Source organism: Cornus florida, unplaced genomic scaffold, assembly GCF_030987335.1.
Source record: "Cornus florida cultivar Cherokee Brave unplaced genomic scaffold, ASM3098733v1 CherokeeBrave_3.0.0_Hap2_Chr01, whole genome shotgun sequence".
In the NCBI taxonomy this organism is placed as follows: domain Eukaryota; kingdom Viridiplantae; phylum Streptophyta; class Magnoliopsida; order Cornales; family Cornaceae; genus Cornus; species Cornus florida.
The window spans coordinates 82576029-82641280 of record NW_026775571.1 but is presented as its reverse complement, the minus strand read 5'-3'; the positions used below and the strand labels follow the sequence as shown (position 1 = coordinate 82641280).

The following is a 65252-nucleotide window of genomic DNA, read 5'->3' as shown; positions in this document are numbered from 1 at the left end:
TGATGTCATTTGAAAAATATAGTAGGCAATTTGGTGACTTTTAAATGTTCTCTTCATTTTTTCTTTAGTAAACTGTTCTCTTCATTTTTTCTTTTTTATTTTGTGTAATATATTTATTATTCAGGTTTGTAATTGTTAGATACTTTATATATTTTTATGTTTTTACAGCAAGCATTTCTTAAAGATGTTTGGGACCATTTTACAAGAAAATTGTTGGAGGACGGATCATACATGAAAGCCACATGTAATTATTGTCACAAACCATATAATTGTCTGAGTAGTCATGGTACTACTATCCTTAGTAGGCACCTTAATAGGTGTTGTGATTATCCTTATAATAAGGATAAAGTTGAAAAATTCTCAACATCAACCCAAAACTAAGATCCCACTTGGACATTTGCCCAAGATGTTCTTCGAAAAGAGCTTGCTAGGATGATTATTGTTGATGGATTGCCATTTAGTTTTGTGGAAAATGAGGGTTTTAAAAAGTTTATGAGTTATGTAAAACCAAAATTCCATATGATTTCACGAACCACAATTACGAAGGACTGTATTAAATTATATTTAAGTGAAAAAAATTCTATTCAAAACTTTGGGTACATATGCCTTACGGCTCATTTTATTGATAGAGATTGGAAGTTATACAAAAAAATTATAAATTTTTGTGTACTTTCAACTCCACATCGTGGTGAGGTTATTGCACAAGCCGTTGATATATGTTTATTAAGTTGGGGTATTGAAAAAGTGTGCACTATCACCGTAGATAATGCAAATTCAAATGACACGGTGGCAGCAAAGTTGCCACAGAAGTTAAATAAAAGAACTAGGGGCATTTCGGGTATTTCACAATGTATTTTTTTTTTTTCATTTTAGTCCGCAATAGCGGGTAGAAAACTCGATTTCGGAAGGGGTTTCTTCTTTGTGTTTTTCCAGAAAACGTCATCTTGGCCCTCAAAAACCTATTTTTTTCCGAAAAATCCTTGATGCCAGGTTTTTGCTGATTTTTAATACAAGTGTACTTGGTACTATTCGTCGACTTTTTTTTGAAAAGTGTGATGACCAATCCGAAACTTTTGAGGGTCTTATGGGTGTATTTTAAGATTGCATTTTCAATTTAGGCAATTTAAAAACATCTCAAAGTCCCATTTCCTTTCCTTGGGCAGCAGCTCGGAAGGATTTTTACCTCTTGACCTAATTTTCTTGGGGGCATTCTAGGCATTTTACAATGCATTTTTTTTTTTTTTTCGTCCACTCTGATGGGTAGAAAACTTGATTTTAGAGGGGTTTTCTTTTTTGATTTTTTTCCAAAAAAGTCCGTTTAGATGCCCGTTTTTACTCTCAGTTGCAGCAGCAGTAGATCGACGGCACTGTAACTGTCATGACCCTCTTTTTGTGTTTGACATTTCTCAGTCGTCCGGACTCCAAATTGAGTAAAAAAAATTTTGAACTTGACTATTTTTTTGCTATATTTCCAACGGTGTTCCCGGTTGCACCCGGATCTTCCTGGATAATTATTAGTTTACCCTTTTTGCTTTGTATGTTCGTTTTTCGTTGTTTTGCCGTTTCTCCTTCATCCGGACTCCGAATCATGCAATTCTTGAGTCCATCTTGATTAATCATTCACTTTCTTTCCATTGGTGTGCTGGGTAGCACCTGAATCTATATTTTCAGAAATGACCATTTTGCCCTTGGGGCTATTTTTGTCTGATTTTCTTGTAATTCGCTTCCACTACTTTCTTTTGAGTTCCGTGACTTTACGGGAAGTCATGGATGTGTCTCAGGAATAATATACGTTATAGGGACGTCATTTTCATGTAAAATGACTATTTTGCCCCTGGTGGCTTATTTGTCATATTTTCGATCTTTTATTTTCGCGTCATTTCTCATTGAGTTCCACGACCTCATGGAAGGTCATCAAAGTGTCTTAGAGGTGTGTTGTACCTTGGGAGATCGTTGTCTTATTTCTTGCTTCTGCATTCTGGATTCGTTATCGGATCTACGTTCAGTTCATCACAAGACGCGCTAGCCTGAAAACCAGGGCCGTCACAAAATACAAGTTTGGAAGTTTCTGAGGAGCAGATAAGTGAGGAAGATTGGTTGAAGATAAGGGATCTTTCTAAATTTTTAGAATACTTCTACAATGTCACAAAGCGCATATCAGGATCCAAATATATTACTTGCAATAAATACTTTTGTGAAGTGTTTGGAGTGCAAACTGTCCAAACACTGGAGCTTTGTGTGTGTTTTTGTAATAAATAATAGACAAATATTTTATCCATGATCATCATTCTAAAATCAAGGAAATTATAAGATTTAGAGACTTTTGTAATAAATAATAGACAAATTATTTATTAGACTTTTGTATGTATTTTAATGAAAATTCAGGATTCTTATAATTTTTTTGTGCCATAGATTTATTGTTATTAGTTATCTGTCTTATACACACTACACAGGCGCACAATTATCTATTGGTGGTAATAAAAATTTATACTTATTAGTTAGTTGTCTTAAGCACACTGTACATGTGCACAATTATTTATTGATGGTGATATATTTATAGTTATTAGTTAGTTGTCTGATGCACACTGTACATACGCATAATTATTTGTTGGTAGTGATAAATTTATAGTTATTAGTTAGTTGTCTTATGGACAATGCACAAGCACACAATTATATTAGCTATAGAATTTGAAAACATCGTGTGAAAATTCCGCACTCTTATATTTTCTTTTTTGCGTGTCAAACTTAAGGCCTCACATTTGAAAGTTCGCCTAAAGCTTTTCAAAATATTTGAAATCTCATGGCCGACCCTGCGCAACAACCATTTTTTAAACGACCAATATATCCTTTTAGCCTCTCTTTATTCCCTCCATATATCCTCCTCCATTGATTCTCTCTCTCTCAGCCACAAGGCCCACAACCACCATCAGCTTCATAGCCATAACCACTGGCACCACCATGACCTTCATAGACTTTTCAATGGTCTCACAGTGAAATATTTCATTTTATAGTTAAAATTGCGTATTATCTCAAATGATGAATATTTTGTCATCGCGTTATTCGAAATCAATTTATGCTACACATAACGTGGAGGAAGATGCATAAATCTATATTATTTGCCTTTTAATGTACATAGATGAGGTGTGGTGTACGTGTGAACCAACCTCGATCAATCTATTTTTGTTCCTTATATTGTTTATTATTGTTAGGTGATGCATCTTTTATGAAATTGTTGACATACATTCATGATTTTGAAAAACACTTGCTCACAAATTCTCTACTCATTTTTTATGAAATTATTGGCATGCAAGTCTCTTACATATTTATATATTTATTTATTTATTATTATTTTTTTTGTGGCTCGTAGTTCATTTTTTTGAATCCGAATCCGAATTCGGTGACGACAAGTTGCTCTGTGGAATGGCTCGAAAAGTATATTTCTTTCCTTGATTAATCAATGTTTATTTTGCAATGTTATTATCATATATTAACAGAGTTAAGATTCATTAAATTTGTTGTAAAATTTAATTTTTGTAAACAGTTAGTACAGATAAACAGTTAAAAATGTTTTATGTATATATATATATATATATATATATATATATATATCCAATACTTTCACCAACCAATACCCTTTTATTGTTAGTCAAAAGGGTCAACCCAAGAATGAGCTTTAAGTACTGTTAATTACCACTATAATATACAGCAAGCCTTTCAAATGGTGGTCTTGGGAATAAATTTGATGCGGTAGTACACTGGGCTTATTCAAATAGTGCATGTTATGCATGTACGAGTGCACCTAATTTATTACTCTAGTAATTTTTTTGAGTTATTAAAATTTTAAATATTTATAAAACGAAATTTTGGTGTCAAGATTAAAATTTAGATCTATATTTATATTTAGGAAAGAGTTTGGCATAGAATAAAATAGAAAAAGTACAGTTATTTTAATCTTAAAAAATTCCGAGGATAGTATGAATAATTTTAATTGCTAACTTATATGATTTATTTTAATTGGTAAATTATTTTATCTATAAATTATTTGAAACATCTTGATTCAATTTTAATTAAACAATTATCTATTTAATTTTAATTGGTAATTTATTTTATTATTTGGTGAATTATTTTATTAAATAATTACCTATTTTATATTTATAACAAACTTTTTTATTTTAATTGGTAACTTATCCGATTTATTTTAATTGGTAACTTGTTTTATTATTTGGTAAATTAGTTTATTATTTTATTTGAAACATTTTGATAGATAATTTATTAATGGTCATTTATTTTATCAAAATAATAAAATAAGTTACCAATTAAAATAAATTCTATTATGCTCGGAATTTTTCAAGATTAAAACAACTTTTGTTTTTCTATTCTATTCTATTTATAACTCTTTCATAAATATAAATATAGATCAAAACTTTTAAAATTAGGTAATTGTTTAATTGAAAGATTTGAAACATTTTGATAGATAATTTATTAATGGTCATTTATTTTATCAAAATGTTTCAAATCTTTCAATTAAACAATTACCTAATTTTAAAGGTTTTGATCTATATTTATATTTATGAAAGAGTTATAAATAGAATAGAATAGAAAAACAAAAGTTGTTTTAATCTTGAAAAATTCCGAGCATGATAGAATTTATTTTAATTGGTAACTTATTTTATTATTTTATAAAATTCCACTATTATTTTATTTTGGAAGGTAAATGTGAAGTGTGTGTGTATATATATATATATATAAAGAAAGAATATACATCAGGCATAAGCCGAAACAAAAACAGCAGGCCAGTGAATAAGCTGTTATCTAGGACCTTGAAACACTAATCATTTTATATGTTTAATCATTATATATGTTGTTCATGGTAAACACTAAACAAAAACCGCAGGCCAGTATTTCAATCATGGTAAACTAAATTATATATGTTGTTCAATAAAATATATAGTGGAACAATTAGCTGTTATCTAGGACCTTGAAACACTAATCATTTTATTTTCATTTGAATGTGAGATCATAATCAATGAAAGTTGTTTTCATGAATTAATGAATGGTCGAAATCAAAAGAGCAAATGATAAAAGACCTTCAGGAATTATGAAAAAGGATATGGTGAATTTGTAATAATATCAATGCACCAAATTAATAAAATGTACTACTATACAACAATATATATATATATATTTAAAAATATCGATATTGTTTGGTGTCATGTGATTAAAAGCATTTGGGCAATCATAAGAATCTCTTTCTGTACATATACAACTAAATCATAAGAACCTATATTGACGGAAAACGTACCTGAAATTCTTCCTCTTTTCTTAAAAAACGAGAACGATTGTCCCTAGCCAGATGTGAAAAACAACTGTGATGATGAAGGAGAAGGGCTCTCTATAGCATAATATTAGGGTTTAAGAGTTTCAGATGCGTTATTTATTTATTATTATTTTTTATCTTACCAAATAAAGGGTCACTAGTTAGAAAATTGTACGCTCTACCTCTATCAATTATGGTTATATATGGATAATGCCCATGTGAGTTTTTATTATTAATTAAACATTACACGTAGTATACATCTAGAAATTCTTTTAAGACAGTACCTTTTATTTTTTCAGACTTGTCACATCATATTTACATAAAAGCTTCAACATTAATATATTGCATAAAATATATTTTACAAAACATCCTTTAAAATGAGATATGATATTTTAAAATAATTGGATAGCTGTAAATAATTTTTATTTTTAAAGTTAAAACAAATGTACAATGTAATATTATTAATATTTTTCATTATTTCACGATCGACATTTGTGGATGATCATTCTCTTGGTATGTTAGTAATTAATCATTGTACTACGACAATTTACCAGCATAGCAACTTGATTAACTTGCCACAAATTAACCTTAGATTGATCAACTTGGATTTAACTAATTGCTTTTAGAGATCATAAATGGACCAGGTTGAGCTCTAATAGATGATGTCAAGTTGGCAATCTAAATCCATAACATTTATGTTGGTTATCAGCATACATAGAATTCCATTTTGTAAGATTCCAAGGTAGAAAAAGAAAAAGAAAAGAAAAGAAATAGAAATAGAGATTACATAAAGTGAGAGAATTGTTAAGTAAACAGATAATTGTCAGATACAACATTACTTTAATGTTGTACTCCACCATAGACTAAAATGGTAGCATAGGTAAAAATAACATTTATATGTAAACCATTACTACCCTCCATATAAAATAGGGGGTCTAATATATGTCAAAGCAAAGAAAAAGAAAATAGTGTAAATTGGAATTTTTTTTTTTTTTTTTTTTACCAGCGTAAATTGGAAAATTTATTTACCAATAGGCAAACCGCGTTAATGTCCTATTTTACTAGCTTCTTTCAATGTAAAAATTAAGATAGAATATATAGGGTATGGACCATTTTATATAAAATTAGAGATATTAACATGATTTTTCTAGGCTAATATATAAAATGGTTGGATTACGACGAAAGGGATTGCAAAAGTCTCTTGGACGAGCAGGAAAGGGACTGAACATCCGTGACGTGTTGCCCGATAGCCTTGTACCGTAAATCGGTTGTCGAACAAGGAGTAGGTGTCTCTTCTCTGATCTTATATTGTAACATCATCTCTCTCTCTCTCTCTCTATATATATATATATATATGTGGGGCTAATTAATTTGGTGCATTTTATAGGGGTTTCATGTTCCCGACGTCGCACGCCATATCAATTTAGAGTCGGTCATTGGCTACTCACGTTCAGCAACTAAGCACTACAATAAGAAGAATGTATTTATTTATTTTTCCTTTTATTGAATATATCTTACATTCACATTATCCTTCTTTTCATATTGGAAAATTTCTTTGGTATTAGGGGACAAATTACAAGTTTGTGAAAACTGTGCATGCAAACGTGGTGGGTATTTCTCATTTCATCTTGTGCCTTGCTTTTGTGGCCAAGGATAAGGATGATGCTGATGGTCAGCCTCAAATTTTTCGTGCTAATGTGTTCGAGGGAAACCACCAACCAATCTACGTGATCAAGGCTAATGAGGTAAAATTAATTAATTTATTAGTTTGATTTTATTTGTGTGTATATCTATCTAATAGTATGATTATATGAATTTTAGAAAAAGCATTACAAGGGTTCCAATCACTTAAAAACTTCTTCAAGAAGAAAAAAACTAATAGCATGTCTAATGTAGTCCAAAGCTTATGTCAATGCAACATAACGGCAAAGGGTTATAAATGCTTAGAACTCTCCAATAATATAATTAGTTGAAAGCTTATGTCCATGTATCGGATTTGGTATGTGACCGTGTGTAGGATATCTAATCTTCCAACCTAAGAAAACTGAATTCACATGTATTGAATTATCTTCTTTACAGTAAAATCAACTGCTTGAGACAGTGACGTAGACAAAAAGGAACATAGCAAGGGAGTTTCATGTGCAAATACTTTAAATATTCCATGTTTGATTGTCAGTGTCTATTTACTACATGCATTTTTGTGAATTTTACATACATGTTTTCGGGTGTTATTTACAGGCGTCTGAAGATGTTTTGAAGAAGTAGTGTGAGATTGTATTATTTTCCATTTGGATGAAGGGGCTGTAAACTTCATAATTGTGGGTTTAGAACATTGGATACTTGTTTGGCCATGTACTAGAGGTGGTTTGTAAAATTACTAAAAACTATTTGTTGAGAACTAATTATGGTACTTATGTCTCCCTTGTGAGATTATGCATATTACTTGGAATTTGTCTTTTTTGTAACAATGTGACAGAAGTGGAACTTATGGGTACATGTAATTGAATATGATTAAGTGCCGGACTGATTCACAGCTTGGGTCTTGTGCTTTGGAGATGTCTGGCTGCGTTAAAAAAAAAAAAAAAAAAGGGTAATGCCAAGAAGGAATGGGTTAAATAGTCTGATTAGTAATAGATTTCAATCTTAAACAGCTCAATATAAGAGACCTTGAATACATCAAATTGCTCTTCATGGGATGGTTTGGTGGCAATAATTACATCAAAAATGTTTTAAATGCGTAATTTTGTTAAACATGAACCCTCTTTTAACAAGAGGGCTTTTTTATTATTATTATTATTATTCAAAAGAATTACCAACACTATTTGAATCTACTCTACAAGGTTGGATTGTAAAATATGAAGGATTAGTGAATTCATATTTAAAATCACGGATGTACGGATAGACTCTAGCGGACTTGAGTTCACTCCCAAAAAAAAAAAAAAAAAAAAAAAAAAATTTACTATATTAATTTTAGCCCACCCAAAAAAAAATTATTAATAGAATTAGTCCACCCAAATAAAGCCCAAGTCAAAAAAATTTATGGGGTCTCAAAATTTATAGGCCCATGGATTATGGGTCATCGAAAAACAAAATATTTTTAGGGCAAATCATTTCAGCCTCCCCAATCGCCTCCATCTCTATTCTCATTTTCGTTCTCTAACTCTGAACTTGCCCTCTCTCTCTCCAACTGCAAACTACAAAATCTACAAAAATCAGAATTTCAAAACCCAGTTTATCCATCTGTCTGCAAGAATCAGAAGTTCAAAACCCATATATTTCAGTTTATCTATCTGTCTGCAAGAATCAGAAATTCAAAACCTATATCGGCATATCATTTCAGATTGTTCAAAAACATTTTTTTAGGGCAAGTCATTTCAGCCTCCCCAATCGTCTCCATCTCTATTCTCGTTCTAAACTCTGAACTTGCCCTCTCTCTCTCTCTCTCTCTGCAACTGCAAACTACAAAAACTACCAGAATCAAAAGTTCAAAACCCCATACCTTTCAGTTTCCATCGCCCGCTGTTCCAGTTCGGGTTCGCCATTCGCAAGCTTCGGCGAACCTTACAAATATTTTTATCCATGATCATCTATAAGTATCATAGTATGTTGGGCTGTGGCAAGGAAATTAAATTTTGGACACGCAAAGCATAAGCAAAAATTATATAATTTGGAGGAACATTAGGAGCAACCTTATAAAATGAAATCATGTACTAAAGATATCAAAAATATACTTTAATAAGCATAGACCTATACAAGGCAAGCCATTGTATACCCGATCATAAGACAAATTATATGTTTGGACCTAAATCATATGTTTTTTAGGATTTATATATGCTCCTCAACCTATAATAAATATCCAAAATACTTGGGGAGCTAAAATGAACTAAACAGCTTTGAACAAGTCAAGCTCTCATAACATAATTTTTTGACTTAAATTACCATAAGAGAGAGAAAACACATGCTAATGAACTGTTGAGCTCATTCAAGCTAAACCCACCTGCAAAATCATATACAAATTACAATATATATTTTTGGCTGCAAACTTACTAGATAGATATCATCTAGACAATCCATTTCCATAAATAATTCCCTCTTTTTGGTAAAAAAAAATTAAAAAAAAAATAAAAACAAAAAAAAAAAAAAAAAAAGAAAAACAAAAATTAGGGCAACTTCATTTTCATAAATTATTCAATTTGCTTGTTCATGGAAAACCTATGAAACAAAGAACTACATTAAAGTTCAAGCCATTAGAAAAGAAAAAGAAAAAAAAAAGAGGAAAACCAGGGAGGGAAGCAGATAGAAAATGTTATATGGACCCCAAAATCAGCTAATGAATAACATTCTCATTGGCGCAAAAAACAGAGCTAATAGCAAAAACAAAAATTATAACAATACCATCTTAACATAAATGATCTCACTTGGCATAAGTGCCTGCAGCTATCTTCCCATCATTACTAGATGCAATTCCTCGGGAAAGATTTGTGGTAATTTCAGCACCAGCTGATCTGCTTTTTCTTCGATCCACTTATTGCAACCTTGAATTCGAACTGCTTCGTGCCTCTTTCAGGCTCTACAAGAGAGCACATAAGAAACAAATATATAAAAGTAAAGATTAGACCCAGCAATCATCATTGTGAATTGCTAAAAGCACTAAGGGAGATATCCTCATAACAGACCAGTCGTTTGAAGGATCTGTTTGGGGTAGTTTTCTTTGCCTTCTCCTTATCTGGTTTGGCACGATCCAGAGTCTAGGTCACAATACATGCACTTTTAGTCGAGAAATGAGCCAACAGATCATTAAGAAGTAGATAAATGGGAAATAAAAGAAATTCACAAACAAAGGAATGAATGAAAATATAATCAAAACCACTACTGAGGAGAAAATTTATTAGTTCAAGAAACTCAACATTTCCCTAAAATCTAATATTTTGTACTCAGATTGGTTTATAATAAACCATATGCTATTTTAAGAAAAGGCAAATAGCATTTCCTTCTCATATGTCTGCATGTGTACCTTATTTCACATCATAAGTATTTGAATAAAGTACTGCCAGCCTTTTAAAATGAACTTAAACTACAAAACAATTGAATGAGTAGGAATTCAATTTGAAACATCACCATAAGTATCGTATTTTTTCTTGCCACCATCACCATAATATTGTTATCTTCTCGTATCCATACGGAGCCATTACTTAAACCAATCACACCTGAAGCACACATTACTTAAGTCTTTGAGAATAGAATTAAAGGAGCAGCTTTAAGCAGCCTTCTAGTTCACTCATTCTTGAACCTCTGATTCCTTTGAGGCATTCCTTCCAAAAACAGTATATAAGTCATGTGTTTGTCAAACTTCCTACTTTGAGAGGTTCGGGGAGATTTTACAAGAATGGGCAGGGTTCTGAACAAGTTCCAAAAGTCAAATGAGTCAGGTGATTCCAGTATCACAATAACTCTGACAGGACCAACAAAATATCTTGATGTCAATCTCAAATCATTTGTATTCTCCTTGATCCTCACAGCTTCCAGAAGCAGCATCTCAGAGGTGGTGAGCTTATTGGATAGTCCGTTGGAGAAGTTCTATCTCTTAGCTCAGTATGGCTATCTTCTTTTTGCCTTGCAAAAGCTTGTATCTAAGATGACTATTCCTTCCAAAAACCCTATCAGTTTGACTGGTGTTGCTTAACAAGTATGATCTCTCTTGGTAAAAGAATTGAATTATAATGGTGAAGCTCATAACCCACCAAGCACCCAAGAGTCTCAGATGCATCCTAGCATTACATTTGGGAGCAACAAAAAGAATACAGGCATTTAATATTTCTTAGATAGTTTATTAAGCAAAACAACTAAAAAAGGGTGGGGTCTGCAAAAGTCTCAAATACATCAACAGTCCTCTTCAACTGATTTCCTGAGACTGCCTATTCCAATTTTTTCCTTTTTTTGCACAAAAAAAATAAATAAATAAAATGCAAGACACAGTCAAATATAGCAGAAAAACTTTCCCAATTTTTTTAGCTCCATGTTGAGGGTTCCTTTTTCTCTTTTGAGTCCATTATAGAGAATACACCTAGCCTAAGTTCTATCCCCTGTAAACACCTTTAGCACCATAGTGAGATGTTGATCAAGTGGTGGACATCATGCCCTAATCCTCCCTCATGATATCAACCATAGCAAGTAGTTATCATCATCATCATCATCCCTGACTTTATCCCATATGGATGGGGTAGGCCACATGAATGCTTTATTAGTATATACCATGTCATCTGTTAAATTTAGTTTTTTAGAGTCATTCTTTATTACTTCATCCCATGTAAGTTTTGGTCGGCCTTTTCGTTGCTTACCTTCTAGGAAAACTACATTTCCTCTTCTAACAGATGCATCATCGGATCTGCGTTGAATATGGCACTACCTCGTGTTCCCCTCACACATTCATTATAAATTCTCTCTCTTCTAGTTACTCCTATCATCCAACATAGCATCGTCATTTCCACCACATGAATGCGTTGTTCTTGTGATTGTTTAATGCCCAACGCTCCATATAATGTAGCTGGTCTAATAACTGTTGTATAAAAATTTCCTTTTAATTTATTCAGTACTCTTTTGTCACAAAGGATATACCTAACTTGCCTCCATTTTGTCCACCTGCTCCAATCCTACTTACTACATCTCCATCTATCTCCCCATCTTTTTGTATTATTGATCTTAGAAAACGAAAAAGTTCTTTTGAGTTATTCTATGGTCTTGAATTGTAATAATATATTGTCATTGTTTGTTATTTATCAAATTTACATTCCATATTTTTGTCTTAATTTTACTAATTTTTAAGCCTTTGCTTCCAATGTCTTTCTCCGTATTTCTAATTTTGTCACTAAGGTTTCCTTAGAAGTGTCAATTAAAACAATGTCATCCGGAAATAACATATACCGTGGAATGTTTTCTTGAAGATATTTAGTTTTTTCATCTAACTCTATCGCAAATAGGTATGGACTTTACACTGATCCTTGGTGCAATCCCACTTTTATAGAGAATTCACTAGTTTCTCCGCACCTAGTATGGACTCTAGTCAACGTCTCATTATACATATCCTGAATAAGATTTTTAAGTTTTACGGGTACTTGTTTTCTTTGTAGAGCCCACCAAATTATGTCCCTTGGCGCTCTATCATATACCTTTTCTAAATCAATGAAAACCATATGTAAGTCTTTTTGTTTACTCCGATATTCTCCTATTAGTTGTCTTATTAAGTATGTAACTTATCAAAAAAAAAAAGTTCTCTTATTAAGTATGTATCTTCCATAGTGGATCTACTAGCATAAACCCGAATTGGTTATCAAATATTGATGTTTCTTTCCTTAATCTTTGTTCAATTATCCTTTCCCATAATTCTGCTAAATTTGCAGTTTACAAGAAAGGCTGTAAGAAGATGAACATGGTAATGGTTCTGCTCAGCTTACTTTTAAATCACCTCAAGCCAATCTTCTAACCTGCAAACATTCCGTATGCTCCTTCACTACTTGGAAGACTGCAAAGCTTGCATGCATTTCAAGTAGAATTGCAATGCTTTAAAAAATTCATCCTGTCGTTAAAAACTCAACCTGCCTTCTCCATGGTCACTATATGAACAGCTAGCGAGCTGAGGATTGCAGTTTCTTGTTAAAAGAGTTAATTCCAAGAGTTGGCCAAAGTCATTGGAAGTGTAGAAAAAAACTCCATTGACATACAAAATATAAAGAAAGCAAAAGCAGAAAAGACAGAAGCAATATGGCAGAAGACATTAGGAGATCGAGATGCACTCGCAAGTAGGGAATGAAAGGTTCTCAAGTCTCCTAGAAAAAGAGTCCCAACTTTTTGTGCTGCCTGACGATCTTAATGAGATATCAAACCTTGATGCGGGACCAAAAAATATATATATATATAGGATGAAAATACTCTGAAACCAAATTGATGTAGAATAAAAAAGAAAGATGGGGATAAGAAGACAGAAGATGATATGAGGCTAGAAGAAGGAGATGTAAAGACGGATGAAAGGGGTGAAAAGACAAATTGAAAACATAGGTTGGATGGACCAAAGGGTGAGAAGAGCAAGAACAATGGAGGGAGGCATACAAGAGAGCAAATTCTGAAATCACAATTTCCCATAATCAAAATTGAATTGTTTGCTTACATAATAGACTTTATATAGGAAAAAGCATAAACAAATACTAAGAAACCCTAAGATAATAAGAGACTAAAATATCCCTTAAATTAAATAAAAAGTAATAAAAATTAACTAATTATCTGTCCTTGCCCCTGATCCAAGAGTAAAGGCAAAACACATGCAGCTCATGTGTGCGAATCACATCTCGTTCCTAAACCTCCTTACTAGCCTTTTTGTTGCAGATCCTAAATGACCATGAAAATATAGTGAATATCATTTATAAATGAATGGAAGGCCAGGACAAGCTTTGAATATCAGTTTAGGGTCTTAGAGTGAAACTTAATAATCTATAAAAAGGTTGTCAGAAGCTAAAAAATACAGCCTTCTGCAGTCCAACATTAAACATTGTCAAGCCTCAGCTGAAGATCAAACTATCAAACTCAACTCAACTCCCTCTCGACAGAGGACCAATTTCACTCGGTCATTTTCAGCAGCTTCAAGCATGCAACATTCAGTCTCTGCTGCAATGTGCTCAAGTCAACCAAACTCAATATCTGGATGTTTCCATATGCCAATTCGAACATGCCTGTTATCCTTGTATCTTTACTTCGCCTGAGGTCCACAACTTCTTTCAAAATAATCATGAAGCAACCTTACAACATCAATGCCTGAGTCTCAGTGGTATCATGAATAGAATACATTGTCTCAAGCATTTTACATCATGATTCAATCCCACGTGTCCATGTTGGCTCAGTTTCACCCAATAATCCTAGCCTTAACAAGACTGAAATTGACAATGTAGTTTCTCAAGATTTCAAATCTAGGCATAAACAACATCTTTTAGGAATCTTCTGCTATCAATAGAAAATTTCGTTGAATCAGCCAAAATAGGTTCTCTATTTAGTCAAGAATAATGTCTAAAATTGATGCATAATTTACGATATGAGAGCTATCACAAATGATTCAGTAGTTACATAAATCATGGAATGAAGAGCCAAAGAAGATAAGAAAAAACTTTAATTACCTGTATTAATGATTCCACGCGACGTCTCATTCGAGTGTGCATGAAACCTTCTGAACACTGTTCAAAAATGCGCATAGAAGATATTGAGAAATTATAAGGCTGCCACATGTAGAACAAGCTTTCTTGTTCAAGCAAACAGCATATAAATTTATAGAAAAATCGAAAACCATGCATGTCGATATGCCACACCCAGAAACTATTTATTATTCAATTAAACACGTAAAGAAGCACAAAACAGAATTAAAGAGAAACTAAATCACAAGAAGATAAATTAAGCAACAAGCCTGTTTATAAGAGGCAGGATGCAAAATAAGGTACAGTATTCTTCATAGGGTCCAAACAGGCAGCTATAATAACCAAGATAAATGATGAAGCATATTATAAGTATCAGCACTTTCATGTGCTCATTTTTATGATTATAGCATATTTTACTATCAATACTCGAGAAAGATAGCGAATAATTCAATAAAAAATAATAACAAAATAAAAATAAAATCAAACTACTTCTGTCTACACGTCACCTTGCCGTGCCAGACCATTAACACTGATTTTAAGTCTAAAATGGAAAGGTCTAAAGAGGAGAAGAAAGGCTCAAGGCATTCACTAATGCTGAAAAATATTTTTCTATTGGGTGCTGAAAAATATATATATGATAGGGTTATTAGAGAATAATGAAGTTCGTTTTGTCAAAATAAAAGAAAAAGGAAAAGAATCTAAACACAGTGCAAGAAAAAGTGGGGAATAACAAGAAACATTTTAAAAAAAAAATAGAATATAATATGATAAATTTAAGATCAGAATTATTCAAGGAAAAAAAAAAAAAAAAAAAAGATTCAATTACTGGTTGAGAAATACCCTTAAGGCTACCATAGAAAAACAAGTACCCATAAGCAAGATAAGATGCTACAAGTGCTTCTAGAATGCTGTGTGACCACCGAATAGCAATTACCAAATGAACTAAAAGCAAAAACTTAATAAGATCGCTGATAAGCAAGCCATGCTTGATAGTGCAATATTGTGTAGTGTTATATAAAAATAAAAAATAAAAAACTAAAGGAAAAAGGAGAACTTGTCCATCAAATGACCATAGCTGAAGTTGGAATGATGAGAAAGATAAATGGCCACAAATAAATTAATACATTCTCAGAAATTGTTCAGGCGGAAACAGTCAAGAAAAAGAATAGAGAAAGTTATTTACAAAGGGTTGGCCATGTGCAAAAAAATTGTTCGAGATGGTTTCATTCAAGTGGGAAAAATTAAAAGCATAGTGTGAAGGGGCGGGAGTATGAGGTAGTGAAAAAGACAAAATGGTCTATGATTCAAACAAAGATTATGGCCATATAGATGGAGTTGAATAGCAAAACAGGAATTTTGTAGCTAATCCAAGAGAGATGAAGTTGCAGTGAGCACTCAACTCAACTAGAAAAAAGAAACCCTTATCGACAACCATTCAAGGTCCACAACCTTGATCAGCTCTTTAACATGCCATAAAGCCACACCCTTGTTTAAATCCAAGGGAACATTCTTAGAACTTGTTCTACTAGGCCTTCCGCAAAATCTTTTGGCACCTTCAATCTAAATCAAATCAGTGCTCCATGGTCTATAATTTTGCATTACAGAGTCGAGAATGTACATATAATTTGAATGAAATTATAAATTGATGTAAGGAACGACGCAATTTAGGCACACAGAAATCTGACCTTGACATGATAGCTAACATATGCATGGAATGTTGATAAACTCCAAACAGTTCTGTCCAGTTTTTTTCCTTCTACATGGCGTGGGAAAATGACTGCATTTATCAAATACGGTAAGATGTTATTGCAAGAAACAAAATGGATTAACAACCCTATTCAATTATCTTATATTACCAAAAGTAACAAATCCTGCATTTGCATGTATTGCTTCAACAGGAACTCCCTTCAGTTCTGGAGGAGGAGAAGGAGACCACGAGCAGGAAGGGGAATTGCTAAGTCCAGCTGTACGCCTTGCTTCCACAAATTCCTGAATGATACCAATGTTAAGGATGAAAAGGAGAAAAAGAAGGTATTTTTAAGTCCATAAATAAGAAGATTTACAACAAAGAAATTCTTGAAAGTTCAACAATAAACTATATCCACGCGTGCTTTATAAATGTAAAACTACATGTCTCAACATCTCATAACAAAGTTTGGGTATATGATACCAGTTAAATACGGCTACCACTAGTCACCAACAGGATGGTCCAAGTCCAACAGTGGGAAAGAGAAATGCAACAACAATTTACTAAAAGTTCCTTAAGGTTCCTATCTATATATATTCCTATGACATAAATGTTTAAAAAGTAGATCCATGTTTCACAAACTATGTTACATGGAATCCTTAATTTACCCAAAGGCCTAAGGTACGAATGATGGAAAAGTAGACATTAGGACCATCCACGTTTTCCAAAGTTTAGAAGCAAAAAATTTGAAAAATCAAACAAAGACCAAACAATCTAACTTCTCCAAGACCATGTAACATACTACAAAGTATAGCATAACTATCGGTATATCATAAAATGCCTACAATCTGAAAACCTATTCTCCAACACCATCAGCATTCATATCTATGGTTCAAACCATAACGGGCTCAGCTAAAGTCGAGTTCGTTACAGTCCAATATATATATACACACATATATATGTATATATATCATTATAAATAAAAAATCAAAACAGATTCAGTAGAGAATAGGAGTGACTATGTGACTCTGTAGAGACACCTTCTTGGCCACTTATCTATCAGCTCTAAACCCAATCAAAGAACCTTACATCCGCGAATCAAACCTCAATATACAAGATCGTGGCCTAAATCTTGGATCAAACCAAGTCCAGCCTTCAAACTAACTGATAAGTTTTTATTCTTTTATTATTATTATTATTTTTGTTTTTTCAGTTGGATGTAACATGGAGGAGTTGTACGACGATCCATACATTTTGTTCATATATCTTGCACGGATTTTTCAATTTTCAATTTTTTCGAATTGACTTCAAAGAGGGAAGTGTTTAACACTCTCATATTCTCTCAAAAAAATGTATATTTACTAATTTCCTTGTGTTATAGATCACATATAAGTTGTAGATTTATTTGTTAAGATTTTTTTTTTTTTTTTTTTATAATTTTATGTATCTTTATTTGATAATTTTTTAATTGATGGTTTAAATTTTAGAATTTAGTAATTGAAAATATTGAGTGAATACATTAATATACACTATATACTATATGTATTGTAATTTGTAATATAAGTGAAAACTCCAAATTAGTATGTTTAAATTACTAGTAGTGGCAGAAAATACAACGTACAGCCAAAACTCATATTAAATCATCTTTAATATTCAACAAAATCAACAAAAAACGTAAAAAACAGATATTTCTTAGATTTTATAGTTGAAAATTCGGTCATAGTTTATCTACACCATGGCACGCAAGGTCAATAAAGTTTCACAACTGCAGTTTCTGAAACCGTTACATAACACCTATAACACTTCACACAACGTCCACATTTGCGGCCATCTACGCTATTTAAAAACTTTGTTCCTATCTATTTCAATATTTTTAAAGAATACTTATTCAAATAATGGGTAAAGTAGGTCAGAAAATAGTACCTGTAAGAAAGAAGTTGCGAGAACAGTATCTATGGAATCCTTGAATCTCATAGGAAAAACCACAGTCACTTTATCTACCTGCCATAAACAATTGCAATATGTTACTCAGCTGCCTTTCAAGTAGACTCGCTTCTACCGATCCAATGAAAATATACACAGATGAGTAGCCGCAATAACATACATTCTGCAATGACTTAGAAACTTAATTTCAAAAATGACATTTATAGATAATTAATAATGAATTTATAAGTGAAGTAAATAAACTAAGAAAAAGTATAGATGAAGATAATCTAAGTCACACAAAGCGGGAGCGGGAGAGAAAGCAGGTGCGAGAGGAGCGTGGAAGAGGCAACATCTAAAATTTGGTCATTGCGGAAGCACCTCCAGAGCACGTATACACTTGTATACTATTATGTGTGTGTATAAAATAAAAAATGTGTTTGATCTATAACTTAGTAACCTTATTTCTTTTCTATTAAGAGAGATATAAAATTAGTATAAATTAAAATACAAAAATTATAGCATATTTTTATTTTTAAAGAAATGCGACGTGAGAAATTCATATATTTATTCTAGATTCTTAAAAAGAGAATGTTTAAATTTTGTACACACATTTAACATTTTTAGACTTAAATAACAAAACAAAAGTGATCAATATAAAGCGAACAATATGACAATGATATGTTATTCTTTTTTTTTTTTAATAGTGTAGGTTTATTCTTAGTTTTGTACATTTCAAACCGTTTTTATTCGGTATTAGACACATTTGGGTAATTGTCATAAATAATAAATGTTACATATAGTTGTCCATTGAATAGATAAAATCATTGCGAATTCGAGGATTCACAAAATTGAATTCGCAAATTATGGAAGGATTTGCTCTCCGAGCACCAATTCGTGCGCGCAGAGCGCAAGAGCAGCACCACTTTAGAAGGTTTGTGTGACTTAGAAGATAATATGCATTGAGCATTTCTCTTTCCTTTTCTTTTTTTCTTTTTTTTTTTTTTTTTTTTTCGTGTGTGTGTGTTGGGGTGGGCTGGGGGGAAAGAGGTTTAGTTGGTGTATTTAGCATAGAAAAAACTCCTGTTGTTGGATGAGGTTTTGTCATTGAAACAAAATTTCTACCTGGGGAACAAGGAAAAAAGACTCTTTAGGCCGATGCACTAGAGGAACAAGCCTATCCATGTCCGGAGCAACAGTCCTTGAAGCAAGATGTTTTAGAACTACTCTTAATGGGGCACCCAGGACTACTTCCCTCACAGATGCAATCTTTACCAAAAGAGCATGTTTGTACTCTGCACAATATCAGCAATAAGAACCATCAGAACGCACGATTAACACATGGAAGCAACATCCAAAAGTGCAAGAAAAATATGAAATTCTTTTACACGATATGTTTCAGCATTATAGATTAAATGAACTCTTAATAATTAAAGAATTCAACGGTTGTACTTGATACACCACTATGGATATTAATATTTGACATGAAAGGAACACAAAATTTTAAGCATGCTGACTCTATCCAGATATTGTGCTTTATAAAGGACTCAACTATGGATATTAGACCACCAGGCGGTTTATCCTCAATTCAGTAATGAGAACCATCAGAAATACACACCAATAACACATGGCAGCAACACCCAAAAACTTCGCCAGAAAAATATGAAATTCTTTTACACGATACGTTCCAGCACTATAGAATAAATTAACTCTAAATAATCAAAGAATTCAACACGATTGTGATTTATAAAGGACTAGACTATGGCTATTGGGTCACCGGACTGTTTATATTCAATTAAGTAATGACATTTATCATGGAAAATATAAAAAAACAACAATGCAACAATCATAACATTAAATCACCGTGCTCAAATAACTATACGACATTTGCTAGTACCTATAAGTAAAAAAATAGCATTCACTGGTAAATAAAGATGAAAAATAGTGAAATTATCAAAACATGGTCAGAGAAATTCCATCCTGCGTAAAGCCCCAAACAGTAAGATAAACAGGAGTAACAAATGTCCAGAATCCCTCAATGCACTAGCAACCTATTGAACTTCAACCAATATTTAATCAATAATCTTCAATGCTTGTCCTACTTCAATCGAAGTAGGATGCTATTACAAGAGAGATTCCTAATGGCGCAACTCTTTCATTCTTGTCTTCTAACTTCTGCTTGCTGTTTCAGCAAGCCAATTCATTGCTTTTACTGCCTTTTAACCTTGCTCGGATATGAATAGGCGGCCATCGTTTCACGTCATATTTAATTTTTCATTACTAATTGAAAGGTTTCTTGTTTAGTTAAAAGAGGAAAAAGGGAATTGCTCAATGAAATGGTAAAAAGCCGGACAGCCTAGAGTGTTAAAAACAGGTTCTAATATGAGGACACTAACTTCATACAGATAGGAAATTATGCCGGTAACCAATTCACCCTCCCACCACCCAACAGGACAGCACCAACAGTGCTCAACTTGACTAAAAAAAAGGTCTTTTCCCAACCTTTGAGTCCAACAAACACTAGGTAATAGCTTTTTAGAATTAAAAAAAATTAAAGTGGAAGCTTCAAGCCACTATCCATATGTTGAATAGTAAGATACTTCATTCTTCTAGGTGTCAATTTGACCAAGGCCCTGGATAACAGATTGTTGCAACCAAAATCACTTTTGCTTTATGAATTGTAGTCGCTGTTTTTGAAGTTTCTCCACTTAACTTTCCGGCATCCTAAGGATTGTTAGTTGCAAGACTTGCAACTCTTACACTTGTAAACAAAACGAAATTGCTTGCTAAAGTAGACCATAAATAGATCGAGGAAAATGAAATTAAAAGAAAAGAGAAATCCCTTTTGAAGAAAGCAAATTGGCCCAATTCTGCTCTAGCAATGGCTTTGGAGGTATGGCCTACGGAATGGTCTGGCGTCCTATTTTCTGAAGAGCATTTTAAATTTGGGAATTAGAGACAATGAGCTTTTCCTTTGAAAATTATATAGGATTACCTCACAAATGGAGGGGAGGATTCTATCAATGGAAAGAGGTACCAGATGGTATTTTTCTTGGTCAATCATATTACAAGATCCTCTGCTTTTGGAGAACTAAGAGGCCCTAAAATATAGGTTTGTCCAAGCGGTGGCTTGAGAAGCTATAATAATAATCATTGATATACGAAGACTTATAAAAAAAAATTAATAATCATTGATATACGAAGAACAGAAAGCAATTTCATGTAAAGTGGCACCACGTGTAAGAAAGGGGGGAGTGTTAATTCCTTTTTATTGTGAGCGTGGAAGGGAGTTGCAGTGCATCTCTTTTCAGAGTCGTTTGGCTGATGCCCTGTTGGTGCGGGATTTACATCTTTTTAACCTGGAGTATTTTTGGAACCAGACAAGGAGAATTTGGGAGCCATCCGTATCAAGAATAATGCAAAACATTTGGAAGGAGAGATTTATCTAAGGGGTGGAACTGGCCAGCCTGGCCATGTGAAAGTTATAATTTTTTATTTTCTATTTTTTGTTTTTATGGATTAAAAGTGGGGCTCCAAATTTCATCTATTTTTCGTGGAGACACTTTCTTCTTTTATTTTTTTGTCCGGATAAGGGGAGTGTGTCGCATATACAACTGCAAAAAAAAACCTATACCCTCAAGCTATCCACAAAAAAAAAAAAGAAAGTGCCATGGATTTACAATTTCTCCCCTGAACCCATAAAAATAGAGATCTAAGAACATAATATTTCGACACCACTATCGGAGTCTGGACCCCATCAAAAGACCTCACAGTTCTTTCCCTCCACAAGGCCCACCACAAACACAACGGGTTGACTTTCCGCGCATCTCTAGACTAGCATGAGATCCCAAAAAGCATCTAACGTGTTCTTCGCGGGCCAATTGTCTCTAGCCACAGAGCAATGAAGGAGGTGGTCCACTGTCTCCTCATTCCTTTAGCACATACAACAACAGTTCACGATGATCTCACACCTTCTTCTTAGATTGTCAATTGTCAATATCCTACCGGTCCAACCGAATAAAACCACCTTTACCTGGGCTTAAAGTGGAGTTTGAAGACACTTTAAAGTTGTTAGGACCGAAAGTTAATTGACTCCCAAGTACCTTTAAACCTTAGCTATGAGGACTTCAACTTAAAGCAACTTGATCCAACCAAAAATATAAAGCTGAAACTATAAACCAGATCCATTTCTAAACACAACTAATGTTGCAACAAATCTGATATTAGGCATCAGAGTGAAACAGAAAAATATGGAAAACAGCAAATAGACAGCGCGATGATTTACACAGTTCAACAAAAAGCTACATCCAAGAGAAGATAATAAAGAAATTCAACTATATAAATGAACGTTACAAGATGAGTTCATCCTCAATACAAAACCCTGACATATGAGTCGAGTCAACAAAAAGTTTCCCTCCCCAGAAAAGGCCTCTTGGACTCGAATTAAAATCACCACAATAGTCAAGATACCCAAAATACACTAGAGAGGCTAAAAAACGACTAAATCAAAATAAGAACATAACGACTCCAAACAAGTTAATGATAAAGAAAAACACCCTGGCCGGAACTAAATAAATCAGCCCCTCAAGATTTGTTTATTTTTATTCACAATCAACCTTCCCTTTGCACCCAAATTCAAGCTCCACCTTGGCCACATTGATTATGCAAAAAACATGAGCAGCCAATCCATATGGCCCTATCTTAAAAATTCTCACTCACTGTCAATAACAGGAATCTAATGCCTAATGGAATAGTAAAAGTCCCTTATTACTAAAGCTTCAATGTTAATAAAGATCGCTAACTGGAGTAATGTTATAATTACCCATGAAAGAAAGCTATAAGAATAATTATAATCTTATCAAAGGGAGCACTCCTTAGACTGAATAAGCACTTTCTTCACAATTTCCAACTTTAATGCTTGTTCTTCAGACTGGCTTATTGTCCTCTATCTCCCAGTAAAAAGTCTCAAAGGGACATCAGTTTCTTTCAAATGAGAATGACAATTTTCTTTTCAGTTGCAACCTGCTCTGAGAATAGTCTCTAATGGTCCATTTGGTTAGAGAGTAGGAGGAAGCAAAAGGCAGGAAGCAGAATGGGAGGGTGGATAGGCTTTCCCTTGTTTTGTACGGTGGAATTTAGAAGGGAAGGGAAGGGAAGAGCCGGGGAAAGGCCATTCCCTCCAGCCCCACCATATTCCTTCCTCTCAGAATTGGGAGAAAGGGCAAAGGAGAAGGGCTCCCAAAGTTTTTATACATTCACCCTTTAAACAGCACCATTTAAAACGCAAGGGTAAAATAGCAAAAACTTGAAGCATCCTTATGTACTTTCTCACTTGTACCAAATGGAGCACAAAGCTGAAAGCCCGAAACATCATATGAGAAATCCAGAAAATGACCTTTCTAATAATACCTTCCTCCTCTACTTCTTATAATACCTGCAATAACAACATATATTATTTCAATCACTACAAGGGGCAAGAGGAATTCATATTGCATATTGGGCCATTTCCTCTCATTTTGGCATACCAATTATTTTTCATCTAACATTAATTGCACAAACAGCAGAATTATGAATTTTCAGTTTTCACCCCATACTAGAACTGCATGAGGACTAACTGCTTGTCTTTTGTCACCAATTCAATGTGTATAGGATACCACTTCTGTATGTAACCATTGTTGTATAATGTGGGTAGTTTTTTGCTTGAGACACTGAATGATTTCAAAACTAGGGTAATGGACTTATGGAAGAGCCTTGATTTTTAAAAAGGTAAAAAGTTAAGTGGACCATCATGATTGGTTAAAGCAGGGTGTGTTACCTATTGCCAAACTTGTAAATGCCTAGAATGCTTTTATAGTAAAATATACGCTTTGTGAACTTTATTCCTACTGCATTTTCCCCACTAGTTTCTACCGTACACTCCCTGCCCCACGGTTTTGTAGTTTAGCTTGTCACTACATCAAAAGTAAGAATTCTGCCCTTAGAATTGTGCTTTCCTTGCTCTGTTGCTTGTGCACTTTGGCCACCCAAGGTAATCACGGTAAGCTCACCTGATGAAAATTTAAGAGAAGTGCCATGAAATCCAAACAAGTGCCAACACTAAGCCATGCACACACAGTAAATGTGCGACCTAGCTCAACCAGTGGCACTTTAAAGACAAGCTTTAGACTATGATAGCTACCAATTCCAGCTCTACAAGGGTAATCAACGTCAATGTTCACAACATCTCAACAAGTTAAAGTGAACTTACTTCTCATTCCATTCTAGGTAACATGCATTGTATGAAACAGAATGTTAAACATGGTTCTCTATTATTTAATTTATGATTTGAAATGTCTAAAATTGTTTGTTTACTTTAATTTTTTTTTTTTTTTTAAATCTCTATTATGTTCATAATTTTGTGTTACTTTAGAATATGTTTTTAACAGGATTATGATTTATGCCTTCAGGCTTAAACTTCATCATTGGATATCTAAGGCATTGCCTTAAACTTTGGTCTCAATATAAACCAGTTAGTGAATAAACAAAAGAAAGAACCATCATTTCTAGAAAAACGAACTAAACCAGCATGACCAAGATAAACCAACTGGTATAAACAACACATATGACTATATTGTAAGATGATGAGAGCAAAGGACAAAACACACTGAGACAGCAATCTAATATTTTGCTCTTTGTAAGTTGTAGTTTTTTATTTCTTCATTTGAAGAGGTTGCTTGGTATAACACCGGGGAGTTTGGATTCCCTTTCTTAAATTTCTTAATTGGAAATCCTTGTTGAAATCCTAGACAGGTTCATTTTAAGGGTCACTTGATCAAAGAGAATTGGAAAAATATTCAAGATTAGGTTCACTTAATGGAATCTTTGTGGGAGATAACTCATCGTTTAGCTTCATTTTGGGCTCTTTATCACCAAAATTTTCAAAACATATTGCTTTTAATTGATTAGATTTTAACATCTTCCTCACAGAGTTTAAGAAGGACACCCGTAACAACCCATTTTGCAGTGCATTCTCTACCCAGTCTACATCAGCTAGATAATTGCACAAAACAAATTACAGAATGACAATAGCAAGCAAGCAAATATATGGCAGCTGATATGTCCATCACAACTAGGACAAGAAAAAAACAGAGAAAAAGATTACAAGATAAAGAAGCAAAAACAATTCTTCAAGTGAAGAACAAAAAGTCAAGCAGAGTCTTGAAGAATAAATATGTGGTGAAAATGCTTGACAAAATGATCCTGTATGTTTCAACATAGCCATGGCAAGCTCATAATGACCTTAGAAAAGAAACTCGTTGAACCTTCATCTGGAGGAAGTTTTGACAAATTCAGTTTCACCGTGAGGTTAAAGCCATCTCTTGGAGGATCAAGAATTTGTAAGATGACACCATATGCAGCTTTTATAGCTTCTATCGCTCCAAGAGGAAGTCCACCAAAGAAAACAGTTTCTGGAGGCGGTGTGGGTAACGATACTGATAGCAGCAGGAGCTGTGGATTCTTCATTGATGTCTACAAAGTATTTTGAAAGCAGAATCCATTAGTTTTTCTGTTTTTCCTAGAATACAACCCCAATATATATATATATATATATATATATATATATATACCGGAAAACTATTTAAATTAATTTATGCAAGTTTCTAATCGACACATTTATCTACGAATGATACTCTTAATTCCCCATAAATGTCAAAACAAAATAATATAAAAAGGTCACCTGAACATGGTAACGAACATCATCAAATTCAACCCAATGGCAATCCAATTCAACTCCTTTCTCAAGACTGTAGAATCAACAAGGAAAATGTTAGCATTCTGTAAAACGTGACTGATCATCAGAGCAAAAATGATAAAATCAAGTATAACGAACATACTCGGTAGCTGTTAAAAGAAGGGGGGGTAGAGGAATAAACAGTAGCATAATTCAAATATAGTAAGTGTTAGCAACATCAAATATTCAAGAAGCTTGGAAGTAAATATCTATTGTCTACCATGTAGGAAGGTAGATAGTAGTCGTTAAACTCATGACCAAGTGCCAATCCCACTCGAGGAGAATGTTGGGAGGAAAAGACTTGAGATAAACCACAACTAGCATTACTTTGGACAAAATAACTGCTCTCAAACTAAAACGTGTTGTCACACTAGTCAGCCTGAGCTTTTACCATCACACCAAGCAATAGCCCCACAAAGACGGAAGTTGGTATCAGAAGAAAATCTAATAGCTATGAAGCACGAATATGGATACGGGAAACAAATACAACAAATTACAGATACAGCGATAAGACAAATCTCAAAAAGATAAAATACAGGTAGCGGGTCATGACACAATCACCGGCCACCAGCAAACGCTGGAAAACGACGACCAAGGGCTCTCCCTAGAACCCCTCTTATCATGACTTTTTTTGCCTTTTCTCTCTATTTCTCTTTCTAGAAGTGATCTGTCTCTCTCTCTCCAATACCCCTCTCACATATCAGCAAGCAGCAACCTAAGACTCCTCTCTTTGATGATTCGGCCTTCTACAAGTTGCACTCCCTCTCTCTACAATCAGATCTGTGAGTTGTTCCAAGGTAAGAATCAATCTCTCATGCTCTCATTGGTTTCCATCTTCTTTGTCGATATGTGTGCTCGTTGATGTCTGGTACAAAACTATGTGGCTAAAAAAAAATCTGTTTCTCTCTAGCTCTCTTTCCTCATGGGTATCACAGTATATTCAAATTTTTAGTGCTAATTTTAGGATTAAGGAGATTCACCGGGAAAGGAAGCAAAAGTAGAGATTATTGAATTTATACTGAAGTTTTATTTCATAGAAATGCATACAATTTTAGTTCTTGAATCTTGACGCTTTCAAATTTGAATTTGGTTTACAGATTTTAGTTTCTTGAGATAAGCAATGTAACCTATTGTGATTTTTCAGTAGCTTCATATCTTGAATCGATCCAACAATGAAGTTCATTCTCAGTTTTGGTCAATAATTGCTACCTCTATTGTAGCAGATATCTAAAATATATTTTGTTTAGCAGTTAGATGACATTCATTCTAACAAAATGACATTCATTCTAACAAAATGACATTCATTCTAACAAAGCGTGCACAAGACTAGATAGACTACTACAGCAGTATCATTCTGTTACATGTTAAGAATGTGCACTAATGACTTGGGGCTACTATAGTCTACTACTGTAGTATCATTATTTTACATGTTAAGAATGTGTACTAATGACTTGGGACTGCTAATATTTTAAATGACTTGGACTATTTCAATTGAGTTCTATTTCTGAATTTGTACCTTTTGCTCTCTGAGAAAGAAACAATATTAATATCAACTGGATGATAACAAGTTGGGATGTTTCAGGTATAGATGTTTCAGGTAAAAAGTTTAAGTGATATATATCTGTGTGGGTGTGCGTGCACCCCTAATCAAGTAATGTCCCAAATTTATTGCAATTTTTGCGTTTGATGTTATTGTGCAAAAAAATAAAAAACAATTGGCAACAATTTTACATACCCAAACGTGTTCTCCAATCTGTGTTTTGAGATTCAGTGCAACATTTGTACATGCTAAACATGTTTTTCTCAACAGTATGAGCAAAACAACACAACAGTAAGTATTTTGGGGTAAAACACTTGCACAAAAGCAGTGGCAATTCACGACCCCAAAACAAAGTGTCGTGTTACATGTTTTTGGTTCCGCCTAAATAAGCTTGGCTACCATAAGACACTGCCTGGGCTGTGCAACATGAGTTTCAAAATTCCATCATTTCTCTATCCCATCAGTTTTACCACAACCAAAGAATATTCCTTTTTACACACATCTGCCTCCAACAAACAAACATGAATGACCCATTACCCAGGAACATGTCCTGAATTCGAATGCAAAAAATATCTATATTTTCTCTCCGTAACCCTCTCAGTTGAAATCATGTGGGTAGCCTGAACAAACCATAAAATGCAAGCAACTGTACAGTGTTGCTCCTGCTACTCAGTGGTCTCAGCCTAGAGCATTGAGCATTGTACAAGGACGTGCTATAGGAGTAACCCATTACCTTCTGGGGAATTATCACAACATGGGCGTTCTACTTAGCAAGAATTTATTGCAGTGGGATAATGGGTAGAAGGATTTAAAAGGCATTATGGGATTAAAATTCATATGCAGACTCACAGACATATACCAACATAACAATGTTTTTTCCAAAACAGAATAAAAAATATATATATATAATCTACAGCATACCATGGTCAAAATCTGAACAAAGACTGTTAAGTTGCATTGAATATTTGAATGCTGATGATTCAAAAAATATGCATATATATACATCTTAAGGACGTGTACAGAACTATATACATAAAAAAGGCAATGAAATCACAAACACAGAGAAAATGCACAAATTGGGAGATGACAAGAAGACGAAGAAAGGGGCAAAATGGAACTTACTTCTCAACCCGATTTGACAAGATCTGTAGGAGGTACCTCGACGGAGACTGCAATAGTATCATCGATTTTACGATTTTCTCTCTCTATCAAATTCTCTCTTTCTCTCTCTAGACGGAGCTACTGAGAGATCTTCGTCTCTCTTTGCTGTCGGAGAGAGCTGACAATTCCAAGGGGCTCAGGTGACGTGTAGAGACGGTCTACCGTTGCATATAAGAATCCTAGAGGTCCTTTGCACTAGTAGTCCCTGTTCTCTGTGTTATTTCCGTTTGTCGCGTAGTATTATTATATTATTGTTTTGTGTAAATTACCATTTAATCCCTGGGGATCAGAAAACTACAGCCTCTTCTTAATTCGGTTATTGGAAGAATTTTTTTAAAAAAAATTATAAAACAAAAAAAAAAAAAAAACAAACTAACTAATTTCAGAGAGTAATGAAATAAAATTCTCTCAATTCAATTTTTTTTTTTCTCATAAAATTGTCAACAAACTTCAAAGCATTTCTTACATCTGCTATAATAAATTAAATTGATTAGTTCTATTTTCTTATTCCCTTTTTAGTATGCTAAATTAAAAGTTGAAATTATCATTTATTTGAATGTTCATTATCTCAAATTAAATGGATTAGTTCCATTTTCTATTCCCTTTTTAGTATGCTAAATTAAAATTTTATTTTTTTATATTTATTTGAATGTTCATTATGTTGGTAATAAGTAAAGTGATTAAGAGGGATATCAGGACATGGTTACTGGACAAGAGTAAAAAAATTAAAGATGGCTCTCATTACTTCATTAGTGAGCAAATTAAGAGAGTTGACTTATAAATGAGTTCAACACTTTATATGGGAGACTTATGGTATGTTTAGTTGGAGGGGAGAAATGGGAAGGGATTGATGAAAAGGGGATAAAATAATTCCTATTTTGTTGGAGGGTAGAGAAAGGGGGAGAAAATAAGGAGGATCGTTTGTGTTTGTGTTTGTGTTTTTTTATTGATTCAAAATTAGGAAAAAAGGAGAGAGTAAAAAAGATTATAACTAAAAAATACTTATAAAATTTACATTTTTAACATTTTAAAAAGTCTGGTTGTTAAACCCTATTACATAAAGAAGGTATATTGGTAAATTAATATAAAAACAATGGGCTTGTTTGCAATGAAAACAAATTTATTTTCTCAAAAAATTGAAAATTGTAACTTCTTCAAATTCAATAGATGTATGTAATTTCATATATGTGGCTTCAAAATAGAAAATACACTAAAATCCATCAATATTTTGTCTTTTATATTTGTTAAATATTTATTTTTCATATAGTACAATTTTATATGTATATATATATATATATATATATATATATATATTGGAAAGTTAATGCAATTTATTCGTACACCTACCTCCGTTTTGAACCTGACCTCTCTTTTTAGCTTATTATTTTGTAATTTTTTTTCCCTTTTTCCCTGAAAACTAGTGCATATTCAAAAGCTGGTTATGAAGTTCGAAGGTTTTTTTTTTAAAAGGGATGGATATTATCATAAATAAAAATAAATAAATAAAAACATTATGGCATGAGCACTTAATTTTCTTCAGCATTCTAACTTTAAAATTGTTTATTACGATTGTATGAAAATTAATTTGGTTAATTGGGGGTATATGTGAGATTTACGCCGTTACACAACAGTCTCCTGTCTCCAGAAGAAAAAACGAGGAGCCTTGTCTTTACATAGAACAGGGAAGAAGTCCATGGTGGCGATGGAAGCCAGGCGAGGGAGAAGGTTTGGGAGAGGACCGAACCAAACCCTCCTACCCCTGCGTGTCACGCATCAGTCCAACACCGTCTCCTGTTGGTCCGTTTCTCTCTCTCTCTTTCTCACTCTCTTATTTCTTTCTTCAATTTCGTATCACGATTTAGTCTTTTTGCAACTCACACAGGTACTGCGACTTCAAGATCTCATTCTTTAACGAACCACTATTCGCTTTTGGTCGAAGACATGCCAGGTTTTGTCATATTAACTATAATATCATCTATACAAGTTTGTTTCACTTTTTTTCAAGCACCCTTTTGCTGATTATTGGATTTTTTATTTTTATTTTATTTTTTTCAATTTCAGTTATTTTTCTGTTTGAATTTGAGTTTATTGGGTATATAGTTTCACTTTTTATGAGTACCCTTTTGCTGATTATTGGATTTTTTTATTTTTTTATTTTCAAATTCAGTTATTTTTCTGTTTGAATTGGAGATTATTGGGTATATAATGATACTGTCTTACAGGTGTTTGAGAGTTTGGTTTTCAGTGGGCATTGGTTTTAGTCTAGCAGCACTGCTTGGAGTTACTATGGTCAGAATAAAACCATGCCATGCTTTCTTTTCTCTTTCATTTTCACTGTCAAATGTCTCTCTAATTGCTATGCTCATCATCATTTTTTTTTTCCTTCTTGATTACCGGCAAACAGATTCTCCTATGGGAATTAGCAATAGCTTTGCATTTGTACAATGGGAACACACGGTTTAGCAGGCTTTTGACCGGCTCGTTGTTTGGGCTTTCCCCTTCGGTTAGTGTTTGATATTTGCTTTATTTGATGTTACAATGAGAAGGATCAATTTCTACAAAAGTAGAAGTTTGTCCCCCGTTTGTGTCATTAGATATTGATTACTGTCTATCCATGGGCATGTCATTCGTGGCACTAGTATTCCTTGGAATTGAGATGGTTTCTGGGGTTTGTGGTAAAAGGTACCCTAATCATTTCAAATAAAAAACTCAATAATTTCGTGTCATTGCTTGATGGACCCTTTTTTTCTTCAAGCACATGATGTCGACTTTGACAATGCAATAAGTACAGTTTATTTGTTTTGTTCATGAGGGAAATTGTAGTTAGTTGAGTTGAAGCTTATATTTAATAATTTACAAATTGCAACAAATGCACACTGCCAGTAAAAAGGGGGAAAATAAAGAAAAGGAAGAAACTAAAGAAAACTTGTGCAATGGCAGGCTTCTTGAGGAAGCATCTAAGAATGCTCTCTCTTTCCCATTGAAAGGGGAAAAAAAACATGAAAACAGAATCATGCAAATGAAGGATCTTATCGAAGTGTATTAAGAGATCCTTCATGAGTTTATTTTCTTTTTCTTTTTATTTTTAGATGATTGGGCTTGATCCCTGGTGTTTGCTCCATAGAGTTATCACTGGGCCAAGATATCTGTTGGGTTCTTTTTTCTTATTATTAATTAATTATTTATAAGTATGATATCTGTTGGGTTCATAATCTTTCTGAGATGAACGGAAAAAGAAACAATCTCATAGAGAAAAACAAACAAAATGAAGAAATTACCGAGCTAGAGGGGTAAAAGGAAAAGAAAAGTAAAAAACTTTTGAAAATTTCGGGATGCTTTTGTTCATGTAAAATAAATGAACTACAAGATTAATCACTTAACTGGTGTTGCATGTGTAAGAAGTCAGGTCAATCTGTGAACCACCTTTTGCTCCATTGTCCTGTGTCGAGGAATGTTTGGTCTATGTTTGTGGTTGCTTTTGGTCTGATCCGGTTTTTCCAGAATCCATGTGGACGTGTTAGAGGCTTGGAAAGGGTGTACAATCCAGAGCTGAGTCAGAAATGCTTGGAGGGCCCTCCCCTTTGTTTATGGTGGGGTCTGTGGTGCGAGTCTCCTATTTGGTCTCTCAAATACAATACACATTTTTTTTTTTTTTTGAGTCAATGGGCGGAATTGTAAATCTATGGATCTTCTTTTGGATTTTGTGGATATCTTAAAATTATAGTGTTGTCGTGAATGGGTTTTGTGTTTTTTTGGGAGTGCTCCCCTCTCGAGCGCCTTTAATGAAATCTTACTTATCAAAAAAATAAATTAAAAAAAATAAAAAATTTCTGCAGTGATAAATTGTTTGTATACATTTTGTATTTCTATATCTGCATGTCACTTGGATGGCCAACTAGTATTTATTAAACAAGTAGAATTGATATGGTTGCCTATGGTTGTGCTCTTGGGTTATGTTCATTTTTTGAGTTTTGATTTAACTTGAAGGTTTCTTTCCCAACTGTAAAACATAAAATCCTTGGTTTTAATAAGTGCAACCATTTTTGAATCAAAGTGTATCGCCAAATCAACCTCTAGAATTTGCATAACTAAATTAAACTTCAATATCAGTTACCCCACCATTTCCAAACCACCGCAGCTCATAATTGTGAATTTTGCCGAGAATAACAGAGAGAAGAATTCCAGTCGTATATTGTATTGCTGTGTAAAACTGGTACATAATGATCAAGTACAAGAAGAATAAAATATGCCCTAAACTAACTAAAGCAGGGAAAGTACAATAGTGCCTAAATTAATTCACAATGTGACCAGATGGTGCAACTGCTGCTGTGTAGCCCATCATTTTTTTGCCAGTAGCCATCTTTGAAATTAATTCAACCAATTGTTTTTACAAAAATGCAACCAACCAACTGTTACTACCCAACTACTGTCCAAATTCTGCCCCATACGCAATGGTGCTAAAAGATGGTCTTGAATGCCAAGACACTGCGATGAACTGATTGCAGAACTCGAACAGAACTGAAACAACAGGTGCAATGGTGCAATACAGCTGTGAGAATGTTGCAATGCAATACTGTGATGAGTTGCGATCGCTGCAGAAAAAAAAAAATGCTGCGAAACTAGGGTTTGCAATTGAAAAGTTCAGGGATTGCGATTATGGTCGAAGACACATGCGATTTATTCTGCGATTCTGATTCCGATATGGTTGCTGGTTCGATTGAATAGAGAAGACAAAAATCCACTGTTGCAAGGTGCCGTGATCAACGGAACAAAACTTGCAAAGTTGCGATTGCAGATTCTAGGGTTGCGATTATAATGCATGGTCTTGCAATTGCGATGAAGAATAAAAGTTGTGTGCTAGAAGCAATGGGATTCAAGTATTGCTATCCAATCGACAGGTGAAGACAAAACCAAACGTTGGTGAAGACAAAATCAAACGAAGCCAAAATCGAATTTTGTTACTGTGATTGAAATCATATGAATCGTTTCTGTAATCGTTGCTGCTGTGCGATGAGATGCTATGCGATGCGATCAGATTGAACACATAAATAGAAACAGATGCGATGCGAGGTTGTGCGAACAGAGCCAAGCTGTCAAGGTTAATGCAGAGATGTGTTGCAATTGTCTGCGATTAGGGTTTGCTATTGATGATGCGAACTGATGGTGGGATTGAAGAGTTGCAATAGACTATGCAAACTGAACCAGAAGAGAAGCTATTACAGTTGCAAAGAGAAAGAAATCTGATTGTGAACTGATTGCGATTGCAGCCCTGCTCTGATACCATGTGAATTTTGCTGAGAATAACTCAGAAGAAATCCAGTCGTATATTGTATTGCTGTGTAAAAGTGGTACATAATGATTAAGTACAAAAAGAATAAAATAGGCCCTAAACTAACTAAAGCAGAGAAAGTACAATAGTGTCCTTAGTAAGATAATAACTCCTTTAACAATAATGAGATATTGTGTGGCTACAGATGGATAGGAGACTGTAGATTCAAATAGGGTCAATCAACTCAATCCAGGTTCTAAGAATTAATATATACTGGTTAGCATGGTTAGAGTACTTTGGACTGTAAGCCCTGGAAACAAGCCTGTTTCAAGAGATCCTAGTTATGTACTTGATATTCAGGCTTGTTGCCTGTCATCTGTATTTCGTTATGTAATAATTAACTAATTCTATCATTTTAGTAGAGATTAATTTAACTGTCACTCCCATGCTAAAATGCCATATAAGACTCATTATCGTCTCCTATGCAGGCCTTGGGATTGAGCGTATCAGTCGCTGATGTTGGATATCTGTTAATATCTACAATAATATCCGTAACTGCACATGAATTTGGACATGCACTTTCTGCTGCGAGGTTAATTTGTTTTCTCTCTTTCTCTCTTCTTTTTTTCCTCATCTTGGACTTTCTCGGATTCGCTCTTCTCACACATCATTTAATGCAGTAAACCAGTTAAACGATACATATTTTGTTGATGAAGGATTGTTGTATTGCGTAGGACCATTTGATTGAGCAATCCCATGTATGGACTAGCTGATGGGCTTATACACTTCTGTTGGCAAGACCGCAAGAGTAAAGATTTTAGTAAAAAAGGGGTGTGGGGGGTATCCTACGTACCATAAACGTGTAAAATTCAATGGCTTAATGCATACATATAACACATTTCTAGGAACCATTGTACTTTTATATGTATAATATATAATAATTACCAATTTGATTAAATTCTAGTAAGTATAATAAAAAACAATTTAAAACTAATACTTTGTTTCCATGTTGTTAAATTAATAAATAAACAGTAAACATATAAATAAATAAACAGTGTTTCTCCATCTTTTAATATATTATAAAAATTTAGGACTTTGGGTGACAAATATGTTCTGTGCCAGCGTTTATATATTTGCGTATTTGTATTATTACCAACATTTTCAAATAAGTAAAGAAGAGTTACATTGTATTCTTTAATTTTTTGTGATAGCTATTAAGGCTTTCCTTGATGCCAAGCAAAGCCTCAAAGCAATTCTCCTAGAAATTTAGCGTTAGTTGTGGATGAAGTATATGAAATTTTCTTTCGTCTCTCTACGAGTCTCGAAAACTTGACCTGCGGCTTGGAAGTTAAGAGCCAATGCCCCCAAAACAGAGGTAGACCGGCAAGTATATGACACATTAGTTTAAGCAAATGTAAAAGTTTATGCAATAGTTTCTTATGTATAGTAGCAACTGGATTACAACTTTTTTTATGTCAACTCCAGTATACAGAGAGAGATTGAATATAGGAGTTTAAATCGGCTTATTCGTTCTTTTATAAATATTGGTTCATTGAAATGGATTATGCAGGAAGCATTTGCTTGCATAAAAGATTAGTTGCTTGGTGCGTCCCTCTGAGACTATAAAATATGAAAGCAGGGATGACGAATTCTGATGTTTGACCAAAAGTTAATGTGTTACATAGGATTAATTTGTAAGTAAGTAAGACTTTTCTGATGTGAAACCCAAGATTGGTTCTGTTTTGGGTATATATCAATAGTAAGGTTACTGTGAGAGAGAATCATCTTCCTTATGAGGAATAAATCAATCTAACTCCTACGATATAAAAGTTGCATCTTTTGAGTTAGTAAGCTAAAATCTTAAGAATTGACAAAAGTCATGGAAAAGCAGAGAATATAAAGACCCCGTACTGATGAACCTTAATATATATTTTTATGTTTGTTCCCAGGCATAAAGACAAGAAAAGAAAAATCTCAAGCCAATGATAGATGCTAGAATAACTGAAAGAATTCCAAATAATTTTGGTTGCTAAACCATCATATAAGTTTGCTGGATAAAAAGGAACTAAAACAAAGTTGTGTGGAGGCTATCTAAACAGATGGTTTACATCATCATTCCTGTTATAGACTGAATTTTTAAATATTTTGTTGCCATTGCTTCTTGCTTTGGAGAACTGCTTGGTTTTCTTCTTGAAGTCATTATTTAAGAAAGAAAATTTCTTGTTTGGAGTTGCTGCTGGAGGTGTATGATGAATTGACTTTATGAGGTAGTATGATTTGGTTAGAGAAGACATATCCACTTGGTAACCACAAAGCTAAGACTATGGCCCGCATGCCACTGGACTAGATTTTTTGTTCCAATGGAAAGAGTCCATGGCAGTTACTCAAGTCTTAGTTTTTGTTTGTTTTTAAATTATTATGCTGCTGCTATAGTTTTATTTATGATTTATCAGGCTCTAATTACTGGGTAGTTTTAATTTTTTTTTTATTTACTTGACAAGGGATGTAATAGTGTTTCACGAGTCTTATTCTGGGTTGAGTTATGTTATTTATGGCTTATACATTTTCTTTAATAGTCTAGAATTGTGTTTAATGGTCAAAGTTCCTAAATTTTCTATTTTTTAGTCCTAGTAACAGTAGGAGAGGCGCAGCTGTAATCTTTCTCACCCCCCCCCAAAAAAAAAAAGTCTTCTATACCATTATTCAACCTTAAACCACTTCCCTACCTTTTGGCCTCTAATATGTACTTAAAATATTTAAGTACTTGCTATCCAGAGATTCCAGTCTAATATTTCTTCCTTGAAAATCCAGCAAATTATCACCTTTTCAATCAAGCAGATCCTTTAATTTTCCTGAATACTGCAGCTTTATTAACTTTCAAAAGCCTAAATTTACTAACTTTTCTTGACCCTAAGCCCACCAAAAGAGTAATTGTAGGCACCTTATCCCACAAATGGAAAGCATGTTACAAAAATTTTCATCGATTTCCAGTTTTATTGAACATCCCCAAAGGAGACAATGAGACATTAAGGATTAACAATTCTATGCTTTCTAATTCTGACTGTCGTAGCAAAATGTAAAAGTGTTGGCACTGCACCTATAAGGGAGGGGCGGGGTTAGGGGTTCATTTATTGTGCTATCAATCATGGTTGTATTAAGAATCTCTTCCGTGGAAAAATTTGATTTTAATTAAAATGTATTGCAGTGGCGTGGAAGTAGAATAAAGGACCATAAGTCTTTTGTAATTTGCACTGGATTTCTGAAGTTATATTAGTTCTCACTAATTTTTAGCAAAGAAACTAAGTATTTTAACTGAGGTAACCATATGCTTAAGTTCATCTTTTGAATACTACGTTGTCATTAGCGTACTGCATACTTGTCAAATTCATATGATAGATATGATGTTACCTATCAATTCCAAAAATTTTGTGGCACTGTAATACAGATGGATATATATTGTGGGAGATTGGGAGTTTATTGTACGGCTAATTGATGCTTATTGACAACATGTTGCATTATATTTACTGGGAAAAGAAAAACATGCTGCACTTAGAGATAGTGGCAACGGGGTTGACAGTGTTAAAATTTTCTATTCAATAAAAGAACAATTGTAAAACTTTTTTAAGACCTTAGGTTATAAAAAAGTTAATTTGGACCTTTATTTTGTTTATTATTATATTTTTTTTGGCAAGTTTAATTGTTCCAAAGTTCTGTCTCCTTGTTCATGTTACCAGAAAATTATCCTTACTAAGTTTTGTCTCCTTTTTCATGTTATTGCGTCTCCTTTTATTTTCTTATTGAAAAGATAGTTTGAAAGTGGAAAAAAGGGAGAAAGAAATAGATACCCTTTGGCAGATGGCATTTGGTTTTTGTATTTTGAGATGAAGTCATGCAATGGAATATCATGTTTATTATCAAACCTTAAATCTTCAATGTTACAAAATATGACTGCGTGTCTGTGTCTCCATAGGACTTATATATTTTATGAAATTGGTTGCATATTGTATTGTTATATGCTTTCTTCTTACTGAATAGATGCCTGTTATATTCATTTACCTTTTCTTAACCAAATTATAACCTTATCCTTCATGCATGACACCGCATGGTAAATGACACATAAATAGTAAAACTGCGTAGGATATAGCGTATGAATTCCTAATTATTGTTACGAATCATGAACTTTAATAATTGCCACTTGATTATGCAAAATATGGGCTATTTGATGTGTTTACAAGATCTTATATCCGAATATGTAGAAGGCATTATCTCTGACTGGTACTGTAGGAATCACTTACATGGAAAGCAGTGAGGGCATACAAATAGAGTATGTTGCCGTGTTTTTAGCAGTTATATTCCCGGGAGCATTGGTGGCTTTCAATTATGAGTTGCTAAAGGCAATACCACGCTTTGCGGCCCTTCGCATATACTGTGCTGGTGTTTGGCATAATGCAGCAGTGAGTGCACATAATAATAATTCATCATGCCTGTGTTATTGACCATTTTTTGGCTATCTCATTGTGTTGTTTAATCTTTGGCTGATAGCCTTTAACTTTCACTGCAGGGTTGTGCTGTTTGTGGGTTGTTACTATGTCTCCTTCCCCTGATCTTGTATCCATTTTACGTGAATGGAGAAAGCCCCATGGTACTTCAGCATGGTCATGTGCTTGTACTTTAAGGTCATTTATTATTTCTTTTTGCTCATTATCATTCTTCTCATTTTAACCATTTATTGTTATAGGTTTTGGATGTGTCTTCTTCTTCACCTTTGTCTGGTTATTTGTCACCTGGTGATTTGATCATTTCATTGGATGGCATGCGAATCCATAATGTACAAGAGTGGATGGAGATGGCATCTCTATTAGATGAGCAGGCACTTCAAAACTCGAACAGTTCCAATGATTTTAACCGCTTCATGACAGTCAATGGCAGGAAGGGGTACTGTGTCCCCAGTCCTTTGATGGAAGAGAGTAAAGACATTCAACTGATAAACAACGGATCTATTTGCCCGAATGAGCTAACTGCATTTGTTACTATTTCATGCTTTGATCCAATTGATGGTAGCGGTGAGGACGATCATCAAAAGAGCAGAGAGAGTATTCACTGCTTGACTGCTAAGGACATAGTCAAGCTTAAAAAATGTGGTGATGGATGGATGAAATCTATCAGCAATAGTAGCAGCTGTCCATGTTCAGAGGTATTGTTTGCATGTGTTGTAATTTTTAAGTGATTCACTAATATGATTGTAGATACACGCGCACGCACACACACACACACAGAAGAAGAAATGGGAAATGTTTGTGTGTGTGTGTTTCTCTGTTTGAAACATGAAAGGAAAAGCAAAATTTCAATGCAACTTATGACACTTGCGATGAACCCAGGATGAGTACTGCCTCTCTCCGGTCAAGATGCCAGGTCTAACATGGGTTGAGATAACATATTCAAGCCCTTATTCTTCAGAGTGCCGATTTGAAAAAAATCCGTTTCCAGGTCTTGAGAATTCCGACTTTGGAGGAATGAACTGTGGTGGCACCTTTGTTTTCATTGGTGATGTGATCTCCATGGCACATTCGATTCGGTTAACTGCATATCGACCTCGCTGGTCGTTTGCTTTTGGAGCATATTTTCCAGATGTCCTGGAAAAGATTTTGATGTGCACATTTCAAGTCTCCCTAACGCTAGCTCTTCTCAATAGCTTGCCGGTATGTCTTCATGCCATTTTTGTTTCCGTATATTCCAGTACATAAATTACTTTCAAATTATATATGCGCCCCACATAGAATACCTGTACAGACAAGTGCACGAAGAGATCGCTATTGACAGTCATTTATAGACCTTAGAAAAAAGGAACAAGAGCAAGAAAGAAAGAGAGAAAAAGTGCTTCATCTCCGTGTTCAAAAAAATGACTATCTCCCATGAGGTAAAGTCATTTTGATGGATTGCCTGTGCAATGAATTTGATTGTTCAATTGACAGGTCAATTTTGATAGGTGGATGAAAGCCCACAAATTAAACTGCATGCCAGGTTGAAAATTACAGTATTGGCAGAAAGTTTTTTGGTTTGTAGTTTTGAATTGATGTAGTCAAGTAAAGGTATTTGGAGCAATATGTAGCCTTTCTGTTTTCTTGATGTCAGGTCTCTAGATTTAGCACTATTTATATTGTTCTTAAGGTTTGATGTGGAAGGGTTAGGGCTGATTAGAGATTGGTTAGGTAGAGTTTGTTCCTATTCCATGATCAGAAAACCAAGAACAGTGACTTTGATTCTGGTGTGGGGTCATTGTTCTTGATCATAGGTTCCCTTGGTTGTTCAAGATTTCTTCAAGTAGACATGCTCTGGTTGCCGACTGTAATCGGCTTGATAGCGGGAGGTTGACTTGGGATGTGCAGTTTTGTAGAGAGTTTCATGATTGGGAGCTTACAGAGGTTGCTGAGTTCTTAGCATTGCTCTACAGCCAGGTGGTGGAGGGGATGGTTGAGATGGTGTGGGTGGGCACGCCAAGAGGGGTCTTTGAGGTTAGGGCTCTTTGTCATAGCCTTGTGGAGATTCCAGGTTACTCTTTCCCATGGAAGGCGATTTGGATGTTGAAAGCTCCCTTGAAGGTGGCGTTTTTCGCGTGGTGTGCCGCTCATGGTAACATTCTCACACTCGACAATCTCAGGAAGAGACGACATATCATTGTTAATTGGTGTTGTAAACGCAAGAGGACAGAGGAAACTGTGAACCATCTTCTTCACTGCTGAGTGGCGAGGGATATTTGGGCTATGTTTTTGGTTGCTCTTGGTATGTCTTGGGTGTTCCCAAGATTCACAGTGGATATGATTGAGGCTTGAAGAGGGTGTCTAGTGGAGGGCCATTTCTTTTTGTTTATGGTGGGGTTTGTGGCGTGAGAGGAATAGGAGATTCTTTGAAGGAAAGGAGACTCCTAGGACTCTCAAATATGGTATACTACATATTTTATTCTTTTGGGTTAATGGGCGTAATTTTAACCTTTTGGGGTATCTTTTGGATTTTGTGGATAGCTTGAAGCTTTGGTTGTTGCCTTTGGCGTCTTGTGTATTCTTTTGGGAGCGCTCCCCTTTTAATGAAATCTAACTTATCCAAAAAAAGAAAGAAAAAGAAAAAAGAAAAAAAAGGATTTTAGGATTGAAAGCAGCTAAATAAGGCCTGATTACAAGTACAAAAGCATAAAACCGAAGAAAGCATCGTATCATCATCCTCTAGGTTTCACTTTGGAAACCCTTTAGGTAATGCACCTAGGGTTAGGGTTGCATCTTCACAAGATTCCGAAAGGCTTGGAAAGATCTGAAAAACTTTTTGAACTGATGTCTAATGAACCTGTAAGAGTTTTATTTGTAAGTTTAGGCTACTAGAATTTCTTACTTTAGCTGGTGAGTTGATCAAGACTTTGACTCAGTTCTTCATCTAAACTAACTAAAAACACTATAAAAAGACCCAATAACCTAACCTGATCCTCCCTTGGACCACTACAACTCGTGCCAAGACTCAGAAATTATGAAAATTCTCTTGATCCCTAAAGCATAACCAAACTTGTATAATATTTAAACAACAATATATTAATTTAAGGCAACATATATGTAGATTTCAGGAACACTGTTCATTTTGTAATCTTTACTGAGTGGGCCCCACATCATTTAACATGTGCTGAACAACACTTGGGTCATATAATTATCCTTGTTTTGCCTTCTACACACTTTCTTGAGCACTGCATTTTATCATTACCATCTCCTGCTTGCTTGAAATTAACTCTGCATGGAATTGCTTGTAAAAGTCGTCTAGGTGTTGAAACTCAGTGTCTGATTAATTTACAATCTGGAAGTACATGTCATTTCCATTTGATGAGATACTTTTGATAACCACAACTTCATTTAGAAAGTCAAGAACTTCATCATCTCGTCCTGCAAATGTGGTGCTGATGGCATACTGATTGGAGCATCATGAGATGTGCCATTAAAATGATTGGTGTACTGAGTTAGAATGTTAATGTCGAAAAATTTACTTATGTTCATGTGTTAGTGTAAGTCAAGAACAAAGTATTGGATTTTAAGGTTGATATTTGTGATTTAAATTTTTTTCTTGCAAATATAAAATTGCAGAAAACTAAAAAAGGAAGGAAGAATAAGATATATCAGTTTGGAGCATCAATTTCTTATCTCATGGCAATTGGCAGACTACATCATTGAATTTCTCCTCTTCCTTGGGTGGCTGTCTAAAACGCAACATTATACGAATTTTCTCAATTACACTATCATGGAGTCAAAGTTCACACTTTTTCCTAAAATGAAGTTTTTAAAAATATTTACCCTTATCGCGACAAATATTGCGATCTAAGAACACAAGCAAGAATCACAGCAGAAACGTAAATGCGTCACACACAAAGAACACAAAGATTTATGTAGTTCGTTGTAAGCCTACGTCCACGGTGAAGATTCCGAAAAAAAATTCTTTATGCAAAAAATAGGAGATAAGTTTGAGCCCCCAAAATCTAGTGTGCTCTCTCTCTCTCTCTCTCTCTTGTGGTTTCCAGTGTTGTCTCATGACACACTCCAAACCCTAAACGCCCTTATGTACTGGGCTATAAGAGAATTCTAGAACCGGTTCCCCGACCCCATGAGAAAAAAAAAAAAAAACTGGTCAAAAAATTTTTGGGCCAAAATTGGATCACAATGCAGCCTGGGCCAAAAAAAAATTCAGGCTGCAACATCACAACCCTGACGTGGACTTTCACTATTCACCAAAATTTCATTCCATTTCTCCCTTTTTACTTTATGCACAAAATGACCATCATGCCCTCAAATTAACTTTACCAAATAAACACCTTTCTCTCTATATTTGTGTAACTGTACCTTTATGGTCAAACAATTGTATGTATCACCTAACAAAAAAACACATTTTATTGTATGGATACCACTGACTAGAGTCCCATTGAAGATATTTGGGTCTATTGAGAGTATTACAGTTATACTTTTTAAACCTTTCTTTAAGGCACAGTGGTGATGCAAAGAAAAAGCATATTTTACAAACCGTCATGTCTCTCTCCCTGTCTGAACTACGCTATGCAAAGAAAGGAAAAAATGATAAAGAATACTCAATATATAGAGTCCCATTGAAGATATTTGGGTCTATTGAGAGGAGAACAGTTATACTTTTTAAACTTTTCGTTAAGGCATAGTAGTGATTAAAGATCAATTGGGATGCAAAGAAAAAGCATATTTTACAAACCATCGTCTTTCTCTCCGTGTGAACTATGAGACGTGAAGAAAGGAAAAAAAGAAAAATAATACACAATCTATATACACCCAATTTACTTGTGTATTAAATTCATTTATCAAACGTTTAAGGATGGAAATAGCATAAAATAGATATGGAAGCTTTGTTTAGAGAAGTTGAAGTGCAATAGGAAAAGATGTGAAGAAATGTTTTCCTTTATATGAAATTTTTGAGGTTATCATGTCCAATAATGTGGTCCTTGATGCATGTGCGGATCATTTGAAGTGCAAGTGATTGGAGATTTTCAGATAAATAAAAATACTCACCACCCAGTTGGTAACTTTTTGGTTATAGTTCAATCGGTTGGTAATTTAGCAAACAAGTTACTAACCGATTGGTAATTTGCATGCAATAAGAGGAGTACATTTTAGCAGAAAAAGTGGTACAGGATGCAATAAAAGTGGCACATGTGTGCAGTAAAAGTCGTTATTGAAACCAAACTACACAATGTAATTTGAAATTTGGGTGTCGTTTACAAATATTTGGATGCCTTTTTATGATTTTTTTGAGTTTGACATTCCAATATTGCGGTCCTTGGTGCATGTGGGGTTATTTGAAATACAACAGGTTGGCTATTTTGAACTAAAAACTCATCAACTGGTTGATAACTTTCTGAACAAAGTTCAACCAATTGGTAATCTGATAACTTAAGTTATAGAACTGTTCGTAATATTGTGCAGAAAAAGTTGTACATGCCTTTAGAAAAATTGTACGTTGTAGTAAAAGTGGTACGTCACTTGGATAACCTAGTGAACTTAATATAATTGGATGCCTTTATATGAATCTTTGGGGTCCTCATCTTCAATAATGTGGTCATTGGTGTTAGTGTGCATCATTTGAAGTACAACTAATTGGTGATTTTTAACTAAAAACTCACCAACTGATTGGTAGCTTTCTGCCCAAAGTCCAACCGATTGGTAATCTGATAGCTAAATTTTCGAACCAGTTGGTAAATATTGTATGTGGGAGAAGTGGTACACACTTGCGAAAAAAGTGGTACGTCATTCAGTTAAAGTGGTGCATCATTGGAACTAACCTAGGTAACTTGATCTACAATTTTATTGTCATCTTGTTGACACTAAAATCGGCGGGCTAAAGCCGATTCTAAATTGATGTAATGCGGGCGTGCCAGAACCAATTATATTGACTATCAGGTGATGCGAAGAGAAAGAGAACAAATATACTCCTCTGTGAGTTCAGTATTGCCTGAATTAAAAGGACTTTAACAGTGAATAATTATAGTAACAATTTGAGAATAGAAAGGGGAGAAAATATAGATATAGAAAGTGATAGGGAGAAGGAATAGAAAAAGAAAAATAGAGGGAGAGAAATAAAACGAGACTAAAATAGAGAGGGAGAGAGATAGAGATAGCAGGAGAGAGATAGAGATAGCAAGGATGCTATTTTGGGAAAGGAGCTTGAGAAAGCAAACACAATGAATTAGAGATTCTGAGGGTGCTGGACCTCTAATTCAGCATGCCTCTTTGTTTATTTATAGAATAACATAAAAATAAATCCCTACATGCAAGTATTTTACTTGCACTACAACTCTATAACATACTTATCTATGAATTTAAATTAAACTAAACTATAGATAAACATTAACATTCAACGAATCCTAACTAAAAGATAAACATTGAAACAAATAATTTCTATCCAGCTTTGCATACAATCTGTGCAATTTGAATCCACGCCAAATGTATCCCCATCTCAGTCTAACTAAAGCCACGTCACTGTCTATGAAATTCTCAAAATGCTGTCGAATGTTCCATTTCAAACCGATGCCTATTGCCCACGGGTCACTTGCCCACGTGTCACATTATCCCCAAATTGGTTGACATGTCATTAATACAAAATTTACCAAAAAGGGTGTCAACAATACCCCCCAATTTTAAATGTCTTATCGGCTGTCGGCCACCCAAGCCAATAAGATATTTGAAATTTAAAGTAAATTGAAAGAAAATTTTGAACAAAGGTTGCGCTAGTCACTTGGAATCAAATTGCAAATTAACGAGCTCCAAAGCTTTATTTCTTCTGAATCACCTACAAGATGATCTTTGTTTCATAATAGCCAAATCTGCCGATTTAGGCTTCTTCCTAGATTTTCAGATAGTTTGCCGATATTGTCAGCCCATAAACCAATGAAGGACTTGCCCCCCATGCATTTTCCAACTCCGCTAGCAAATTATGATCATGATTGGCAGAAATTAAATTATTGTGAATCGTCATTCTAGCCGATCTGCCTATTAGTTGTACTAGATGAATGAAATTGTTCCAACAAGGAGTTTTCTTAGCTGATTTCCTTTCAGCCGATTTTTCCTCAGTCGATTTTACATTCAGCTCAATCGGCAGGACTGCATCATGCCCAAAAGTCCATTGATTGGCAAACATGACTTCACTATAATCGGCAGGCTGAAGTAAAGGGTATGAATCAACTAACTTTTGTTGGGAGTTTGCAATAACATGCCCCCCGGCAGCCGCTGGTAGTGCTGGTGGACCTTGCTGAACTACCTTGGCCTGGATTAGGGCTAAAACCTGAGCCATCATTGCTTTAATATCCTGATTCTCCTGTCGATTATCGGCAAGTGCCTCCTTAAATTCTCCCATTTGGAGATTTAGTTGGAATCTTATTTCTCCCATTTATTGATTTATCACCTGCCGATAATCGGCTGCTGGAACATGCCGATAATCGACTGTTGGCGTCTGTCGATAATCGACTGTTGGAATATGCCGATAATCGGCGGCTGTTGGAACATGACGATAATTGGCTGCTGGAACATGCCGATAATCGGCGGCTCTTGGAAGATGCCGATCATCAGCGGCTGTTGGCGTCTGCTGATAATCGACTGCTGGAACATGCCGATAATCAGCAACTGTTGGCGATTGCCGATAATCGGCGGCTGTTGGAACATGCTGATAATCACCGACTGGTTGCTGATAATTGTTTGGCCAACCATATGGCTAATTAGATTATTGGTACATCGGCTGATTTGACTGATTAGAATATTTGTATGTCAGTTAAGAAGCTGACTGCATATTTTTACTATAAATCACTCACCTAGTGGGGTCGCACCGGGCGTGCCAAAAATGTTGAAGCAAAAATCGGCTGGGTAAAGCCGATTCTAAATTGATGTAAGGTGGGCGTGCCAGAACCAATTATATAGTTTGAGTGTGAGTTGTCAACTTTAGTCTCTTTGAGAATATTGACTATCAAGGGATGCGAAGAGAAAGGGAACAAATATACTCCTTTGTGAGTTCAATATTGCCTTAATTAAAAGGACTTTAACAGTGAATAATTATAGTAACAATTTGAGAATAGAAAGGGGAGAAAATATAGATATAGAAAGTGATAGGGAGAAGGGATAGAAAGAGAGAAATAGAGGGAGAGAAATAGAACGAGACTGAAATAGAGATAGCAAGGATGCTATTTTGGGAAAGGAGCTTGAGAAAGTAAACACAATAAATTAAAGATTTTGAGGGTGCTGGACCTCTAATTCAGCATGTCTCTTTGTTTATTTATAGAATAACGTAAAAATAAATCCCTACATGTAAGTATTTTACTTGCACTACAACTCTATAACATACTTATCTATGAATTTAAATTAAACTAAACTATAGATAAACATTAACATTCAACTAATCCTAACTAAAAGATAAACATTGAAACAAATAATTTCTATCCAGCTTTGCATACAATCTGTGCAATTTGAATCCACGCCAAACATATCCCCATCTCAGTCCAACTAAAGCCACGTCACTGTCTATGAAATTCTCAAAATGCTATCGAATGTTCCATTTCAAACCGATGCCTATTGCCACGTCACTTGCCCATGAGTCACATTATCCCCAAATTGGTTGACATGTCATTAATACAAAATTTACCAAAAAGGGTGTCAACAAATCTTCACATATTTGGATTCCTTTATACGATTTTTTGAGATCCTCGTTTCCAATAATATGATCATTGGTGCATTTGTGTATCATTTGAGCACCAATGCTAATGGTGGCAGTGAGTTGAACCCTTCCATGCTCAAAATTTAGCATCGGTGTTAAATCTGAAATATTATATATATATTTACTCTTCTCACTGGCGCCCAAGTAAGGTTGCAACAAGCGTAAACTATTCCAACTCATAATCATCAAATCATCACCACTACATAAGTAGTCACAGCAAGCATGGAATTTCTGAAACTTGGGTCCAATACAAAAGCATCACGTTACAAAACTGATATCCGCTACTAAAATATACTCTGTCAGCAACTTTTGTAACACAACTATATTAAACTTCTTTCTGTAATAGAGCCTCATCACACAACTCCTCTCAATCTGGTTGCAAAGGAAGAATTGACTCTTTTGTTGGTCTATAAAATAGACATCGATTTGTACTCATACAAATACATATATATAGACATAAAAAATAAAAGGTAAGCAAGTAGGTACAATTTTGATCTGAAAAGTTGCCAAAAATATTGGACAAGGAAGGGGAGTCCTTGCTCTCCTGCCAGAAAAATTGCCACCATCGCTAGGGTTTGCAAATGGTTTGACCAGTAGGGTAAAAGTGAGATGTAGGTTTTTCTTTGTTAAAGTTACTTTGAGGACATTATGGTCATTTTGTGCATAAAGGGCAAAGTTGGAATGGAATTTTGGTGAAAGGTCTAAGTCCATGTCAGTGTAGGTATTTTACAAAACTCCATATTAGGAATAAGTATTGACTCTAATTCCATGACAGTGTGTACTTGGCCCCCAAAACTCCATCTATAATTTTTTTTCCCCTTATGTATAATGTTATTTGATATATACTGTGATACTACATAACACATTTGATGAATAATTATCAGAATGCACAATTATGGATTTAAAAATATTTGAATGTATTTGACATGATTTGTAATAAAATTTTAAATACATGGTTATATACATAATTTGAAATACATGCTGTTATTTTATATTTAGTACATGAACGAGATGGGGCAGGGATACCCCTTTCTAACTCCGCCAAATCCTCTTACGCGTTTCTTTTCTTTACCCCATTCCCATCCCAACCTTATTTGAGCTCCCTCCAAACCTGTCCTGTTAGGGTAGGGGGGGCCTAGAGGCAGGGCGGGTACCAACAGGAACGGAGCAAATTTCCATCCCTAGCATTGATAGTTTGCCTGTCAATTTTTTAGATGTATATGTTGTATTCCTCCTTAGTCAATCCTGCTTTAATGATAAGATTAAACATCATATTCAATTTCTTCCTCTTTGTGAATAATTGTGAATGTTAGCCTTTTGGTGTCTCTTTGACCATCGATATTCACTACATCCTTACTTTGAATTTCTAGTTTTGTTAAAGCTGCGTTCCATATATTCAATTTTATTTCTACTTGTCTCCTATGTAGTGCTTCTCCCTAAGCATCTAATTTAATACTTCTCTATTTTAGTCTTATCAGTTGAAACAATATGATTAGCAAATAGCACACGAAATATAAACTCGTTATAAACATGTTTTGTTAATTCATCCATAATTAAAGTAAAAGGATATAAACTTAATGTTGATCCTTAACGTATAGCCCTATAGTAAGTTATCTCCATGCTATTGAACAATAAAAATATCATTTTAGTGATTACTTTTTATATATTTACTTAAAAACAAAATCAAAGAACTTGCTTCATTTATGAACTATGTTCTTGTTCAAGTTGATATGTTAGTTGCCAGGCCAAATGTGGAAATGAAGTTGTTTCTGGAATATAAAAGGTGAATATGTTCGCTAAATTATACCCATTCTGTAAAATATGACAAATGAAATATTTCAATTTTGTTGAAGACATATATGTACAGAAGAAACTGATGTGTCCTTAAATTATGTGTATATCATGAGCCCGTGACCATGTACAAGTTTGCACCTTTCCGGGGCAATTAAGATTTGGTTTCAATCAAAACAATTTGAATTATAGAATCTGTGGGAACTGGATAATTTGGATTGAGTTATGGGCTTATGAGGCTGATGGTGTTGTGTTGATTAATAACCAAGGGTGGAAAGCCAAGCACATTTTATTGGCTAGTTTGATTTAGAGATGAGTACTTGTAATGCAAATCAATGATTGAGAATGTTTCATCTTATTGATGACACTCAAACCAGTTTCTAATTTTCTCTAATAATGGTATTTTGTTTATCAGATGTATTTTCTCGATGGTGAATCCATTTTGGAGGTGGCCCTATGCTACGTGAGCTTGCTGAGCCCAAGGCAGAGGAGAACAGTTCTTCAATTATGTCTATTGGGAGGGACCCTTATGTCCGTCCTTGCATTTTTAAGGATCTTCCTTTATAAATTTTGATTTATTCTTTTCTCAGAATGTGTTTCACATTATTAGCTTTTAGCTTTTCATCTTTTAAGTTCTTCTTAGTTAATAGTAGATTGCAATTTTTATGGTTTATGAGCCCAAAATATGAAGTTATACCATTGGCCAACTTAGGAGCTTCACATTCTTTATTGGGAGTGAAATCTCACATGTTGCTATAGAACAGCGTAAATTATAACTACTTTTGATCAGCCCAAAAGTAGTAGGAGGATGTTTCTCTACACTTCTGCATCTTCCACGGACACGCCAAAATGGGCGAAGAATCCGTGTCCGACACGTGTCGGACACGTCCCGACACGTGTCAGACACCAAAAAATGTGTCTGAAATTTTATTTTATTTTATTTTTAATTTTCGGACACACGTGTCTGGAAATTTTTATTTTTTTAAAAATTTTCAGTGCTGATATGTTCTTATTTTTTGTTTTGTACTACCCTTTGGGTATTGTAAATGGTAAAAGTCCTAAGTCAAATGATGGATGGGAAATGATGATAGTACATTGACTGGTTTTTGTATCTTTTTTGGGGACTAGACTTAGGTTTTTGTGAATGTTAAGTGCTAACAGTAAAGTCCTGAATGTTAATAGTCCTTTTTGTTTATGTTTTTGTATTTGGAGTAAAGTTGCAATGATGATTTAATGATATTAGTTATTATTCTAATGTCTTGTTTTTTTATTTGGTTTTATAGGTATGCAACATTGTTCTTTTATAGTTTATTAGTTATGAGTTATGATTTGTATTTTTTTTTTCATTGTGAGGTTGATGAAAAATAATAACACTCAATAATTTTTAAAGTATTACATCACACACACATATATACTATTTGCCGTGTCCGTGTCTTAATTTTTTTGGATTTGCCGTATCCGTGTCGTGTCGTGTTGTATCCATGTCCGTGCTTCTTAGTGAAGGACACTAGGTAATGCTGAATGTAAATTATTCATCCGTTAATCCCAAATGATAAGGAACTCGTTTAGTGGCATATGTCAATCCACTCTATTATCACCACCCAGGAACCTGTGTTCTTAGTCTATTGCAAGCTGCAACCCTAATGACTATACTTTTCAGAAAATAATCCATGGACATTTATCTGGCCAATACCTAGAACGCGTTTACAGTATGGGTTCTTGTGTGTTGGTTAAACTCTTGAAACAAAATAATTAGGATTTGATTTTGGACCGTCATTCGTCTTATGGGCCTAGAACACGGTTCTTTTCCCTCGATCCAACTTGTACCCAGGTAAGGTCTGTCTCAAGCCATCCAATGGATGAGACAGAAAAATATATTATTGTTCTTGCTGCCCCCACTCTCACACACGCATGCACACCAATGGATTGCTTACCTCTGGAATTTCAGTTCTTTTACCTGATATTTTTAGCTTTAAAGAAAATAATACTGAACTGAGACTATTTCCCACTTTGTGGCTGATTATATTGCATGGCATGCCTTGTCGGAGAAAGAGCTAATGGAGCAAAGAACTTATCTGCAAAATTTGATCCTGTTTTCGTGTTTTTGAGTCGTTAGATTTACTAATAACCCATTGAACAGATTATTTATTATTTTTTTGAGTTTTTAATATTCAATGTTGTTTCTTTACAATGAACTCAACTTCTGAATTCCTAACCTCTCTCAAATGAGATTTTGAAAGGCTCACCCAGCCCATGAAATCTACAAATCATGTATCTATATATATTAGTTTTTAATATTCCAAAGGTCATGTTAAGTGATTGGATTACTTCGTGGTATAAGGGCTGCAAGTTGGGCTGGCCCAACCCAGCCCAGTCCTAACCCAACTTCAATCCGAATCGGGTTGGGTTGGATCGGTTCGAATATTTTTGGTCGGGTCGGGTCGGGTTGGTTGACGGGTTGAGTTTTATTTATATACTAAGTATATTATATATATATATATATATATATATATATATATATATATTTGATTATATTATTATTAAAAAATAAAATATTTTTAGGGCAAATCATTTCAGCCTCCCAATCGCCTCCATCTCTATTCTCTCTGAACTTGCCTCTCTCTCTCTCTCTGTGCAACTGCAAACTACAAAATCTACAAGAATCAGAAATTCAAAACCAATATATTTCAGTTTTATCTATCTGTCTGCAAGAATCAAAAGTTTTTGCTTTTTTTTTTTTGAAAGGTAAGAATCAAAAGTTCAAAACCCATAACAGCATATCATTTCAGATTGTTCAAAAAATCAAAACCCATATCTTTTAGTTTCCATCGCCCACTGTTCCAGTTCGGGTTCGCCGTTCGCAAGCTTCAGCCATTGTCTCTCAACTCTCAAGCTTGCCCCCCTCTCTGTAACTGCTAACTTGTATGTATGGGTTTTGTTTTAATTTTTTTTTTTCTAAATCAATTAATCATGGTCCGTAAGAGGGGCGGCGACGGCAGCAGAGGGGACGGCGGCAGAGAGAGAGAGAAAAAAAAAAAAGAGAGAAAGGAGAGAGAAAAAAAAAAAAAAATTTGGGGTTTGGTTTGAGTCCAGCCCAACTCGAATATGTTTGAATTTTGACAAAATCCAACCCGAACATAAACCCGATTTGTGAATTTAAAGTCTTAATTTTAAAATTTCTGAGTTGTGCTTAGATTAGATTGGGTTAGCCAGCCCAAATTACAACCCTATGTATAAGGGTTATAATTACTTATAGAGCATAATACGTTTTGATATGTCGTCTCTTCTATTGTACAAGTATTTAAGCCTAGTTTTGCTTCATCTAGTGCATTGATATTGATTGATGTGATCAATAGTAAGTAGCTGTGAATTATAGACGTCTAGACACTATCTCATTACTAGGTGGTTGGAATGGGGGGATGAGTCACCTTTGGTGGGGTTAGTGTATTTCTAAAACCAGTTGTGGAATGGATAATTGATAGGAATCACTTTATTTCATAGCTTATTATAAGAAGTTGACCTATTTTGTAGTGAGAAACCGGATATTCTCTTCCTAGAATTGTTCCATTCATCAAAGACACTAGACAAGCTAGAACTTTAGAATTATGTGACCTTAATTAATGAGAGAGGATTTTGTTTTGAACCACAAAAATAATGTCTGTTCCTCGTTTTAAATTAATTTGACAACTGTATTAGAAAATGAAAAGAAACCAAAAACTATCTTGGTATGGATGATGGCTATAGGATACTGCGGAAGAAAATACCAAAAAAAAAAACTGTGTTGGTGTAGGAGTGATCCCTAAGTAGGGTTAAGAAATTAAAGGCTCAAAAGGTGATGTTTAACTTATTAATCTTAAAATATAGTTGCAGTTTCTTTGTCCAGTTCTTTTATGATCCTATTTTCTTACCACTTGCTGAAAATATCCCATACTTGATCTTGGTTCCCTTAACTATGTAGTCTATTACTACTTACATATCTTGTTCACTGATAATCAAGTTAATTATACCTGTAATTGAGAATCCAATATAATTAATTGGTCCCCCTGGGTGTATACCAAAATTTACATGAAAATACAAAGCCTTTGGAATTAAATTAGGCGGGTCACAAGGATTTAGACCTCCATTACCCAAATTAGGGTTTGATTATTAATTGAATGGGAAATCAGCATTGTTTATCAGGAGTAGGTTGAACCATGAGAAAATTAGGATTGATTAATGCTTATTTTGGTTTGTTGGCTTGGAATGAATGGATTTACAGTATGTTTGTGTGGAATTAGGCTGGATCATGAAGACACAGAAAATGCTAGCCAGAGACCTAAGATTAGGATTTGAGTTAGCGGGATTAAGTTGCCAAATGCCCAAATTAGTGTTTGATTATATGTTGGATTTACATTAGGGTTTATGTGAAGTTTAGGTTGGATCATGAGGACAACATAGAAAATGCAAGCTAAATAATTGATGTTGTGTGGAGTGAAGTTGTGATGGTGTAGAGAAAATTCAAACCAAATGCCTAAACTACAGAGAGATTTGGTGTACACCTGTGTCTCCCCAGTGGTCTATCAAGAAAAATCCTTATCCTGTACAACCATATCTTTGTGAAGTCATTGATAAGTATGCTGTTGGCGCATTACCTAATTTTATAACAGCCAACAAATGTGCATTCACATGGCCTCCAAACCTACCCCCCTCTCTCTCTCTCTCTCTCTCAAAAGACAATAGTTTCAAATGTTGCAGTGATATAGTTGCCTCTCTCTCTCTCTCTCACACACACACACACACAAGAGACAATCTTTTAGGAAAAAAGGACAATAGTTTCAAGTGTTGCAGTAACATGGTTGCCTCTCTCTCTCTCTCTCTCTCACACACACACACACACACACACAATCTTTTAGGGAAAAAAGGCAATAGTGTGAAGTGTTGCAGTGAAATGGTTGCCTCTCTCTCTCTCTCCTTTATCCCAGTGGTACCTCATTTAGGGAAAGAGAGACAATAATTTTTAGTGTTGCAGTGATATGGTTGCTTTCCTTTGGGGACAACAGAGGTGGGGAACATCTTGAACTGATTTCACATGTAACAAAAGAACTATTTCAAGGAGTAGAATGGTTGGGGGTCAAATAGTGGACATCTTTGATTGGACTTCTCTCTTTAAATGTCAATCTCATTGAAGGAAGATGTTTCTCTGAGGTTATGCATGTGATCTGTGCATGTGTTTAATGGGCTTAGTCTTATCCAAATGTTGGAGATTCCATTATGCAACTTACCCATGTTCTACATACTAATAGAAACAAAAATAGTATATGTAGAAAAGACCTAATTTCTTTTTTTTTTTTTTTTTTTTTTTCTAGGACTTACTAGAGAAATTTTTACATAGTTCCAATTACGATTCGATTCATATTTTTGCTTTCGTGTCGAGTTCTATTAGGTTGAGACCATATAATAACATCTCTATTATTCAGTGATAGCCTCTTTATATCTCAAAGTAGACATGCGAGGGTTTAAGTTTTCGCAGAGACAAGTGGGTGTGTGACAGGATTGAAAGAGAATTCAAAATTTCGGAAGGGCCTAAGAGAGTGTGTGTGTGTGGGATTCAAATCCTCTACAGTCACGATTTCTCGCACCACTATCAATGATGAATTTTGTTACCAGTATCAATGATGAATTTTGTTACTGTAAAAGTGTAATTTTGGGCCTGCGGCTATCGCCTAGGGCCTCTAATTTGAAAGGGCTTCAAATATAGGATATGGGCCAAAAAAAAAAAAAAGGACACAAACAACCTTAAAGGGCTCAAACACACTTATATATAAAAGGCCTCGTATTTGAAAGCTTGCATAGGATTTCTCCAAATTTTAAGAATCTCATGCCAGCCTTGGTGAAATTTTTCCTCTTTGAATTTTGCTTACAAGTGAAATTTCACCTCACCTAGAAATCATGGTTGAAGAGGATTTTGATTTGTATATACACCTCACAATTTCTAGGAGAAGCTTACTCTTCTTTTACGAGGATAAGACATAAAAGGGGGGAAGATTTGTCATATTTTTGCACAAAATAATTGTTGTAAGATATGAAAAACATGTTGAATCTGCGGGCATGGGCTATAGGTTAATTGATAAGATCTTTTAAGTTTTTACCCTAAATATCTTGTTCGAAACTCACCAAATGAGAGGTTTGAACTTAGCAGGTTGCAGGCAATCACATTCAGAGTTTGCAAACCATTTAATAGTTTCATTCGTTTGTCTATTTTATTTTTTATTATTTTTACAAAGTGATTACTCACATTGGAACTGTGTCTTTACACTAGGAAGACACAAACTCCTAAATGCTTTTATCACAAAGAAGAGTATGCTTTTTATGTGGAGTAATTTTTATTTCCCCACCCTTTTTTTTATGTAAAATGAAAAATACTCAAAAGCCAAGGACATCATGTGACTCCTTTATATCACCCCTTTGAAAATGATGAATCCCACGATATTTACACCAAATTTGTGACTGCAGAATTCAGGAAAAGCATCAAATCCAAACACCATGAAATGAACCCCATTTTCCTTTCCTTTCCTTTCCTTTCTCTCTTGTTCAAATGTTGGAACAAGATGTTTCTACTCATTAACTTGAGAAAATAGCAAAACTAAATGGAAAATGAGAAAAAAAGAAGATGCGGAGTGGGGTAGCCCAACCCACATGGTTTGCAGAATGGCATAAAGAGAAATCTTCAACCATGAGATATGGTTAGGTATGGTAGTTAGAACGTCCCTTTTCACGCCCTGGTACCACACCGACCAACACACCCCGACATATCACTTGCCTTTGCTTTCTCTCTATTTCTCTCTCTATATGTATACCTCTATATATATATATATATAGGGCTAGCCTATTTGTATGAAAGTTTTTATTAGTATGGAGTCTGGTGAGGGTGAGATATGATGCACGTAGCCTTATCTTTAAAGGCAAAGATAATGTGATTAAACGTAAGCTATCAACACTCACAAAACAACTTTAAATCCCAAGAGTTAGTTTTGATATTTTATTAATGAATAATAAATTGTGTAATTCTGTTTTATAGTACAAGTATTTATAGTAGAAAGTTTGTAGAAATAGAAAAAATCTTTAAAATGGTTCAATTTGACACTATTTTTAAAAATTATGAAAAAATAGGAAATTAAACATAATCATTAAACTAAGATAAATACCAACCAATATTTAGAGTTTGTTTAGACCTCCAATAAAAAAGGTAATTTCGGATCAGATATACGGTTTTGATTATTGGATCATTTATGAATAAATTTTCTCGAATTGAAACATGAAGTAAAGGTTGAAAAAATATTCTTACAACTTTGAACCCATAACGCATGATCTCTAAGTTGAGCAATCTCAAGTCCATTTTGATTATTGTGTCGTCTCCGATCAAGAATAGATCTTCTTGAATTGACACGACATGATTGAATGATCAAAATCGCATGAACTTTAATCTGAACTAAGAGTGGAACAATCTTAGTGTTGCGTGGGTTAAGGCTCGTATTCTCTGTCAATATATATATATATATATATATATATATATGTGCACATATGTTAGGTGGGGAAGAATAGGAATATATTGGCTAAACGGATAAAGTAGTGAGAAAAAAAAAAACAGTTAAGATAGATTGCAAATATTGGTCAGACACGCATTTGATTTCTCTAAAAAGACAGCACAGTCATGCTGTGTTGTTGCTGACAAAGCCAACCTCCAAGTCATCATCAGATACCTCAGTTTTTAACTCTTTACAGTTTCAATTTGTGGACCATAACACATTAACGTAGTGTAACACTAAACACACACACACACACATGAACACGTTTGATTTTGGTTTAGTTATTAAATTCAACTTTTGACGTCCCTCACCAAATACAGTAAGATCCTCTCGTGCTATTAACAAATTAAGACTATATATATTATGTTAATGAGTTTCAAGGTTTTTCTTGCTATGATCATGTCGGTACGAGTAAGAAAATGTGTAGTGAGAGAAAACAATTTGTATATCATTACTCTATATATTATATATACAAGTCTCACGTATACATGACTTGGATTTACTGCATTTATATATCCTATTTGTCCACGTACAATGGCACCAAGAATATGTGACAAGTTCAAATTCTCACTACACTTAATTCCACTACATTTTTAGAACAATTAATTTGATACTTTTCTGTCAACAATATATATATATATATATATATATATAAGTGACAAGTTCAAATCAATAAGCTTAATTTCATTAAGTTTCGATTTTAAAATTTGCTAATTTTGTCCTTTAATCTAGAAAATCATAAAATTTGATACTCATCTACAAAATCAAATCTTAATGAAAACAATTTGTATTTAGCATTAGTCTGTATATTATACACAAGTCTTAAGAAACTGTGACAAGTTTAAACAGTGACGGATCCAGAAAATTTTGTGAAGGGGGCGGCCTTTTAATTTGTAAGGCAAACTTATATGGTGGGTCCTTTTTGTAATTTCAATGGAGTTTTCTTCATAAATTTTTTAAAAAAATAAAGTATAAAATGCAAAAAAAAAAATTAATTCAGCAGGGCAAATTGTAATTTTAGTGGGGGCATCTTCATTAATTTAAAAAAAATTAAAGTATATAAAAAATAAAAATAAAAAAATCAATGTGGGCGAATTATAATTTTAGTAGGGTATCTTTATAAATTTTTTTTTAAAAAAAAATTAAGATCTAAAATGAAAATATAAAAAATTCAGCGGGGTCATATGCTAAGTCCATGCTTGATTTCAAATTCTCATTGACATGTAATTGATGATACTTTTTGTCTTCAAAATCATACTATATAAGATTCTGATATACAAATTCTCACTAATTAAGATTAAATTCATTATGATTTGATTTGATACATGCATTTGTCTACAAAATCAAAAGTTTGTAATATTTATACTTTGAATTGTTTTCAATAATCATAAAAGTTTGGAATATGCATTGAATTAGTCTCAATAAAGTAGCTGTTTTGTCACTCCTTATCAAATGATAGTACACATAACACATCATGTTTGTTGAAAAAATATAATATGGAATAAGAAAAGAGAAATATTTTAAATTTGGATGAAACTTTGTTTGATACTTCTATATACAATGTGACAAAACATAACCATTTGACGATTCAAACACATTATGTGCTCCAAAAAGAAAAGTTCAATATAGATATTATTGAAAAAAAAACATACATTTGCAGGATAAACTTAATTTAATTTAATATCAAATTACTAGATAATGAAATCATAATAAGTATTTTACTGAAAGATGGTAATTGGGATGACAGTTCAGAGAGAATGGGTAATACACTCTCAATCAATGCGTAATTTTTTTAAAAAATTGATATACAATTCGGTTCGATCAATTTATATTAATTTTATCTGAATTTAGGGACTGTAATCCACACCGCCAATCATGAATCATGCATACAGAGCCGTGATGAAATTGTCGTAGTTATGAATGTTTGAACAAGAGAGGGGACTGGTGGGCCCTACCACCTACTGATTATGTCCAGGAGGACTGTGTTGAAACCAATAGATAAGCCACAGTTGAATTATCAAGGTCGGTCATGTGATAAGTTGACTGGTCTATATTGTCATATGATGGATGATGTGGATTTTAGAATTGTCCAACAAAATCATTAAAATTGTTTATGTCAATAAATTTTTTATTTTGATTAAAAAAATATTTGGAACCGAATCAAACCGGTCCAATTTGAAATTTTTTGGAGTGGAGTGTTGAGTTTTAAAAAAGAAACAAAAACACGTCAACACATTCATGTTATTTTGTTTTTTAATTTTTTTTTTTATGATAAAGCTAATTAAGTAAATGGTTGGAATGACTAAAAAAGAAATAGTCACTAACAAAAAGTGTACAAGTAATTTTAGGAGTGACACTTATTAACTAGAAAATAAGAGAGTAGATTAGATAAGTGGTTTGAACACATACAATGAAAACCTATAAATACATTGGTAAGAAGAAGAAAATTAGAACGCAGAGAACTAAATATATATTAAGTGAAATGGAGATTAATAGAAACTAATAGTGAAAGAGAATTTATCATTTATAAAAAATTTATCCTAAAAAAAAACTCACACAGTCACACACTTCCATGGAGATGGAAAATTGAACTCTCGACATTTTCCTTTAAAAAACAAGGGAGTAGTGATCCATTTTTTTTTTTTTTCTCTCATATGATAAAATATTGAATAAATTACACAAGGATAGAACGTTTGACTTTTATTATTTAGGCCTCTCCTAAAAATATAAAATGTCTTTTATATTCTTATTTAATTTAATAATAATTTAATTAAAAAATTTGTCAAACAAAAAGTAATTCTGTTATCATTTTTTTCCTTCAACTTAGTCGGATGTCATTAACAAAAAATATATATATATTTTTACAATGGCATTTCACGATAGTTTCGTTATTTTATGTTGAAATATAAGACTATTAAAATCTTTTAACATAAGAAAATGAGAAGCTAAAATAATAAAAATTAAACACCCTGTATGTGTATAATATGCCCAAATTTCATAGGTGGTGATTATAATTTTATAATTTATCCTAATATATATATATATATATATTGTAGAGTGACAGGGGAACGTGGATGCACAAACAAACAACTACTACTAACATACAACAAGTGACCAAATTGAAACAAGTCAAAACCCAAGGGACAGGTGGACAAACCCACAACCTTTTACACACCACGTGTCCATCAGATCAGCCAATCACGGAACTGTGTCGGCATGTGACGCGCCTAAGAAAGAACCTAAACCGCTCAATCCGGCTTGACAAAAACCACCATGCCCTTAGAACACCGCCACCTGCCAGTCACGTGTTGTCAACTACAAATTCCTCTCGCCGAACATCTACAAACACAAATTCAACAATTAAAAACAGTGATATATACTTAGAAAATATATATTTTTTTTCCTCAGAAAAATAATTGAATAAGGTAATATTGTCTCCAAATGAATATTTTTTATATTTTTTTATTATAAAAAATATAAAATAATTAAAATATTACTAAATTTTATAAAAAAAATAATTTTACGGTATTTAATCAAATACGTTCACCTTCCGGACATATACCCCCTCCCTCGGATGCAAGGAAAAAAGAAAATAAGAAATTTGTCGGCAGCAGTTGGAAAACGGGACGGGTGGGGGCCCAGGGGCAAAGGGCCGTACACTTGAACGGTCAACCGTCGAGTGGGGGGACCGACTTTAACCAACAAGATGAGAAAAGCACGTGTCCCTAACGTGGCAACTGCCATAACGGTACAACGACCGCGTCCTCGTTTTCGCCCTCGTGTCTTGTGCCCACTACCCGACAAATGTGGGCCCTACTTTCCCAATCTCTATGATATTGCCTCGATGTCTCGGCCCACTTTTTACCACGCCACCATTATCTACCACAGTAAAAAGTAAAATCCAAACAATGTTGGGCCCATTTAGAGGCTTTAGACCCTCTTTGGGCCGGATCCTATAATCCGCACTCCTCCTACCAAATTCAACACATTATTTTTTACTTAGCAATTAATTTATCCATTCTTATGTATAAATTCTCTCCCTCTCTCTCTCTATATATATATATACATTTGAAATGGGCATCCTTAGTCCTAGATAGAGCACAATGCTTATTGGTTAACATTAGATATTTATTAGAACATATGTTAGTTTTAGGGACTCATGAGTCATGACTAGTTTTTGTTTCTATTATTTATTTTTTTATTTTATAAGGAGTTATTGGGAGTCATTGGTCCAATGTTTGTGCAAATGGATTTTTTTTTATTTTTTTATTTTTTGGATATGGATGAGATATCACCTTAACTTTTGCAAATCGAAACAGACCCAATAAATTATTTATTATAATAAAACACACCGTACATGTTTACTCTTTACTTACGCTACCTTTATTATTATTATTTTATTATAATATTTAATGGATGTGGTTAAAAATATATGATGATTCATTATAACTAACAATGCATATGATTTTTAAAGAGGGAAGGGTGGTTAGATTACACTAAAATAATAGTATATATATATGTTAATTTTGTATTTTACTAATTCACTCTACACTACACATATAGACAAAACTAGTTCTAGATGACAATTTTTCCTTTTGCCTTTCTTTGTTTCGAGAAGGTAGTGTGAATATTTTGTAAAAAGCAATGAAAAGAAAATTATTATTATTATTTTTTTATTCTTTTTGGTAAGTATAATTTTGTTTGTTCGGTTGTTTGTAATGTTTGAAAAGCTAATGACATAATAGTGTGAATATAATAGTGTGTTTTGTAGGGGCAAAAACAGATGGTCCAACCCGTGATTTAGAAAAGGAATACTAGAAAAGTGTGGATAATATTAATTAAGTTTGAGTGTGTCTTTGTCACATTAGAAGCTCTCTATGACTTGCCCATTGCTCACATCACATTTCTAAACCCTTTTATGCATTTTAAATCTCACTTTTTCAAATACTTTATTACAAAGAATAATTTATTAAAATTGAGAAAAATAATTTGCCCTCCAAACTTCAAAGAACCTAAAGAGAGAGAAAGGCGTGCAGACAGATCGAAAGTAATTCATAATTGAAAGTTGTCATATACTTCATTAAAAGTGGAAATTGCATCATAAGACCACCTAAGTTCTCATATGAGAATTCAGTTTATACTCTGGGTTGGGTGGATTACTAGACCCTCCCCGACACTAGTAAGATTGGCTCAACGTAATTTGAGACTTAAAGTGAAAACTTAACTGTACCCTTTTTATACTTATTTTATTAATACGAAAATATATTAATAATTCTTGTTTAGAAATATTCTTTTTACCTTTGAGATGTAAAATATCTAATAAAATTTTGAATTGATGTTTTTCTAATGGTATCAATTAAGTTTAATTTCATTTTTTAAGTTTTTAAAATCCAAATCCACATTTTTGTTAAACATGTTTATCAGAAAAATCTTAATAAAAGAAAACGGTTACATTGAAATTCATACTAAGATTTGTAAAAGGTAAATTGTGAAGTTTAAAAAATTTTATCATTTTTTGGCTCGGAATTGGAGTAGCATAAGAAAAATATGAGAAAGAAGTAGTTGTGATTGAATAAAAATAAATAAACAAAAGAGAAAAATGTGAAGTCTTCGAAAAAGGAGCAAAGTGAGTGTATAAATCGTGTGTGATATCTTATCAATGAAAAATAAAATAAAATAATAATTAAACCTAATTAAAAGAGTAAATATACCTTACTCAAATTTAATATTAAATAAAAATTTTAATTTTTTTAATTTTTAACCTTGACAATGGTTAGTTAGTTAGAAGGAGAATCGAACCTGAGATCGGAATTGTAAAGGTCTGACCTTTTAGTAATTGGATAACACAAGGACTATAGCTTGTTCAAGTGGGAAATGAAAAAGCATTAAAACTCTAGGACTTCAATTTTAGTTCTAGAACATTGAATATTCTCATAAAGCAATATCTAAGTCTCAATGTAGTCTGTTTCACGTTTCTTAACAGTAAACTCACTTAATATACTTTAATTATTAAAAGCATTTGGATTGAAACATCCAGATCATACGACTTGATAAATTGACCAAATTTGAAAAAGATTAGATAAAATAAATATTTGATAAGAACTTTTAATATATTGTAAGCGAAATATGATACCAAATTATAACATTTAAATCATTGTATGATATTCCATTCGACGTGTAAATGTTTTTGTTATGTTATAAAATTATAATTATGTCAAAGATCATGGTTCGGAGTAGTGCTATTATTCGTCGTCGCAGTATAATGAATTCGGATGAATATCAGTATAAATCGACCGAATCCATCTATTAATAGAGGTATGTAACGATTTTAAATTTTTTTTAAAAAAATTACAAACCAATTAATATATCGTGTATCAGCCGATAGAGATAAATTCAAATTTTGATTAAAAAAATTAATGAATTCAAAATTTAGATTATCTTTAATCGAATATTTAAAATGCATTTATTTATTTATTTTGCACAATTAAGATTCAAAACTAGAGATGCCTTTTATTTTTCTAAATAAAACTAGTTTTGAGATTTTTATCATTTCATTTCTTTGATGTTCATGCTGGTATTTTGAAGTTATATTGGTGAGTGTTTAGATGACTGATACTTACCTTTTAAGTTCCACATGCGATCTGTATCTGTTACATCGCGATCAGAACACAGTTTGATGTATAAATTGGTTTGATGTTTAAATTTATAAAACAAAATTTGGTTTCTACACCACTCTTACCCACTCAGAGTCATAAAGAAGCTCAAGAGAGTGGAGCCCATGGAATCAACCCACAGATCCATAGAAATTAAAGTATAGTTGCAGGGGGGAGCGGTTGCCTCCTATTCATTCATTAGATATCAGAACAATGTCAGTGCTTATGTGGCTCCTTTCTCTAGGTTGGTGGTGTGGGACCCACCTAAATCCTCTCCGGCATGCCTGAAATGGAGGGGTCACAAACACTGTGCATCAGAGTCACCTAGGGTTTTGTTTGACCATTAATTTTGTTTGGTGTTCTGTATTACTGAGTTGTGTGTAAGACAAAAACATTGTAGTAATGAATAACATAAAAATAAAATAAAAATTACTCCCTTTCTCCCAATATAAGTATTACAATTACTAAGTTACCCTTTTAAATTTTGAATATTAAAGTTTGAAATTTAAACTCAAAAGACATTTTTGAAATGATATAAAATATATTATTTGAAAAAGGAAAGTGAACACTTATTTAAGGGGACATGTTAGATCATGTATTGTCTGTCTAAAAAATTATTAAGTTGCCCTTTTAAGTTTTGAATATTGAAGTTTGAAATTTAAACTCAAAGGACATTTTTGAAATGATGTAAAATATATTATTTGAAAAAGGAAAGTGGTCACTTATTTTGGGACAGACAAAAAAGAAAAGGAGACACTTATTTTGGGACGGAGGGAATAAGTGACAATTTTTAACTATAAGAAAAAAGAAGCCGTTAAGAGACCGACAAAAAGGAAAAAGAATTTAAGTTCGAAAGGAGAATTAGAAAAATCCTATTAATTGCAGCTTTCTTCGAACTTTTAATAAAAGCATGAAAAAAACAACAAGCGCATTTTATTTTCCAACCTTGCAAGTTGTAATAAATTTTTTTTTATCAAACATGTTTTTATTTTTTTTCTTCCAAAAATCTTATGAAAATTGTTTATGTTATCAAATATGTTGACAATCACTATTAAACACACTTTACAACAAAAATACATATTTTTTTGTTTAGGATGAAAACAGTCATGTGAAACGAAAACAGTTATCAAATGAAACAGGCTCTTAAAGTTTGTTCGGCAACCGTGGATGTTTTGTGTTTTTATTTTCATCTTAACCAAAAACAACATTTTTATTGTGGTACGTCTTTAATCTTTATTTGTGAAAGAAAATATGTTTAATAATGTTAAATTTGTTATTACAAGATTTTGGAAAGTAAAAATATGAAAACATATTTAATGACACCAAAGTGTTGCATGATTGAATGATAACGTGACTATATATATATATATATATATATATATATATATATTTTCATGTATCAATTCCATAACATGTGCACTATTCAAGTCAGGAGTGCAATTCAAAAGCGAACTTATCTTCCGAATCTTTGTCAATGCCACTATACTTTTAATATCATTTCCTGCTACAAATTGGGTACCATTCAAATGACATCAACTAATTCGATATTGTCTTAATATTAGAACAATATTTTAGTAGTAGAATTAAAATTAGTAAAATTATCAAATGGTTTGTGGGGTGAGACTATGTGATTCAGTTTAATTAAAAACTATACAATTAAGAAAAATGAACAAATCAGACATAATAGCATACTACAGAAAATTTGAAGTCTGAATTTTGATTAGATTTTATCACTTTAAATAACAAATTATTATATTGGAAGGAATTTTAATTGGTGCGACCACAATTAAATACGTGCACCAACCCACAGCAGACTCCTTCTCCCTCCGACGATTACATCGAAGTTGGGCGAGACTGCAGGCGAAGATGGAGCCACTCAGCATTACGTGGTAACGTGTTGGCACTTGGTCAAGCGCTGAAAATCTCTCTCTCTCGCCTCAATATATATATATATATATAGATATATTCTAGAACTCTGTCTCCCAAGTCTACATAAATATATAGATAATAAGATAATAAAAGTACAAAACCTTTTTCATGCCATGCGTGAAGAAAAAATTTTGATCAGTCGGATTTAGAGTACTAGAATGAGTCAATAATAACAGATAAATTTCACCGACTTCTTATCCATACAAGGAAATCTGTCTCGACTTTTTTTTT

General features: G+C 33.7%; 2 protein-coding genes across 2 annotated transcripts; one reads left to right on the top strand and one right to left on the bottom strand.

Moving 5' to 3' along the window:
- Positions 1-9477: 9477 nt before the first annotated feature.
- On the bottom strand, positions 9478-28739 carry LOC132303142 (actin-related protein 2/3 complex subunit 2A). The gene is made up of 10 exons (XM_059800269.1): positions 28534-28739; positions 25818-25884; positions 25402-25609; positions 19226-19395; positions 18101-18178; positions 16347-16479; positions 16176-16267; positions 14476-14532; positions 9994-10065; positions 9478-9887 (listed from the first exon to the last, which is right to left on the bottom strand). The coding sequence occupies exons 1-10, from the start codon at positions 28593-28595 to the stop codon at positions 9843-9845; spliced, it is 984 nt and encodes a 327-aa protein (XP_059656252.1). The 5' UTR covers positions 28596-28739; the 3' UTR covers positions 9478-9842.
- A 1448-nt stretch (positions 28740-30187) lies between these two features.
- On the top strand, positions 30188-49545 carry LOC132303134 (membrane-bound transcription factor site-2 protease homolog). Its single transcript, XM_059800257.1, has 10 exons — positions 30188-30369; positions 30455-30520; positions 30795-30861; positions 30977-31075; positions 34330-34433; positions 38148-38295; positions 38403-38483; positions 38580-39035; positions 39220-39540; positions 49290-49545. The coding sequence occupies exons 1-10, from the start codon at positions 30266-30268 to the stop codon at positions 49446-49448; spliced, it is 1605 nt and encodes a 534-aa protein (XP_059656240.1). The 5' UTR covers positions 30188-30265; the 3' UTR covers positions 49449-49545.
- Positions 49546-65252: the final 15707 nt, after the last annotated feature.

Coding starts and splice junctions, on each gene's coding strand:
- LOC132303142 (XM_059800269.1), bottom strand. CDS start 28,595: ATGATACTATTGCAGTCTCCGTCGAGGTACCTCCTACAGATCTTGTCA. Junction 16,480..18,100: donor TCGCAACTTCTTTCTTACAG/GTACTATTTTCT, acceptor GGTATCATTCAG/GAATTTGTGGAAGCAAGGCG. Junction 16,268..16,346: donor TGCAGGATTTGTTACTTTTG/GTAATATAAGAT, acceptor TGATAAATGCAG/TCATTTTCCCACGCCATGTA.
- LOC132303134 (XM_059800257.1), top strand. CDS start 30,266: ATGGTGGCGATGGAAGCCAGGCGAGGGAGAAGGTTTGGGAGAGGACCG. Junction 30,862..30,976: donor CACTGCTTGGAGTTACTATG/GTCAGAATAAAA, acceptor ACCGGCAAACAG/ATTCTCCTATGGGAATTAGC. Junction 34,434..38,147: donor CATGCACTTTCTGCTGCGAG/GTTAATTTGTTT, acceptor CATGGAAAGCAG/TGAGGGCATACAAATAGAGT.